This window comes from Miscanthus floridulus, chromosome 13 (assembly GCF_019320115.1).
Source record: "Miscanthus floridulus cultivar M001 chromosome 13, ASM1932011v1, whole genome shotgun sequence".
Lineage (NCBI taxonomy): Eukaryota > Viridiplantae > Streptophyta > Magnoliopsida > Poales > Poaceae > Miscanthus > Miscanthus floridulus.
In genome coordinates, this window is record NC_089592.1 from 44,703,906 (window position 1) to 44,768,869 (window position 64,964).

Here is a 64,964-nt window from a genome sequence, read left to right on the forward strand (position 1 = left end):
ATGTAACGTGTGACATATATGTTGAATCATGTATGATCTTGGTTGTATGTTGATGGTTAATCGAGACCCTTCGTGGTACTCAATGGACTACCGAGTTTATATGGGCTCAAGTATGACAGTGCGACCGCTTGCGGGCTACCATTATACTTGTGCTCTTATAAATTGGTCGGTTTTGTTACAAACACTCCCACAAATTTTATATGTATGCATGTGTGCAAGCTTGAAACCAAACTATTTGAGCACACATATAGGGGGAGTTATCACTACCAAGTCGGGTTTTATGGTACTTATCCAAATCTTAACATAGAACCTAAATGTCGGATAAGTAGCATAAAATCCAAATCAAGTTAGCAATTTACACTTGTGTGAAGTGCTATCTTGAAATCAGCTTAATTTCTATATCTTTGTAAAGTTGTCATCAATTACCAAAAAGGGGAGATTAAAAGGTCCTTATTTGGTTTTGGTAATTGACTGACATCCTAGGTGGACTAATATGTGTTTATGTGAGATATACAAAAAATTAGTCCATAGGTATAGATGTGATGAAGGAGCTTATGTGACATGACATAGAGTCATGTGGCTAGATAGAGAAGATCAAGACAAGGCTTAGCGTCGATAGACCGGTTGCAAGTATGAAGAGCAAGTCAGAGGCTTTGGAGCGATGCACCGCACATGGCGGAAAAGCTTGAGCAATGACTTGGCACCGATGGACAAGGGCAATGGTGAAGAGCTAGCAAGGTTGTGATCGATGAACCAAAGGTCACATGATGATATGAAGTTGATCATATCATTTGGTGATGATGGTTGGTGCTTGTATGGCATCAACATTGGAGGAGATGAAATGAAATGTGCAAGGCAAAGGGATATTTGTAGGACATTTCATTTCATCGGTCTAAGTTGAGTAAAGAAGTGCTCGACCAGGTTTATGATATATAGCCGTACTATAAAGAGAGAAAATCTTTTAGTTGTAACGGTTATCTAGTGCAACTAAGCGTGAGTTTCATTTGCATATGCATTGCGCTTAGTGACATGGCGAGGTGCATGAGAAAACCCTAGAAAATATGGTTGAGTAAAGCTAACTTAGGTGCTTAATTTGTTTTAGCATCTTGGAAATAGTTAGTACTTGAAAATGGTGAAATTAGAGAAGAAAATTGGGATGTAAAGTACTGCTACAAGAATTTCTTGCTCACCCAGCAAAATTGCCGGCCAGGGTGCTCTGTTGAAAAGTTTGCTCAGGCCTTGTTTAGTTGGATGAAGTTTGGGATTTTGGCTACTATAGCACTTTTATTTTTATTTGGCAATTAGTATTCAATCATGGACTAATTAGGCTCAAAACGTTCGTCTCGCGATTTCCAACCAAACTGTGCAATTAGTTTTTTTCGTCTATATTTAATGCTCTATACACGTATCGCAAGATTCGATGTAATAGCTACTGTAGTATTTTTTGGGAAAAAATTTTGGGCCTCAACCGGCAATTCTCCCTCCTGAGCAAGAAATTCTAGTTGAGAGGAGCAGGTGGGGACCGCGCATGTTGTTGCAGCAGAGAGAGGGAGCGCCTGCAGCTGGTCTGTGCATGTGCGGGGCCCGCTGTTGGCAAGAGAAAAGGCGGGGATGTAATAAAGGGGTGTTTGTTTTCTATGTGCCCTCCTAAAATTTTTGTCACATCAAATGTTTAGACATATGTATGGAGTATTAAATATAGACTAATTACTAAACTAATTGCATAACTTGCGACTAATTTGCAAGACGAATCTTTTAAGCCTAATCAGTCCATGATTTGACAACGTGGTGCTACAGTAAACATGTGCTAATGATAGATTAATTAGGCTTTAAAAAATCGTCTCACAAATTAGCCTCTGTCTATGTAATTGGTTTTGTAATTAATCTATATTTAATACTCTTTATTAGTATCTAAATATTTGATGTGACATAAATTTTAGGAGCGCCTAAAGAACCAAACACACCCTAAGTGCGTGGCCGCTCGCGGTTGTCCAGATGCAGCAACTTCCTGGAAGCTTCCTAGGCTCGCTCATTCTGGCTGTGAGAGAGGAGCAGGGCACCGTACGGACATGTGCACGTAGGCGAGTGCAGGGCAGAGGGAACGGGGGGGGCGCGTCGCCGTTTCCCTTTTCGCGCGTGGGCGCGTGAACCATGAGGGGAGTGTCCGCTCCGTTGACTTGGTAGAGAGGAGGGGGCATCGACCGTTCCATCACATGGGGCCGCCTGTCTGCGCCTGTGCTAGAGAGGCATAGCTTGCTGCCGCTCCATGGATCAGAGGGAGGAAACGCGTGTGACCGTTGGGGAGCTACTGTAGCTGGCCTACGCGTCAGAGACACGCGCCGGTGGCTGGCCGCTCTATAGCCATTGTTGGGCTACGGGGTGGAATGCCTAGACCAGGCCATGCGCTAGGGGCGTGTTTGGTACCCTTCTCAGCCCAGTCAGATCAGCTCCAGGCAGGCAGGCTATATTTGTTCAGGCCAAATGCATACAACAAGGGTTGTTTGGTTGCATGCATCTGTGGAACCAGGCTGGGCTGAGACAGTGTTTGGTTGCATGCATGTGTTTGCAGATTTAAAAAGCCCATGCATGGATCATTGTTTGGTTGGCTGCATACAACAAGTTCTAGTCACCTCTTGCATGTAGTGGTAACATTACCACCCACTAGTTGACATTAGATATTACATCAATTTTCAAATGAAAAAACCTACTAGCAAGGCAATAACTACTGCTATTACAAGTATAAATGAACTGTGGCATAAGCGAAAGTTGCCATTTTCATCATTTTCTAGTAGAGGTGCACTAACAGGTTGGAGGAGAGGTGGATTTTTAGGTTGATCACTATAGAAAGCTAGCAAAGCTTCATTTCTTGTTTTGTATTTTTTGTAGCAGTTTCTCTTGAAACTATCTACTTGAGCATGTGCTTTGGCCCAACTAGAGTAGACCCTAGGCTCCTTCCCAACATGAACAACATACCAAGCCATAGCTGAACATGTTCTCAGATCAATCAAAAAAACATCATAGGCAATGGACATGTGCTCAAATTAATCAAAATAACATCACAGGCAATGGGCATGTGCTCAGACCAATCAAAAAACATCACAGCCAATGAATATGTGCTCAGATCAATCCAAAAACATCACAGGCAATGGACAAGTGCTCAGTTCAGTCATAAAGCATCACAGGCAATGGACATGTGCTCAGATATAAGAAAACAAACATCACATGCAATAAGGCAAGTGCTCGGAATGAAATTGTGCAAATCACAGGCACAGGCTGGTGCCCATATCAAGTTCAGAACCACAAGGTTCACATCATTGGCAATGGACTCATGGTCAGATTGCCACCACTATGTTGATCTAGGTTGTAGGTGTAGGGTTATCTAAGACACTAACTATATGTTAGTGTTAGTAAGTAAGCTATGCAGGATCAGATCAACTGCACAAAAGAGAAGGTCAACCCACTACACATTTTATCAGCTGTACTTAGGTATGCACAAAAGAGACCACCACTGCACAGGGACAGGCACTGCATCAGAAGACCACCATGATAATGCAGGCACTGCACAAAAAGGATCAACCCCAAGCTATGAAGCCTTCACATGTAGTAGTGCTTGGCCAAGTAGGTCCTTAGCCACAGCTCACGGTGGGAGTCAGACATCTTGACAAAAGCTGAACCCAAGGCCTTGTTGTCCAGCGGATAGCCATAAGCACACATCAATGCTTCTTCAGTGAAGCCTAGCACAAACATAACAGCACCATATAGCTCAGGGTGGGAATCCTCAACCTTGGTCGACCTAATAGCATTAGCAACATCCTTCACTGCCTCTGCCATGTTAGTGAATAGAACAACATCCTCTTCTGCCAGCATGGATCTCTTCTTCTTGTTACCAACTCCTCCCTCACTCTTGGTATCCTCAGGAGTCACAGTCTTGCCACTGTTCAGGATCTCAGTCTTTAGTGAGCTCTCAGCATAGTCAGATGGTGTGCCAAGTGGCTCATTAGAGCCCATAGCCCACTTGCCTATTGCCTGACCATTGCCAAAGATGACCATCATCTACTTGTAGTATTGTATGGGCTTGTTGAGCAGTGGAGCATCATTGGGGTGGTCCTGCATAATGAACTATCCCTTGTTAGCCATAATGACAAAATGTTTCAAAGAGTCATCTAACAAATCAAGTTGTAGTGTCACAGGTTCTTGCTCACCTTGGTATGACCATTGTAGTGTTCCTCCTCAAGAACAATCATGCAGTTGTCCTCATCCCACTGAGCTCCACTAAGGTCCCTCAGCTTGGACAGTTTCACCCACCTCTGCCTCCACTTCCTCAGGTGGTTGTACACCTGGGTACCACTAACTTCATGACCATAGAACTCTTGCAGGGCCTTTGCCACCTTGTTCAGGTGCACTTCTTTAAAGCCCTTATCAGTCCTCACTCTAGTGGTAATGAGCTGGCATATCTGCTTCAGCACAAAGGCAGACATGGGCTCAATCCACCTCAGAGAGGTCCTTTGCTGAGCAAGTTCCTGTGATGCTGGTATGAAACCAGTCACATCATCCCCAGCAACCACATTGTCACCAGCCAAAAGACCACCATCCATTCCAGGGAACACAAGCTCATCAGTAGGCATCATCTCCTCAGCCATAGCCTAATTCATCATTGCACATGCCTAGAGCCTTAGCACAGGTGTATTATGTCAAGAAAAAAACATCATTGCACATGCCCAAAGCCTCAGCATAAGTGTAGTATCACAAAAAATTTATCATCATTGCACATGCCCAAAGCCTCAGCATAAGTGTAGTATCACAGAAAATTTATCATCATTGCACATGCCCAAAGCCTCAGCATAAGTGTAGTATCATAGAAAATTTATCATCATTGCACATGCCTAAAGTCTCAGATCAAGTGTAGTATCACAGAAAAAAACATCATTGCTATTGCCCAAAGTCTCAGATCAAGTGTAGTATCACAGAAAAAAACATTATTGCTATTGCCCAAAGTCTCAGATCAAGTGAAGAATCACAGGAAAAAATAGCATTTGTCCATGAATAAAATGAATTACAGGCAACTTAATGATACATAATAGAACTCTAGATTCTAGAAAGACCCCTATTAGCTCATATGTGATTAGCCCATTCATCCCTCTGAAGTGCCCAGGCAGCATTGTCATCCATATGAGTAGGATGGGGCTGACTGTTTGTGTCATTTGGTACCTAAGAGAACTCTTCTGGAATAACCTCATCAACCCCAAAACTAAGGATCCAGTTATGCATTATACAACATGCAAGCACAAGCTTGATTTGTGTCCTCAAGCGATGGAATGGTTTGTTGGTGTCAATGATGCGAAAACAGTTCTTCAGAGCCCCAAATGCCCTTTCTATAGTTACTCTAAAACTAGAGTGCCTCAAATTATATAACTCTTTTGGGTTGGTTGGGTAGTTCTTATTCCCATATTCTTTAAGATGGTACCTACAACCTCGATAAGGAGGAAGAAATCCAGGTCGACAAGCATATCCAGCATCTACTAAGAAGAATTTGCCTAAAACAAATGTGGAGTTCAATTAGATTCATCATTTTGCAGTTACATTTGCTTCTTATTATCATAGTTGATTTAATTACCTGGTGGAACCCTCAACCCATCCTCTCTTTGTAATGCATCAGCAAGAATTGTGGCATCATGAGCTGATCCCTCCCAACCAGCCAGCACATAGGTAAATTTCAAGTCAAAGCTAGCTGCTGCTAGCACATTTTGTGTGGGGGCATTCTTTCTACCCCTAAATGCAGCTTGCATCTTGGCTGGAACTTTGGCAAATACATGAGTCCCATCAATGGCTCCAATGCAGTCCTACATGGCATCCAAAATTGCATAGTAAATTGACATGAGCTAATGCAACAATATCCTAGCAGCTATATGACAGGTTTTTTTACCTTAAAGGATACCATCTATGGCTGTTGCTAATCTTTACTGGTGTCTCATTGCTTGGAGGTCTAATCATCTCTTGTCTAAGTTCACCAATAGCATACAATACATCTTTAAAATGACGGTGGACTATCTCTATAGACCTTCTCCAGTTTTGCTTTACAACTCTAAATCGTTGGTTATGACCAACAATATGGAGAAACATTGCAACTTGCTCTTCAACACAAGAATTTATGTTGTCAGCAAGTAGCTTCTTGTCCCTAAGCAAGTTGCACAAACTAAAAAAGAGCGCCCTTCTCATTCTAAGCATGTTCACACACTCTATATCATTGTAGTTGTAAATTAAGTTCAAGTTCCTTTGGCGCTCCTCATCCCTAATGCTCATTAGACCATAACTGATCTGAGGCCACTGACTTTGAAGCATTCTAAGTCTAGCAAATAGCAGGGCATACATAGCAGTGATAAGAGCAGCAGCACGAGCAAAAAGAATGTGTCTCTTCTCTTCCAAGTCCATCTAGAAAAAATGAATGGAATTTAAGGACAAATGCTCAGAATGACAATGTCATCATCATGGACTTGGACAAAAGCTCATATCAAGGATTCATCATATACTAGAACATGCTAAAAATAAGACTTTCATCATCACAGACTAGGGCAATAGCTCAGAAAAAGGCATCATCATAAACTAAGGCAATAGCTCAGGACAAAAGGAATCATCACAGACTTGGACAATAGCTCAGACAAAATGGCAACTTCATATACTTGCTCATAATCTCACAAAGTAGGACATGCATCCGAATCCAAGAACGTAGGACTCACTATCGCACGGTATAGATTAGGGGGGAGGCGAGAGGGGGAGTAGATATACAAAATACCCATGTCAACAAGCAGCAGCACCAGCAAAAGCCCAACCCAGTAGGTGAGGGAGCTCAGATCTGTAAGCACACAAGCAAAGAAAAGAGGATTAGCATACACAAAATAGGATTTTTACTTGAAAAAAACAAGAAAAAAAATGAGACCTAAGAACAAGGATCCATACCGCAATAACAGCCAAGAAATCAGATCTGGTGTGCCTGCAGCGAGATCAACAAACAATGGTGACCTAGGGTTTCAAATCGCACAGAAAAAATGGAGAAAGAGAAGGGGAAAAACTCACTTGCTTCGAGAGGACGCAAATCCATGGCACCTGCAACAAATTGAGAGAGAGGGTAGGCATTAGGAGGCCACAAATCCATCAAGAACACCGGGGGGGAGGAGGAAGAGGAGATGGAGCTTACCGGCGGCGCAGACGGGGAGTGACAAGAAGAAGAAGAGAGGGAGGCGGTGGGAGGGAAGATATATAGGCGGTGAATGGAGGGAACAGGGGAGGTAACCCTAGGATCTTCACGCCATCTCCCCGTGCACGGAATCGCCAGGCGTGTGAGCTCGTGGGAGCACGGAGCGAGCCAGGCTGAAGAAAAATGGCCGATTTGGGCGTTCCTTGCGAGCCAGGCCAGGAGGGGGCTTTTGCACGAGCAGAGCCTGGCTCAGGAGGGTGGCTAGGGAACCAAACATGAGCAAGCTGCATCCTAGGAGCCTGATTTGCCCTTATGCGGGCAACCAAACACACCCTAGGTGACCGGCTGGCTAAGTGTGTCTCCCCCCTTTTCCTCTTCTCTCATCCCTTAGCTTACTCTTTGGAATTGGGGATCCTTAGAGCTAGGGTTCTTGTTCTTCCTTCTCTCCTCTTTCTCTCCCATCCTTTGAGCAAGATCCTAGTGAGAAATTGAGTGCCCTATGTGGGTGTGTATGAGAGATTGAAGATCCACCTCTTCCCCTTCCTCTCCCTCTTAAGCTTGGTGCTAATTTGAGTGAGGGATTGAAGAACCTAGTGTGTGTGCATTTGTGATTTGTATTTGGTGGCAATAGGTAATATTTGTGATTGGAGATTTCTTGTTATTCTTGGAGTTTGTCACCTCCTAGATGGTTGGGTGGTGAGTTCTCCGTTGTGAAGCTTGCGTGGTGATTGTGCGGTGTTCCGGAGAAGAGCTTCTGAGGGGTGTTGTGCTCGCCCCATGGGAGCCACGAAGAGCAAGTTTAGTAGAGCGAGACATGAAGAGCGATAAGTAGTCCGGGCATGTCAAAGTGCTAGAGCTTGTGGTAAGCACTCCACGTGGGAGAGTGTGACTTGCAGGTCACCACTAGTAAGAGGACCAGTGGCAACCTTAGAGCTTGTCTCAATGGAGACTAGCTTGTTGGCAAATAAGTGAATCTTGAGATAAAAATCATTGTGTCAACCTTGTTCATCCCGTTGGTTTGCAATCCCTTTACACAAGCTTGTATTTACTCTTTCATATAATGTGCTTGTGTAGTTGCTCTTATAATTAGTTAGTTTGTGTAGCTTGGTAATTACCTTTCTTGCTTGTGTAGCATAGAAATAGCTCCCTTGTGTAGCTAGTTTACTTTGGTAGTAAATTAGTTGCTCTCTTGCGTGACTAATTGGTTTGAGTAGTCTTGTTAGTCACATTATTTAGTTTCTGTAGCTAAGTAGTTTGTGCTCTCTAATTTGGCTTATGTAGCCTTATTATTGAGCATTGCTAGTGAGCTTACGAGCTTTGTGCTTTTGCTTACTAGATTGTGTAGGAGCTCCCTTTGGTTGCTTGAGTACTAGTTGCATAGGTTTATGTGACATTGCTTTTAGAATTAGTTAGGTGAGCTCTAGCTAGCTCGGCACCTTTGTTGCCTAATTAGAACCTTGGTAAGGTGTTTATTAACTTAGATAGAGGGGTATAGTCTTGGCAAGACCGTTAGTTTTAATTCCTCATTTATTTCGATTAGTCAACGCATTTAATTTTAGAAAAAGGACTATTCACCCCCTCTAATCCGCCATCTCGACCCTACACCGGCCCAACTTGGCCCATAACCCGGCCCGCTAGGACCAGTCCGAGCCCAGTCACGGTCAACGTTGACGTTAACTGACCCCACCTGTCGGTGACCCGCGACGCCCTATCCAATCAGTGCGCGCCACGTGTCAAGCCCTAGAATTTTCAGCTCTTTTTTTAGAAAATGATTTAAACTTAGAAAATTCATACAAAATTTATCCGACCTCCGAAAAATATGAAACCAGTGTCCAATTTTTTCTAAAAACAATCTCTATGTCATAGGCTTGTGTTTGAGTGCATTTGGATCTTTTGAATTTCTGTTGTTTCTTTGTGAACATCTATAGGAGTCGCTTATCGCGGTGTTATGTCTCGTTTGGCAGATCCAGAGGAGGAGCAGCCTAAGGAAGCGGACTATGACTACACTGAAGAGCTAGGAGATGACCTAACCGCAGTGCCATATCCCACCCAACCTCATAGAATCCTATTAGACATGCAATAATGTAGCTGCTAGCGCTTTATTTTTATGCAATTGAACTATGATAGGTTGCATGGTAGAATTGTTTGAAGCCTTTACCTTGGCGCAACCTTTACCCCTACACACCCGCTGTTAGGATAGATGCTCGCTTTTACTTACTACTGCTTCTACTATGCATTATATCTGTGATGTGATGCTTGGTGGAGGATTATCTATGAGTGGCTATGGCATGTAATGCTGTTAATGTGGTAACAACTTGGAGAGATCTTGGCATGCGTCTTGGGTGTGTGGTGAGGGTCGAGTCGACCGAGCAGGATTCTACGATGAGTCTTTGGACAAGTCTTGCCAGGGGGATGCGACTTGGGCATTCCCTATGAGAGGTACCTGTGGCAAGTACATGTGAGATGAGAAGGTCCCAGAATGGAGTGTCTTCGTAGGATGAAGCCCCAAGATGGAGGTGCTGTCGAGGCACGGAGCGTTGGTTGGCCCCATGAGAAGATGTCTTATTCGATCATCTTAAGGACTTTTACGTTCTGATAACTGGTTCATAGGAATTCTTGCACCCCACTCGCTCTCACGTGAGGGAGACGGATTACTGACTAGCTAGGGCAGTGCCATTACTACTAGGTTGTTAGTGGATAATATAGGGAGGTATAGGCATGGGACCCACACCCTCATAAGACAAACGTAGTGACCTCTAGGGGCCTAGTACTATGTCTCACAGTCTCAGCATGCCGGTGAACTCCGGGGTGGCCCAAGGCTAAGTGGTAGGGTGGTATTGTGCTAGCTGGAAGGCAGCCTAAAATCAACCTAGATGAGCCGTATCATCGATGATGGTGATCTTGTGGATAGTGTAAACATCTGTAGAGTGTTTGGTTGATCGATCGATACATACGCCGTCCTTTCGGCTATGGACCTTTCCTATGTTACCGCTTTACTTGACTAGCGAGAGGTGTCCTTTCTTCTTCTTCCCCCCTGGGTTTGGTGTTAGTTTCTGGCTTTGGCCGTTGAGGCAAGGCACGAGAGGGAGTCGTCTTTGCCACCTAGAGAGTGAGAGCGTGGTGAGATGTGTGTGATGGGATGGGTGAATGTGTGGAAGAGATGGATTAAAACTTGACAAATTATTATAAAATTTGATTACACTCACATCGGAAAAACTACAACCTAAAGTAGGTCTTTTGCTCTACCCTTGCATTCCACTACCACAAAGCAAACGCAAAAGCATAGGGTGGGAGCCAGTGGCCAGTACAAATCGTACTGATAATTGATTGGCAGGTCCCGAGCCTGGGTACGACTTTCAGGGAGATGATTGGGAGGATTAGAGGTCTTGTTCTTCGCTCGAGTTTGGTTCGTGAAGATGGTGTCATCGTCCGCTGCTGTTCTATTTGATGCTGTTCTAGATGTTGCGTGCTCTGAGTGATTCCGCTAAGTGGCGATGTAATAATGAGTAAACCTTGCTATTTGTACTCTCCGTAAGATAGGTATTCGATGTATGACTGTGATATCGACCGTTATTTGATAATGTAATAGAATGATCATTTGGGACTATCACGTTATGGTTTGAATCTATGGATTTTCCTTCGTGGAAATCGGGATCGTTTGAAAGCCTGAGACACGCACCCTAGAGTTGCCTTCTCTCCCGCATCTTCCTCACCTAGGGGCGTCGTTCTCTCCTCCCGGCTTTTTGCCAGGCGCTGGAGGCTTGTCCCTGCCCAGCCACCTCCACCACCGCACCGCCTTCTCGTCTCCATCGATTTCGCCTTCACGATTGGACATGTAGCAGAGCCAAATTTTGGCCCCTTCGGCTGGCTGCGTTGCAGCAATAAGCTCTATTCATCTAGATTTTAAAGAAGCGGTTGCATCCTGTTGTGGCTGACGGATTGCAATTTTCTCCTTATTTGGAGAGGACATTAATTCTGATGATTAGAAGGATTAAAGAAGTTAACAAATTTATTAACTTGGGAACTTTTTGCAAGGCACCATAACTTCTGCAATGTTGCACTATTAGCATGAAGGAAGGAAAAACATCACCCGATCACATAAAAGCCTTCCTCGTCTCAGGTTCACGATTTTGCCAACTCAGAAAGTGCACCTAAGCTCTGTTGTGGTCAAGTTGTGCTGCCTTGAATCACGGAGGACGGCCTTGAAATCCGTGACCTTGGTCAGCTTGGTGCGACATCAGTTAGCATGTACGGTGCCCACATGCGTCGTGTCTCGTCTATCCTGGCAGAAGCCACTGATGCACCCCAATTGTGCGGTGCTGCTTTATCAGCGCTGCCTCAGTTCCTCGTCGTCCATCTCGTACCCCAACTTCCTTCCCCAGCCACATGCTCCTCCCTCCTCCTTGTCGACGACTTCTTCACTCGAAGCCCGAGACACGCACCCGAAAGCCGCCTTCTTTCCCGCATCTTCCTCGTATAGGGGCGTCGTTCTCTTCTCCCGGCTTCCCGCCAGGCACCGGAGGCATCTCCCCGTCCGGTCACCACCACCACCGTGCTGCTTTCTTGTCTCCACCTATTTCATCTTCTTGATTGGACATGTAGTAAAAACAAAATTCGATATAAACATTTTAGCATAAGTTAAATTTCAGTGTAAACGAACCGGGTGTATAGGCTTTAAAGAAACGGCTGCAACCTGGTGTGGCTGACGTACTGTAATTTTCTCCTTATCCGTCGGCCTCTCCGACATATTTGCTCGCTGGTGTAGCGGTCTCCCCGGAATAGTGAAAAATTCTAAAACCCTAAACCCCTCTCCGCTGCTCATGGCGCCGCCGCCACAACCAAAACAGCTGGTGCTCGCCGCATCATCTGCGGATGCGGGCGTGGCCGCCTGGGACCTCCGCACCGGCGCGGAGGACATCCGCTTCCGCCCCTGCGCCTCCCGCCCTCGGTCGCTCGCCTCGGTCGCTGACCGCTTCCTCGCCTCCGCTCAGGCTCTTCCCGCTGGCGGCAACTCCGGGATCATCCACTTCTACTACTTGGACAAGGTAAGCACGCCCTACATAAAACCCCGAACGGCGCTCTTGAACTCCGAACCATGACCCTTAGTCGTTTCTTGGTTTCGATTGCAGCCGCAAGTGGCCGTCAAGAGCTTTCCTGCTGAGCCGATCCGCGCACTTATCGCCGATCAGGAGGGGAGCTACCTCATCGGTGGTGGCAGCAATGGCAATATGTTCCTTTGGGAGGTGAGGGCATTGTGCTTTTTTTTTTTTTTTTGTGATGGGGTGAAACTGTTAGTATGTGTTGTTGGATGATTGGTGTGCTATCGTTTGAGGTTGATGTGGAATGTTTCCAGAGTCTTTGCTTGGTTATTAGTGAGCTCTAGGTGGTGTGAAGTGGATGCCCCTGGTGGTGACTAATCAAAATTGGACCAGGGACTTCATTTGTTTCCAGTTGTTTTGGAAAAGAATAGTTGGGGTTATTTAGTTCTGAAATGAAATATGTTTACAATAAACTTTGTTAGATTTCTTGCAGTAGAACATTTTTTTTCCGTGGGCTTGTGTGCTGCACTGTATGGGGTGGTGAACGAATGTGTGTTTTAGGTGCTAAAATTTTGAAGGCGGTGCTTATTTTGCGTTAGTGTTCTCTTTAGCACTTAATAACTTGGCAGTTCTAGAAGCTGATTACTATGCCATAGGTTCACAATTTGTGCGTTTCACGCTAGAAGCTCACTGTGACCATTAGAAAACTATGCTGTCGGCATTTGTGTATACACCAGTTTAAAGTTCCATGATCAAATGCCACCGGGTGTCTTCTAATTTTTACTCATATGTCCATTTAGCGCCTGAAGACTTTCCGTAACGTCATGATGTGTTTTTTTCCCTTCCATTTTTCTACTTGAGCATTGGTGTTTTACCTTTACTTAAGCAGAAACACATTGTAATCCTCAGTTTTCTCTCAAAGTTGTGTCAATATTTGACATGTTTACTCAGGTGTATTTTCACAGGTATAATATTAGGTAACTAATTATGTCTTTCCTCTGTTTGCTGGTGTCTTATGTGCCTATGAGTTTGGTTTCTGTCTTTAGTTTATGCTATATATCTGAGGGGCCGTTTGGGAGAGCTCCACGGAGCAGATTCTCGAAGAGAATCACTCCCCAGCTGCCAAACGCCAAAAAACGACCCAGCTTCTTCAGGGAATCCAAGTGAATCACTCCTCCAGTTTGTATACAAGCGAGGGAGCTGAAAAAACCTGCATCCCCGGATTCTCCCTAGCTCCCTGTTATATTTTGGTGGGGATCAGTAGAGAATCCTGCTCCCTCCTAGGAATCTGGTGGAATCACTCCATTGGAGAATCAAGGAGCGGAGCTGAAGAATCAGGGAGTGGAGCTCTCCCAAACGGGCCCTGATCCATCCAGCACTTTTTTGGTTAAATTTGAACATTGTCTAAGCTATTTATCTGACCCATCGGATTTTATGCTGGTTTATAGGTGTCTAGTGGAGAGCTTCTCCACACATGGCATGCGCACTATCGTGCTGTTAGGTGCCTCGCGCTGTATGACTATTTGCTTGTCTCAGGATCAGAGGATGGGAGTATCAAAGTTTGGGATCTCATCACGTATGTTTGTTTTGTGTGGTAAAATTGGTCAAACTATTTTTTTATAGTGTTCATTGGGTTTGGTTGTATTGGTTGCAGGGTGCTTGATGAGCAGTCAAGGCTGGAGGCTCAGAAACCATATTTGTATAGTTTCAGTCAGCATGCACTGCCTGTAACTGATATTGCTTGTTTTCTTGGAGCAATTGCTATATCTTCTTCAGAGGATCGAACCTGCAAAGTGTGTGTGCAACTCAACTCTTGTTCTTTTTTGAATTGAATGTTTTGATATGCAGTTATTTATTTGTTCTATTTCTTGTTAGCCATTCTTGTTTATATCTTAACTAGTACTAACACCGATTCCAAATGTAGGTCATTTTAAGATCGTATCTGGTCAAACTTTATTAACTTGGATTATAAGCATGAAAAGTTATGTAGATTGACAACATATGATTGATGTTACTATATTTATCATGGAAAAATACTTCCATAATATATATTTCGCTATATAAATGGTATATTTTAACGAACATTACAAGGAAAAGTGTCATATTGGAGATTGTTTCCTAAACGATCTACATTTGGAATCGAAGGAAGTAGCATCTTGGGCTACATATTCTAATGGCATTTGTTCTTATCTGCAGATTTGGAGTTTATCCGAGGGTAGGATGCTAAGAAGCATTTCATTTCCTACTAGCATTGGTTCTGTAGCACTAGACCCAAGAAGTCATATTTTCTATGCTGGTGGTAGAGATGGAAAGATATATGTTACTGCTATGGGTGTTGATCTCAGTTTTCATGGTAGTGACGAGTCATCTATTCTGGGCACATTGGATGACCACAGGTTTGCCTGACCTAGCTTTTCGTCTTGTTCTTGAAAATTACTGCGGTGGATTATCTCTTATCATGAAATTCCCTGAGATAATTGTTCATCACTTAAAAGAGCATGACCCGCTATATTTACCCATAGGAAGTGCTTACAATATGGGCATGTTTTCAGCTCTTCAACCTTTACTTTAGACTTACAACAACAACAACAACAACAACAACAACAACAAAGCCTTTAAGTCCCAAACAAGTTGGGGTAGGCTAGAGTTGAAACCCAGCAGAAGCAATTAAGGTTCAGGCACGTGAATAGCTGTTTTCCAAGCACTCCTATCTAAGGCTAAGTCTTTGGGTATATTCCATCCTTTCAAGTCTTTTTTTATTGCCTCTACCAAAGTCAACTTCGGTCTTCCTCTCCCTCTCTTCACGATACTATCCTGGCTTAGGATTCCACTACGCACCTGTGCCTCTGGAGATCTCCGTTGGACATGTCCAAACCATCTCAACCGGTGTTGGACAAGCTTTTTTTCAATTGGTGCTACTCCTAATCTATCACGTATATCATCGTTCCGAACTCGATCCCTTCTTGTATGACCGCAAATCCAACGCAACATACGTATTTCCGCGGCACTTATCTGTTGAACATGTCGTCTTTTTGTAGGCCAACATTCTGCACCATACAACATAGCAGGTCTAATCGCCGTCCTATAAAACTTGCCTTTTAGCTTCTGTGGTACCCTTTTGTCACAGGACACCAGATGCTTGGCGCCACTTCATCCACCCTGCTTTGATTCTATGGTTAACATCTTCATCAATATCCCCGTCTCTCTGTAGCATTGATCCTAAATATCGAAAGGTATCCTTCCTAGGCACTACTTGACCTTCCAAACTAATATCCTTCTCCTCCCGAGTAGTAGTGCCGAAGTCACATCTCATATAGGACTCCAAAGTCTCCTGCCATAACTCCAGTTTCTGATTCACTCCTGTCCGATTTTCATCAACTAACATTACATCGTCCGCGAAAAGCATACACCAAGGGATGTCCCCTTGTATGTCCCTTGTGGCCTCATCCATCACTAAGGCAAACAGATAAGGGCTCAAAGCTGATCCTTGATGTAGTCCTATCCTAATCGGGAAGTCATCCGTGTCTCCATCACTTGTTTGAACACTAGTCACAACATTGTTGTATATGTCCTTAATGAGCCCGATGTACTTCGTTGGGACTTTATATTTGTCCAAAGCCAACCACATAACATTCCTTGGTATTTTATCATAAGCCTTCTCCAAGTCAATAAAAACCATATGTAGGTCCTTCTTCTTCTCCCTATACCGCTCCATAACTTGTCTTATTAAGAAAATGGTTTCCATGGTTGACCTTCCGGGCATGAAACCAAATTGGTTTATAGAAACCCACGTTATTGCTCTCAAGCGATGCTCGATAACTCTCTCCCATAGCTTCATAGTATGGCTCATCAACTTAATTCCTCGGTAATTAGTACAACTTTGAATATCCCCTTTATTCTTGTAGATCGGTACCAATATACTTCTCCTCCACTCGTCAGGCATCTTGTTCGATCGAAAAATATGGTTGAACAGCTTGGTTAGCCATACTATAGCTATGTCCCCGAGGCATCTCCACACCTCGATAGGGATACCATCCGGTCCCATCGCCTTACCTCCTTTCATCCTTTTCAACGCCTCTCTGACCTTAGATTCTTGGATTCTCCGCACAAAGCGCCTATTGGTGTCATCAAAAGAGTCATCCAACTGAAAGGTTGTGTCCGTATTCTCACCATTGAACAATTTGTCGAAATACTCTTGCCATCGATGTCGAAATTACTTCAGACTTGAATGAATAAAAATTGAATTGCTAGGACATCCATGTTGCATCTACTCTGATTGATGGGCAGAGGGATGGAGTAAGTTGCAAAAAGGAATAATGGAAATCATAGATATTTATCTAGTGACATTACATTAAAATAATAATGATAATCCACCTTGGAACTTAGTTGGCAACATGGAAATTCTTTTCTTTCTCAACACATTAGGAATGTAGCTGGGGATCGAACAGGCGACATGTACATTCTGCACAGCCTTAGGGTAACTGCATTTGCAAGGATATTATTTGCAGTGCTTCATAAAGGGGTGGTTTGGATTAGAGTTTTCACATATTTTCTTACTGGAAATTGAATACGATTTAAAGAATTATTTTATCCTGACAATAATAACTAATGATGAAATTAAATAATTAATAAATATTAATACAATTCCTTACACTTAAGTGTTCCATAAATGTACACTGTATAACACTTTAAGGGCTTGTTTAGCTCCACTCCTTGATTCTCCAGCCCCACTCCCTGATTCATTGGAACTTGGAAGTTATTATGTCAGATAAAATCGTTTGGCAAGCTGTGACTGTGAAGTTATTCTTGAAAGAGCGGATTAAGCTGCAATTGTCCATAGTAACCCTGACTGTCTGAACTAAAGTCTGTAATACATATCATGAATAGGCATGCATTGTTTGATACATGCTGGTTAAATTTATGTGTAACCACAAATTGACTATAGAAATTCTTCACCCAATACGCTAATAATTAATTGTTGACACCACAACTTGCATGGTACAATCATCATATTTCAAAGTCCAAACCGATTAGGTCCAATAGATTACAAAGTGCGCAAAAGAGAACAAAAATAATCAGACATTTTCTTACAGGGTCCAGACGTCTAGCTTGCCCCTGTCAATCTTCCCAATTGTTTAATAAACTACGAAAGCCATTGTTGTTCATCCTATGGAAAAAGTAGTATATAACCACCAACAAATAAATGTATACCTGATTTACATGCTGGCAGAACAAATCAAAATTAACTAGGGCTCATCCTATGCTTTGATCAACAGAACATTAAACAAAGTTGTGTTGCCAGGGCCTTCGGTCTGGATGAGGGACAACCAGTGGCAGCCTCGAGGTCGGTGGTTCTGACCTAGAGGAAGACGATACTGGCCTCTATGGAGAGTTGGAGACAGCCTGTGGAAGTTGGAGCTCGAACCGCAGGGAGTGGGTGCACCTGTATAGCCAGCAAACAGGGGGGGGGGGGGGGGGGGGGGGGGTGCCGTGTGCAGGTGTCCTGGGAGGGACCTGGGTGCAGAGCTCCCCTGTTTGGACGGCTGGCATCGGACCAGTCCTGCTGGCAGTGCTGCAGTTGACCATGCGTGGAGAGAAAAGCTCGGACCCATCTGAGTGGCGCTTTGGGAGAAACGGGTGCAGGATGGGGAAGTGCGGGCCTTTTATACCCGTGGCAATTGTGGATCAATGACCTTTGACTTGGTGAGGAGGTCTATAATCAGAAGGGTGGGGAGCAGGCGTGAATCTGTGGGAGCAGTTTTTTTGGCTCCGTGGTTGGTATAGAAAAATGAGGGAGCGATTCACTAGATTCCCCTAAGAAGCTGTGCCAAATTTTGGCGTTTGGCAGAGCTGGAGTTATTCTCATGAAGAAGCTGCTCCAAGGAGTGCTGCCAAACGCACCCTAATTAACTTCAATCTAAAGGAATTCTCATCCTCTTTTTTTATTTGTTTCTCTGTTATTCGCTGCTTAGAAACTACAGATAGGCTGGATGATAGGCTTATTTTTTTTGGTAATTATTATTCATTGATCTGCATTGTTAGCAGTGCAGGTTATTCAATGCCGTTATCTAAATAAATTTGTTTTCACTACTTTCTCTGTTTAATATAGGCTGCTTCAATGTGAAATTCCTAACATTTGTGTGGTGATATCTATTAAGTTGATTCTGGTATTTCTTTTGACTGATCCAGCAAGGCAGTAACAAGCTTAGCATCAAGCAAAGATGGACTTCTACTTGTCTCTGGATCTGAGGATGGTAATGTTCGGGTGTGGGATACTAGATGTCAGCAAGTGACCCGAAAATTCAAACACTCCCAAGGTTATACTCTTATTTTATATTAAAAAGGCTATATTCGTACTGAAAACCTGCCTTGACTTTGCTGAACTTAGTGCAATATTTGAACTTAATTCTTACATTGGACACTCTTATGCGTTGAATATGTGGCTGGGTTGCGTGCCTACTCCATTGACAAGTAGAACTTTCTTCCCAGAGAAACCTAAGGATCACATATTTTCCTGGGACACTTAATTGGCAAAAAATGTTTCTTTTTATTTTTTTACTGTTATTAAAGGCATTATTATATACATTTCCTTATGTTAGGTGAATGGTGATAATTTACCTAGGCTGAGTTCCGTCAATCAATCCTAAATCACTCTTAGTTCTATGGGAATTCCATTTTTTAGGGAAGTTCTATGGGAAGTCTTATTATAATTGAAACATGAACTCTGGATTTCTAAAGTATGTATCCGTGAGTTTACACAGTCAACTTCCGTGACACATGGTACTTTTTTTGTTAGTAATCTTCGCCATAAGCTATATCTCTAAAGCTGAGGCTAAGACTATTGTATGGCCATGCGTTTTTTAATATATCACAATGCACCTTTTGTATATAGTTTATGAATCATGTTCTTGTTTCCTTTTCCCCCCGAATCTGCAGTACCACTGAGCTTTGATAATGTAATTGTTTTTCAGGTCCAGTAACCAATGTTCTGATAGTAACGCCAAAACGAGTAAATCTGCCACCGCTACAACCATTACACAAAGTTTGCTCAGCAAATGGGGAGGCTGAACGGGGGGCAGTAATTCTTCCTCGGCCTGAAAATGATGTTCCAATTCTTGGAAAGAAAACCTCCATTTTTATGGAGCGCTACTTGGATGAGCTTCAGGTTGGGTGATTTTGCTTTGTCTTTCATTTGGTGCCATAAGCCTACCCCAACTTGTTTGGGACTTAAAGGCTTTGTTGTTGTTGTTTTCATTTGGTGCCATACATCTTACAAGTTTCATTTACATATTTCTTTCTGTTGCATCTTATGTTTTTTTTATATGGGGTCCATAAGCATGGTGGTTCCTCCAGGTTATTTGATTTTGGGCTGAATGCTCAGAATGGCACTCCAAACCAACAGGGAACAGAATGGAGAGAGAGATACTTGGAGTTGCAGGATCTCTTTGTACACGAGGTCCTCCATCAGATGCCATCCTTGAGGAACCCATGAGGAACCCATGATACGCATGCTATTGTCAATTAATAGTAGAGATCATTAAAAAATGGCAGAGATTTTTGTCAACACAATAACTTAACCTGGAAAATCCTTTTTTTTTTGCATTACATTTCAATTATTCTAGTCTCAATAGTTTATGGTAGCATAATCAAGTTAGCGCCAGAAGCATATTGCAGTTCTATGCATGCTGTGTTTTTGTTCAGCCATGGAGACATATGTTTTTAACATGTTGTGTAGGATAATTTGTGGTATCAAAATAGTGATTTCAATTCAAGTGGTGGCTGTGGGGTGTAATTGAGGGTGCCTTTGGCTGGCTGCGAGGAATGTTTCAGTTTCAGATTTTCAGTAAAATCACTAGAATCGCTGCCAAAAATCACTTAACTGATTCTTAGTTTTGTACTAGTCTAGAGAAACACCAAAAACCTGGTTTCTTTTTATTGTAGTTCTAATTTCAACAACCTAGCGAGCTAGCTAAATAATGTGATTTTGATTCTAGTTCTCAAGTGATTTGAAACTTTTCTATGAGAATATGGATTTGAAATGTTTCTACGAGAATTTGGAACCATGCTAAAGTATAAAATGCTGAGATGTGGTAGAGTATAAACTGGAACAGTGAAATGGTGCAGAGAGTGGCCAATTATGAAGTACAATAACCTTAGGTGCTGTTTGGTTGAGGAGCAAGAGGTTACAGCGGTCCTGAGTGGAATATTCCTCAAGATTTTAGGACGAGATTGCTCCAAAAAAAAAAACAAATCGAACGAGCTCGTCTCGTACCTAATGCCATCTTCCTCGTGGGAAATTTAAATATTTGTCATCGTTGCCACTTGCGATGACATCGTCCCGAACGATGGCAAAAATTCCCCAACCTAGCGAGTGGGGTTAGAGCTGGCAAGGACACACGACCAGTGGCGCGGTCTGCGGCAAGCGGGGCCGCGGCAGGGGGGTGGTGAGCGTATGGCATGGGCACAGGTGGGCTGCAGAGACGGGCTTGGACAAGTGAGTAGTATGGCTGGGCGGTGGCGGGCAGGTCGAGGGCACGGCAGGGATGGGCGGTGGTACTGTGGTAGTGTGAGCATCTGCCATGGCAGTGTCACGGACGTGACGTGGTCACGGGCCAGCACGCGGATGCGAGCGTGTCCACGATTTATTATATGATATATATGTGGGCCCCATAGTTAAAGGGCAAAAAACACATGTTTGTATGACAAGTCGCATAGTTAACGGGTCATCTGCTATCTCGTCTATACCATCCCTAGACAAACATGAAAATAGAATCACTTCATTCTTGAACCATTCCGTCCTAAAAGCAAAGATGCAAACATTCCATTTTTTTACTCGTTCTCCAACCAAACACACTGAAATAATACTGTACAGTGCGAATTATGCGACCTGCTAGCATTCGTATGCCTGGTGGAACCTCAATTGGCCGATCGCAAGTCCATTAGAACACCCAAGTTAATCGATCAACTTAATCTGTGGCTCAATATTAAGAGCACACCCAAGTTAGCGGTGGATGGTTTAGGTTTGTATTAAAAAAATCATCAGCCTTCCCCGCTACACAAAATCAACCTGGCTTAAGTGGTTTGGTTGAGGCGTTTAATAGAGCACCGGGTAGCTTCTACTATGGGTTCTTGCGCACTGTAGCAAGATGTTTCTCTTTTCTCCTAAAATAAACTATGTTAAAGTCACTTTTTTTTTGCTTTACTGCCTCTGGACACTTTTCTTCCAAAATAGACTACGCCAATGTTATAATTATATTTTTTTGCTTCAATGGCTCTAACCCTCCATGTGTAGCATCCGCCAAAGCCAAAGCCAAAGCCAAAGCCATTTGAAGCATGCCAAAGAAGGCCTAAAGCTATTTATGGTAAATTCAAGGGATCCGGAGCTCTGCATGAGCACGCTATGTGTTCCCTTGTTATTGCCTGCCAATCGCAGGACGTGATCACCGGCAACAGGAAAACAGGAGAACAAAGCCAGTCACCCTCAGCTAGCCCCTAAATCCAATCCGTACCCGTCACCTAGGCTGGATGCCGCCCCTGACCCTCAGCCTTTCCCTGGCGAACTCGCCGGAGACCGGCGCTCGCCTGTGTCGCGGCACCACCGGCGCCCCAAACTCCTGCTGCGGTTCGTCCTGGGCCCTATGTTTCGCCGGCGGCTCCTCGCCAATTGCTTCGTCGGCTGCTGATTCCTGTGCGTCCTCCACCGTGCTGCTGCTCCAGCCGAACTCCACCATGCGCTGCTGATAGCACTTCATGGCCACCACCAGCATGAACACCGCCCAGCCGCGCGCCACCGTGGACGAGACGTTCCAGACCAGGGTGAAGACGGCTGCCACCACAGCCTTCTTGTGGGAGCACGACTCCCAGGCGTCCCTCACCCTCTCTAGCCAAAACTTGCCTGCACGACAAGGAAATCATCAACCAATAAGCAGTCGAAATCAGTGCCTAGTTTGAAACGGGCCGGGGAAAAAAATATGTCCGTATATATGTCCTCCCACGTTTACGTTACTCTATTTTTTTTCTTAGCGGAAAACATTGCTGTACTTTTTAGAGAAATTGAGTACTAGACGAGCCATTATGGTGGCATTTTTCCCTTTCATGGATGGTCAGGTGAGGTGCCATATGTGCTTTTCGCCTTTGCACATGCTATCATGCAGCTAGATTATTAAGTCCGGACATGTGAAAGCAGTAGGGTCTAGTTTAAGTGCTAGTGCCCTGGTATCATGAAAAAGTTTACATACATGCATGGAAGGGAACCAAGCATAAAGTTCACTGCATCATTTCTTTTACTGAACTTGTCCTCTTTCTACAATCATCAGTAACACCGATAATATGGCACAAGAATGTAGGCAGTACTTCTATAAGCTACATTATCATCAACTTTTAAACAACTTTGATGGGGAAAGAGGGAATCCTTAAGAATTTCAAAGGATTCGGTTCAATAAATAGAAGTGGGATTTGTGAAAAAAAAACAAGTTAAAAGGCTATTCGGCGGGGCTGAAAAATAAGCCAAAATATTGTTCCGGCTAATTATTGTGAGGAAAAATTCATGTGAACAGTGATTTTTGAGTGCGCTGGCCAGCCCAGCCGAACGCGCTGTAAGTCTTTGGACAGTGACGAGCCATCTACCATCTTCACTCACTGACGCGATTGATGACTCTGATAGATGACTAGTGGCGGACTTAACGGAATTCTTTGTCACAATCAGCTTCGTTCTTAATCACATGTTGATGCTTCCACTTTATTATGGCTGATCATGGCTGATCTAATTAGTAAAGATGACTCAAGGTTTTCCTCAAAATTATCGCTCAAATTAAAGGGCATCGCCAGACGCTAAATAAAGAATCGAAGTGGGCAAGTGGCAGACATGGTAGCCCAACAACATCACACGGGAACGGGGAAACATCTAGACATGTGGTTGTTGAGATGGCAGGCAACAAGTATGTCACGCACGACTCACGAGCCTAATTGTTGTTTATATCTTTTTGTGGACAAGGTACCGTTTAGTTCCACTTCATTTTGCAAAAAATTTCAAGATTCCCCATCAAATCGAATCTTTGGACGCATGTATGAAGCATTAAATATAAATAAAAAATAAAATTAATTACACAGTTTAGACGAAATTCACGAGACGAATCTTTTAAGCCTAATTAGACTATGATTGGACACTAATTGTCAAATAACAACAAAAATGCTACAGTCCTATTTCGCTAAAAAAATTGCAAACTAAATAAGGCCCAAATGCTGATGGGTTGGTGAGCAAACACCAAAACAGATGACCCTACAAACAGAGGGGACAGCTAGCAAGGATGGGAGACCAGATCTAGGATGTGAAATGACTAGTAGTGTGTTTCCTGGAGACTGCGCTACAACTTCAAAAGGGCAAAGCTAGGAAGGATCAGTACTGGCAGTAAATATCATGCCCTGTGGGTGAAAGAATCCTGAACTCCCCGTTCGGCTTAACCAGAAACGGTCTGTTCGACTTATTTTTTTAGCCAAAACAGTATTTTTCTCTCACAACAATTTAGCCAGAACAGTATTTTTCAGCCAGTTTCAGCCAATAATAACAGTTCATACGACTAAAATATTGTAGCAATAATAACAGTTCATACGACTAAAATATTCCTTACCAACAGAGTAGTGCATAACAAAAACTACCCTTAAGCAATAAAAAATATTATTGTTTGCTACTCCTCTCTCTCCCTGGCTGGAAGGGTGGAAGAGTTTTTATTTATCTGAGGGAACCTACACTACTGTTCACGTGGGTCTTATGTATATGAACTAAGTCCACATATATTGTAGTTGCCCTTAGTGATGCGAGTGTCTGATTAAATAAGTTAAATTTTCTTAGCTACTCCTAACCAACCAAGAAGATTGTAATCAATCAATCTTAAATTTAATCTTAAATGTAACCCACACCTGTTTTACATGTAGCTAATATTGTGCTATCCACATAAGGCCTTGTTTGATGCACGTGTATCTATTTTAATCCACATGTGTTGAAGTGGATTAGAATGGAATTTAGTTTAATTCTACTTCAATCCATTTCAAGACACGCGGATTGAGGTGAATATATGCGCATCCAAATAAGGTGAAAAGTAATTTTAAAACTAACCTAACATGGTTTGGTTACTAAACTAATCCAAAGAGTAAACAAGGTTTGTAGTGCATGACACCAGCGATGAGATGAGAATGAAAGTAATACTACTGTAGTCGTTTGGAAAGATTCTCTTCCTTTTTTGCCCCCATTGAACGAAAGAATACGAAAAGGAAAGGACACAAGGAGGTGTGGGCTCACTAGGGACAGCATCCATCAGTTTCATACCGTTCGAGCATGGGCCACAGCGTAAAATGACAATCAACCTCTCCTTACCAGTCGAAAAACGCTCGCATGTGCAAAAGGTAGGAGGAATAACCGAGCACGCCCCCCCCCCCCCCCCCCCCCCCCCCCCTCCTACTACGGGAAGTTACTTGGGCTAATATAACTTTTGCTTTGCCTCGAATCCGAATAAGTGATCATTTACTCTTACCAACAACACGCCTACACTGTCACTTCTACTAGTTTATTAGCTAACCTAGGTTGAAGAATGCAAACAAGTAATGATTCTCTTTGGAGATGGTAAACATTAAAGTGTAGCTCCAAAATCATTCTTCGTTTATACATCATCTTGTTGTCTGCATGAGGATAAGGCCTGGTTTGGATACGAAGCATTTTTGGAGTTTTAGAAAAATACCATAATTTTATGAAATACTTTGTTTTTAAAGTGCCATAAAGTGTTTGGGTGCAATAAACTTTATGGTATTGCTGAAACAGTAGTCTTTTTGAAGTTTTAAAAACTCTACTCTAGACTTTTTTTTAAAAACCACGGTTTCACACATCAATGGTTTTAAAACCACAGTTTTTTGATACTATGATTTCTTAATACTACAATATCCAAACAGGGCCAATATTCTAGTGTACTAACAATAAAATTTTATCTTGATCTTCTGTTTCCTGCCCTAGTTTTATTGCATATGACAACTCTCTTGAATCTTGTGTCAAATTTAAATCCATACTATGTGGCAGAAGTTGAGAGCTTTATCACTTACTACCTTCGTCCTTAAAAGAATGCAATTCTCGTATTTCGAGGAGTTAAACAATTTAGACTTTGACTTAAGTTATATACAAAATTACTAAGATTCTTGATACCTTTGATCAAACTAGTGAATATATTTTAAAATAAATTTATTCAGAAATATAAATATTAATATTATTTATTGTAACCTTTGATCAAACTCGAGTTAATTTCGTCGGCACGGATCCTATAATTTCATTGTTTCATGGACAAAGGAGTACTTACCGTATCGTGCCAACTGCGTGGAGTAAGAGGAGCACACCTTCGGGATGATGAAGACCCCAAAGAACACTGCAAACGCAGCCAGAACAAAGGCACGAAAAGTCAGTGACTGCAGTACCTCTCCCTGTACCTTTATCTGTACATGTAAAGTTGCTCACGCTCCTGGTTCCAACATACATTTCCTATGGTTAAAGCTAAAGTTACTGCATCATGACTGTAACAAAACTCTTCCTGAAAGGCTAAAAATACCCGTCCCATGGCTTGGCTCTGAGTTCGGATCTTTCGGTTTCTTGTTGAAATGCATGTATTATCAGATGTAGGAGGTACTACTACTTACCCAGTTTAGCCAGTGTCCAGAGGGTGACAAAATTGCCACACCGGGCCATCGCAAACAGTAGCAGTGCCAGCTGCAGACCAGAGCACATGTGTCTACTTGTCAGTACAAATCCAGAGATGCGCGTCGTCTATGCATTGCAGGCATCTATGCCAGATACTACCAGATAGTACAGTGTTTTCTTCTTCTTTTTGCCTAATATTCACATGAACACACAGCACTTTTCTCTGTTTTTACCTACCTTCATGGTGGTCGCAGGCTCACCGGAGAAGAGAGACCTCAGATTCAGGAGCACCTCATTGATGTATGGCAGCACCAGCCTCAGCAGCCAGATGGCCTCCTCCTCCCCAACCAGGTAGCACCTCTCGCCAATGCCTTCATCGTCACACTCCACATTTTCACCCCTGCATTTTTACCCAGCAGTGAAAAGTTACCATGGTTAATGACACAACAAGCGATTTACTTTGAATTTGCTTGCGCGTGATTATGCTGGTCCTCTGAGGAGATTAGCCTTTTACCTGTTCAGTATGGACTTCCGCAAGAACCGTAGACCAAGGTAGATTAGGCCTGCATATGACGCTGCCGTGATTGTGCTGCAGAATGCACAAAGTTTGGCGGGGAAGGTTAGGTAATTGCTGTCAGTTTTGTTACTGTCAACGCTTTTAGATTCTGGTAACTTCAGAGTTACAGGTGCAGCAAATGTTGAACAGCGAGTTACTTGAAATTTAGGTCTTTGGCGTAGGAGGAAGAGATGAGCAAGAAAGTCCCTAATCCAAACACCAGTGCAGACTTTGACACATCTCTCCACATCACCAAATTCACTGGGAAACCAAGGGGCAGAAAGGAAATGGAACAAGAGCCATCAGACCCTGACTGATTCTTGAACTAGCATATCAGATTCTTTGTGTTGTTGGGAACAAAAGCATATCGATTGGTGTCATGGAGGCTGACATTACCAATATTCTGCATTCTTGCTTGACTTCTGCTGGGTTGAGATGGTCTTCCTTGAATCTCCTCATACTCTTCAACTTCAAACCAAGACAATTAATCGAAAAAATAATAAAACTTGACGACAAACAGGTAAATGCTATTCACCAGGAGGACTGCTGGCAGGCTCTGTCTTCGGAATCCTGCGGCCAACCGCCGGCAAAGCTTTCTTCTCTGGATATATATATATAAGTAATATAAATAGATTGCATAACTGGAGAGCCCACAAACTAGGTGATGCTAAAATTACATCTAGGCTGACTTTTCAGAATCAAAGTTACCTGGAGAAGCAGGTTTTGCCGGCTCGAAGTTGGTCATGCGGTGAACGACTATCGGTGTCGCCTTCTTCTCGACTGCATTCCGGGTGGATCGGAGCAGCGAGTGATGTGAGACAGAGATTGAACTGAATTAGCGTGAGTTTTGCATTTGGTGGAATAGAAATTCACCTGGTGGAGGGGTCATGGGTTCCGGGTTGATTGCTCGGAGATCGACCGCCGAGGCTAATTTCTTCCCTGGACCATCCACGAATAGAAAATTAAGACCGCATTCGCGGGTCGTTCATATATGGATCGAATCCATCTCAGCCAAAAACGCAAAAAAGGGCGAAGTGATCGAAGGACTAAAATTCACCTGGAGGCGGTTTCACCGGCTCTGAGTTGGTCGCTCTCTCTTCTTCTACCGACGGCGTGGGCTTAATACCTGCTACATTCGCGGTGATGCAGTTGGGAGGCAAGAACACAACAGTCAGGAAATGAAAAGAAAAGCAAAGAAAATGTGGAGGAGAAAATAGGGACAAAATTGGCAGAGGCACCTTTTGTCGGTGGCTCAAGATCTTGCTCGTCGTCGTCCTCCACTGCAATACGGCAGCAATTGAAGAGCACAGTGACATTATTAGTGAGTTCATCGACAAGTGAATCTGGCAAAGACACTACGACAGTGGGGGAAGTAACTAAGGATTCTTGCCTTGGTCCAGAGCAGTTTGTTCGTCGTCAATGGCCATGTGATCCTGATCCAGCATCTCCTTCTCCTCCTCCTCTGTCTCCAACTCATCGTCCAATAATTCATCCTCCTCCTCGTCGTCGTCCAACTCCTCATCTGGTTGTTGCACCACGTTCTTGGCGTCTGCCGCCGCGGCCTTGTGCACTTCCACGACCACCACCTCCTTGACCTCGCCGGTGGCCGCCGCGGGCGCCACCTTCTTCTCGGGCGTGGATACCCGCGCCACGGCCCGCCTGGCAACCACCGCAGTGGTGGTGGTGGCCGTCGTCACGGAGGCGGCTGCGGCGGCAGCGTCGGAGCGTGACTTGCGGAGGTCCCCGATCGCGGTGACCGGCTCAGAAGCCTTCCAGCTGCGCCTCTTCTTGGCGGCCGCGGCGGTGGCGGCTGCCGCGGCACCGGCGCCGTTGCCCTCGCTCTGGTTGCGGCGCAGGCGGCGGTAGACCCGCATGCCCTCCTCGTCCGCTGGCTCGTCGGCGGCGCCGGCGCTGAAGACCTTGACGCCGCCCTTGACCTCGTCCATCTTCATCCGCGCCTCCCACACCGACGACGCCAATGTGGCGCCGGCGGCGCTCCTGGTGGACTGCACCGACACGCGCCTCCGTCCACCAGTGGCGGTACTGGAAACCGTGCCCCCCGTCTGCATTGCTTTATGCCTTGGCCTTGCTGCTGGGCGCCGTGGTTGTGCTCTGCGCTTGGTTGCTTGCGCTTGGAGGCTCCTGGTCCGGGTGCTCCTTCCCTTCTGGTGGCGCTGCGGGCTGTCCCCTCCTGAAATTCCTTCCCTGCTCTGCCTTCTGCTGCACTCAATCTCGGAGTTGGGGCGAGAGTGAGTGAGTGGGAGAGCAGGGTGCCGCAGGCTTTACCGTTGTGAATCCGAGGGGGTCCTTTACCCTTTATTTTCTCTTTGCGGAGGAGGAGGTGGAGGTGGAGGTGGAGGTGGAGGAGGGAGGGTGGGGATGGAGGGGAAGGAGGGACCGAGGGAGAACCGGAGGATAGGTAAGCTTTGGGCGCTTTTGGTTTGGTGGATCGGCGCGCAGAGCTGAGCGCAGGCTCCTTCTCTGATCTGATCTGATCTGGACTCTGGACGTCCGGTGCTGGGGTGGTACCTGGAACAGCGACTCGGGGCAGGTGTCGCTTCGGGATCTTTGGCTGGCCTCCCTTGGTATTAGCATGTTCGGGAGCCCGTATCGTATCGTGGATTATTTACTGCTGGCTGATTTGGTGTGAGAGAAAAACACGGTTTCCGACTGAAAATTTACGATCATTTACGAGCAAGCGAACAGACCGGCCTTGCCGCCTCCCTTCGCCCCTCGGACCTTGGTATGTCAGTCAGCCTGGGCAATCGGTTTTAACCGACGTTTAGGTTCGGTTAATTCGGTTGTCAAAAACTTCGGTTTGTAGAAACTAGCAACCGATCGGTTGGCCAAAAACTCAAGAACCGACGAGTTCGGTTTCGTTTTTTTTTTCGGTTATAACCGAATAAACCGATGGAAGATGACACAACTTGAGAAACATGTGAATCAGCGAATCAGAGTTGACGACAGGGAGAAGCAAATGAGCAAATCGGCGCATGAACAGTTCACTTTATCAGGCAACAAGCATTCACACCAGGAAGAAGCAAGCAAGCAGAGAGAGTAGCAAGCATTCACATAAGTCTACGAGCGCGTTCATCCGCTGCAGCCGCTCCCTGGACGGATCTGTAGACGCGCCACCGCGCCGCACACAGCCGCCTTGCTGCCTCCAACTGGCGTCCTCTCGAACACCCGCGTGGCCGCGCCGGCCCGCCGCTGCTGGCCTGCCTCGGCGGTGCCGCCTCGAACTCCGAAGGGCGAAGGATAGGGTTAGGGTGCGGCTGGGACCTGGGAGTGGTGCATACATGCGTGAGGCCGGCGGGGACTAGGTGTATTGGTGGGCCGTAACTGGTGGGCCGGTTGCGACGCTGCTGACTGCAGACTTCTTCACCTTGCGAACTAAACATTGGTTCTTCGGTGGATAGGTTTGGTTGGAGCTAAGAACCGAAGCCGAAGCCGAAGACCGAAGTTCATCAAGCAGAAAACCGAAACCGAACCGAAAAACCGACGGGTCGGTTTCGGTTTGGTCTTCGGTTTTTGGTTTTCGGTGAAAATGTGCGCAGGCTGATATGAGAAACAGTCACGCGCTATTGGCGGTGGCTGCGTTTGTTTACGTGCGCTGCTTTCTAGTTCCAGCGTCCTGCCTGAGTCTCGGCGTGTGGTGTGACACCAGTCACGCCGCGGCTGGGAGCGCAGCGGAGATGCCCCTGTGCGCGCCTTTCCGGACTCTGGCAGCCAGGAGCCAGCAGCCAGCGGCCTAGCAGCCAGGCACCCAGTAGCCTTCCATCAGCCGCTGCGGCTGCAGATGCAGGCAGGGATCGCGGCCGTCAGTCAGTTGGGGCAGGTATGTCGTGCGTGCCGAACTGCCGATGCACTCGCCCAGCAGCTATGGTTGGATGTGGATGTTAAAACATCTTAAGGATGGGTATTCGTTTGTGTCAATATTGATATCCATATCTGTATTCGATTTTAATAAAGATACTATGGGTGGATGTATCTGCATTCGTTTTCTATCATTTCTTTCTATCTGCGTACTCGAATTTTTTTTAGAATATGCAATATTATTCGTATCCACAAGTAACAAAGTAGCGTGTAGAACCATCTAAAATTTAAATCTATGATTGATTAAATATTAACAATGTAAATGATATTAATTTTAATATAGCAAATGATATGCATCAACTTATCTATGTTGCTAATAACATTATATATGATTTTATTAATATTATTATTATTATTATTTTATTATTATTATTATTATTATTATTATTATTATTATTATTATTATTATTATTATTATTATTATTATTATTATTATTATTATTATTATTATTAACCGCATATAAAGGTTAGTTTTAATATGGCGGTATTCGTTTTAGTGTCAATATAGATATCCATATCTATATTCGATTTTAATAAAGATACTATGTGTGGATGTATCTGTATTCTTTTTCTATAATTTCTTTCTATCCGCGTTCTTGAAAAAAATTTAGAATATGCAATATTATTCGTATCCACAAATAACAAAGTAGCTTGTAGAACCATCTAAATTTTAAGTCTATGATTGATTAAATATTAACAATGTAAATGATATCAATTTTAATATAGCAAGTGACATGCATCATTTAAACTGTTTAAAACTTATCTAAGTTGCTAATAACATTATATATTATTATTTATTATTATTATTATTGTGAGTTATTATTCTAATTATTAACCGCATATAAAGGTTAGTTTTAATATGGCTAATCATACTAATTTTAAGGCCTCCTTTGAAACACATGATTCTCAAAACACATGAATAGGAAAACACACAGGATTAGAGATGCACGAAACTTGCAATCCTATAGGAATTTATAATGCTGGAAATTTTTTAATGTAGCCTTTGGATAGAACACAAGAAAAATATAGGAACAAGAAGAAAGAGATAGACAAAGAAAATTTTCCATGAGGTCCATCCTCACGTTAGTTTTCCTCCAAAATTTCTATGTTTTCATGCATCCTATAGCAATCCTAAGGAATTTCATACCAATCCTTTGTTCCAAAGAGGTGTATAGAAAACTTTCCTATAGGATTTAAATCCTCTAAAATTCCTATGTTCCAAAGGAGGCCTAAGGACTTTTGTAATTCATTCATGTATTAATGAAATTATTTTATATATTTAAAACTATTTATTGATAAATATTATTTATAGTTTAATTGATTCTTGATATATTTAATTATTGAAATATTTATTATATGTTATTTTTATGATTTTTCGTCATCCACAAATGTTATACATTATATGGGGATTAGGGAATTGCCTCGGACTCATGACTCGCTCACTCGCACTAGAGCATACTTTATTACATATTTATATATTATAGTAAATATGTTCGTGCGTTGCAACAAACCATACACCTTGGTGCGTGATCGCTTGAAGACTTGTGGCTCGAAGATTTACATAAGGATCGTGTTCTAATATGTATTGGATTCAGATTTAATACCATCATTGGACACACAAATGCGGGTGGTTGTTACTCATATGATGAGCATGTGCCATAAGTCCAGGTCTTAGATGAGATCCTGAGTGAGATATACAAGGGTCTTGTGGAAAGTAAAAAGAACGTATGAAACAATCTCTTCCGCTATGTAGCGCCCACCGCGCCCGCCCACTCCCGCCGTGTAGCGTCCACGCCGGACGCGCCACGAACGCCGATGCGTCACGGCCGCTGCCCGCCCACTCATATCAAGGTAGCTCCCTCTCGATTTCATGTTATTATGATTGTTATTGATTTAGGATAGTTAGGTTAGTGATTTAGGATAGTTAGTGATTTAGGATAGTTAGGGTTTTATGATTGTTATTGATTTAGGATAGTTAGTGATTTAGGATAGTTAGAATAGTTAGTGATTTAGTATAGTTAGTGTCGGGTTTATAAACCCAGGGTCCCTCACGAATCGGCTTCTCAACAGAGAATCGGCCCAGCAGGCAACGTTGCAAACAACGCGTAACTCATGGGCCAGCCCAAGTACCTAAACGATAGGCCAGAAGGGCGATCCAATCACCGACCAGATGGCCTGGCCGAGGAGGAACGACGCCCATTTTTGACTCCGACCCACCTCTCCGACCGGAGCGCTCGCTTCGGTCTCCAGTCCACCTCTGGACGGCCTCTCCGATCGGAAGGCCTGGCCAAAGCACTACTTCCGACTCTGACCCACGTCTCCGACTGGGGATGCACCAAACCCCTGCTCACTGCTCTTCTCCAACTGACGCATTCAGAGCCGACTGGGACTAACCGACCGGGGACGCTCGCTCGGTAAGGATCAGGGAACGAACGGAGAAAAGTAAGGCATGACGCACAAGTCAAACCATAATACCGAGACCGTACTTTGTACACCTACAAAAATAGTACTTTATGACCTCCCTGGCACGACAGAACCCAAGCAGTGTTGTAGGCGCTGACTTTTTCCCCTATAGTACTGTGGGCGCCATTAACTCCCATACGGTAAGGCTCCCCCACATGCCTCTGGGCATCGACCGTGTTGTGGGCGCTGACATTTATCGTACCAGACAAACATGGTAAAACCCCTTGCATACCTCTAGGTATCAATAGTGTAGTAGGCACCGACGTCTGCCATACCCAAAGAAGACAACACAATCTCCCATGTGCATCTGACATTCAACAGTATTGTGGGCGCCTATCATCGTCCTATACCCGTTGGCATGGGCAACAAGGTTTAGTAGCATACGTACTCTCTCCCTCTCACTTGTAAGGCCATCCCCTTCATCTATAAAAGGGGATGCGCTCTCTCCCAACAAATAAGTTCATTAGATCGATCAAGTTCTCTAGTATACAACAACAGAACCACTAGGTTCAAACCACGAGCACACGCTCGTACACTTAGCTCATAGCGGAGCTCCTGTCGCTCTTGGCCCTTCCGACCGAAGTCTGACCGGACCTCTGTACCCCCATCTTTCTCCTTCTCGTTTGTAACCCCACTACAAACTTCGAGCACCTAGGCTCAGGAATAAAGTCACCGACCGACTCAAATTGGACGTAGAGCACGTTGCCTAAACTAGTATAAACCCTGTGTCATTTAGTGCTAGGCTACCTCCGATCACAACGTACGGCAAAACTACAAATATTTACGTGTTGGTCACTTTCTGCACCGACAGTTGGCACCGTCCGTGGGGAGGACGATGTACGTTCAATACTTTTTGGTCATCAGATGACCCACTTTTCTACCACCTTCACCATGGCGGGCTCAGGCGATACGACTCGTTTCAGTTCACTGGAGTTTCCCACACTCCCACCTATTGGGATGTGGGTTCCACCCGTCTCCGAGCTGTCCTAGGCCTTCCTCTTTGGAAGCCTGGACTTCACCGTCGACCGGCTCGGCATACTACACTCCGTGAGGAGGCACTCGTTCTGGCACCCGTTAGAGGGGCACCCTCCATTAGCTCCGGGACGCACGATGACTTCAATGATGAGGCATCTACGCTTCATTCCGAGCAAACTCTCTACTCAAACCCCGCAATAAGTAATGTACATGCTGTTATTTACTTGCTATTCTCTATCTTCCATCGATTATCCGAAGGGACCCCGTTGTCCCCGCCACGACCGCCATGCGATCGGTTCCCCTATGGCCTCGTGTCTCCAGCGGACGCGTATGCCCAGGGGCTCTGAAGGATGCCGGCGCTGCCCCCTGTCATGTCCAAATTTCTAGGGATGGCGAGCTATGCTCCCACCTATTTCCTCGACCTCATAGATGACGATGTTGAGACTGACGGCTCCAGCATTAGCGATGTGGCGCCTAGCCACCGTCCATCCTAGGAGTGCGCTATGGCGGACGCTCTGGGACAGCCACCGGTGGTAATGGAGTCCTTACAGACTCACACCCCTCTGGACCCTCATGCAGAGACCCCCATGCTCACACGGGAGCACGGCGAGGAGCTACGACAACAGTGGCTGAACCAGCCATTGACTACGCCAGCACGCTCGCCACCCCACACTGCACTCCGAGCGCATAAACCGGCGAGTGACGCCCGGGGTCACACCCGTCGGGTCCAGCGCAACACCATGGACTGGGGGAACGATTCCCCATACTTTGCTTGGGCCAATCAAAACATCACCGCTGCGGCGATGCTTCTGTGCGGCCTTCCTGAGCCGAATGACCCCTGGGAACAGGTGATCCACCGAAACCTCCAGGCACTAGTGGAGACCGTCGCCGTTCAATAGGCAGAGAGCTCCGTATCATGACACCGACTCGTGGCCTCTCTCTCCACTAGGGGAGTGGGGACGCACCAGATGAATCGCTCCACCCGCTAGTGTTGGCGCCATCCGTGGGGACGCACCAGACGAATCGCTCCACCCGCTCACCGCTACAGCCGCCGAGCATAGTACAGGAGGCCTCATCTGTGCCTTGTCTTGATTTAGCAACCGCTCCACATTGATCGCCTATACATAAGTGGCTCAGGCCGAACCCAGATGCTCACAGCGTCATCAGCACCCGAAGTCCCAGCCCGGATGGCCCGAGACCACGGGCCTTTGTCCGACGCATCTAGAGAGCGCCACTCCCGTAGCGCTCCAACGGAGGCCGAGGCAAAGGCAAGGCTAAGCGCCAGGATTAGGATGAGGGCCCCTCAATGTAGAGGGGGAAAAGAACAAAAAAGTTTGCCACCGACCGACCAACTCTGCGCTGGTTGCCACGGGTGATCACACGGGCAAGCAGCCCTAGCAGGACCTTTCAGGCCACTTCCACGAGCTCATGGAGAGACCGTGCACCAACCATGCCTACCCCGTCAAACACCTCTACAAGGACTATGAGCTCCTCAAGCGCCTTCTGCGATAGGCCGGTGGGCTGAAGGAAGAAAAGGCGAAGAAGCAGCGGCCAAGAAAGGGGGCGTAGTGGGCAAGTATCCGGACGACTAAAGGTCGAGGTGATCTGACCGGACGCCTACTGACTGAAGGACAACAACGACAATGTTCTCATCAGCGCTTGGAACAGCTATGTCGTTTCTTCCCCTAAAATTCAGTCTTACCATTGTTTACTTAACGTTTGCTCCTATAAAAGCGCCCTGATCCGAACACTTTCGCCCTGGGTCGCTTGGGGGCTCCACGAGGGTGCACTACTACCTCTCTTTTTGTTTACTATCATATGGTGAAACTCCTTCCTACCCAAACAAAAGGGTAGTTCATTCCTTTAAATTGCCTTACGTAGCTTTGCTTTAAAATATCCTGACCGATCGCACCCCGCCTCTACTTACGGTTACGAGCAGTTGAGCCTCGCAGGCCACCCCTAGGCTCCTAAGGTTGTAGCCTATGGGACGAACGGGCAAGTTTGAAAAAGAAAGAATAAAAAACAAAATTATGCTAAGTTAAAACTAAGGAACAAAAGGGACAAGCTTCCCCGAATGGAGTGACTCCATCACAAAAAACGAAACCGATTGTAGTCATTGAGGACACAAGAATGTTTACACGGGGGCTCCCCCATAAACTTAAACTTTTTGCATCTACTAAACTACTTATACTTTACAAGCTATTGGGGCGGTCCGATGGCATCTGCTGTCGATGCAACCGGCGAAGGCACAGGCTGCTCACTCCCCGGCTAGATGACATTCGGCTCAGTTGAAGGAGGAGCGATGTCCACTTCTGACCTAGGCTCCGTGCCATCCGTAGGCTGGGTGACGTCCCCCTAACGCACGCTTCCAACCATGTCCTCACAGCGAGCGATTAGATGTCCTCCGTGCTCAGGCCATCGGCATACCCGCTATAGATAGTGAAGTCTAGGTTCGGGTGGTACGTCACCACCGAAGTCAACACCCCTGACGCTCCATAGAACAGCCCATGTGTGATGAGGGCCCGGACCTCATCCGGAACCTCCGCCAGTTGGATGGTAGGCGCGCTAGTACTTGGCGCCTACCCGAAGACCTCTGAGACAACAAGCTAGGCAACATTGTAGATCTGGTCATGTTTCCCCTCGAGAGCACATCGCTCTTCAAGTGACTTGGCCAGCGCCTCTACATTCTGACCAAAAGTCGCCTTGGCCATCTCCAGGTCCCGCTCCAATGACTTCACCTTTCCACCCAGCTCTAGAAGAAGGGCGACAAGCTTAGAAACTAGCCAAAGGAAGAAACCAACACGACGAAAAACAGAAAAGTTACATACCGAGGCGGAAGTTCTCGAGGGCGGAGAGTCCCTCCACCTATCGGGCCACCTGCTCATGCAGCTGGGCATTCGCCTCCTTTGTCCCCATCACCCAGCCCTGAAGCGCGAGCACTTCCTGGTCTGCCTCCGACCGGGCCTTTCGCACCGACTCCAGGGTGTTTCGCTCTGACTCTAGGGCGCTCCGCCCCGACTCAAGGGTCTCTAGGGATTTTTGGAGTGCCACTTCGGTGTCTACTAGGGATTTCTATAGCCCCACCTTGGTCTCCACCTGGTGGGCCTTTGCCGCCTTAAGCCCCCGCTTAGCGGCGGTCGCCTGCTCCGCCGCACGCTGCTCCTCCGCCCACATTGCAGTCACCTCGGCCGCTCGGTCCTGGGACTCGCGGTGGGTGGACTCTAGCTGACGCTCAAGCTCAACCATCTAGGAATGCTCCATCCAGAGGAAACGAGACTTGCGGGATGACATCTCCTGTAGACCCTACGAAAACGAGAAGCAAGCATGCTGAGGCAACAAACAAGAGACTAAGAGGTTAAGGACAAACTTGGGAAACTCACCTCCATGACGAGCTATAGGTCAACCTTGACCAACTGCTGGGCGGATTTAACCCGCTCCTGGGCGTCTTCAAGCTTCACTGATAGCTTGGAGAGATCGGACTCCATGGCGAGTCTTTTCCCCCCAAGGATGTCCTAGAGCTGACACTCCTGGGAATCCCGAAGGACGAACCGAACCTTTGATGGGTCCTCAGGACAGGGCCACTCCAGGTCACCCTCCTCCAGCCTATCGAAAGGCCTAGCCACCGATCGAACCACCGCCGGTTCCCACGACGGCGTTGGCAGCTCCACCACGTCATCTACTTCATCGTTGGAAGGGATCTCCACCACCTCGGTTTCACTGGCCACCAACGGGCATTTGGACTCCATCCTAGCTGCGTCTCCCTCCAGTGCCTTTAGCTCCGACCACGAAGGTGAGTCGTGCAACCCTCTGCTCAGCGAGGCAGGGAGCTCGGTCTCCCTCTCCTCTTCCACCGCAGCTGGTGGAGGAGGGGCCACAAGGGACACCTCCGGTGAAGCCCCTGCCATCACCACCAGGATCGCCGCCAGCACCGTCACCGCTGCTACCGCCGTACTAGCAACTGACCTAGGGAGCACCACCCCTAGAAGGGAAGGGCTCATCACCGCCACCCTGTTCCCCCATCGCTCGCCATGGCACACTGCAGGGTGGGCCTCCAAACCTCTTACATGAGAGTTGGGGCGATGCTCAACCCCATCATTGTCTAGCCACTGACAAAAAGTATAGGTCAGCCATACTCTAAAAAGACTCAACAGCAAGATAAAAAAGAAACAAAGAAAAACACACCAGGAGGTAAGCGGCATGACTCTAAAACCAAGACCCGACATCGATGGGCCTATAGGGCGAGCATTGCTCCTAGGCTGCGACCCACGCCCCCTCACTTTAGCCGGGGGTGGAGTCGTCCCAACTGGCTCCTGCCTGGCCTGTGGGTCACCGCGACCTTCAGCTCAGGATGCCCTGACCGAAGCAGCAGGTGCGGCATCCTCCCACTATGAGTCATGCGCTGGCACCAGTTCTAGTGACGCATGGGTGCAAGCCCGCTCCTCTGACCGCCTGGCTTGCTCAGCCGTGCTCGTGGCAGGCAGGGATGAGATCGGCAACGCCACTGAGGGCCGTGGTGACCGCGTCCGCTTCGCCTCCCATTCACCGGTGGTGTCTGCACTCGCCGCACGCTTCCTTAGCATGGGAACCATGGCGCACCTCTCCGCCTCCCGCTCATCGCCAGCAGACATCGCCGTAGGGTCTCGACACTCCGCCGAGGTCACAACGACCTCCTGGCTTTCCTCCTCCTCAGAGAAAATCATGTCATCCACCTCTGTGGGATCCTCCGATTCGAGCTCTGACTCGACGTCGCTCTTATTTTCCTTGGCCTTCATGCGCCGGGCGATCTCCTTCTCCTTCTCATACTTCCACCGACCCACCTCAGTTTTCTTCTTCTTCTTGGCTTCTGCCGCCTCCTTCTGGGCGACCTGCCGAGCCGCACCCTCTGGCCCCTTTGGGAGGTGCGGCCGGGACTTGTAAGCATCAAGTCCCTACAAAATAGGTGACTCAAAAGAAAAAAAATAGAAAAGCAAAGGGGAAAAGAACACGGAGTAAGGAGAAGGGAGTATACCAAATTGGACACCATCGAGGCATTGAGAGGTTCGGGCTTTCCATCGACCTTCTCTTTAGGCTTCAGCTACAGCACCTGATCGAGGTGAATCTAGACCACGTCATCCGGTAGCTCCTCTGGCGACGCGCGATCGGGGTCCGATGGGCCGCCGTACCTCCACATCGATCGCACCCTCTCCGCCAATGGAGCAAACCGGCGGTGGTAGAGGGTGTGTAACACCCGCACCCCATCAAGGCCATGCCACATGAGCTTCTGGAGCTCCTTCTCGATGATCTCCACCTTCTTCTTCTCCCGACAGGAAGGGCTCCACGACCAACTATCCCACCTCTCCAGCCTCCCACCGGTGAACACCGGGAACGACGCCTCCACCGGGTTCCTGATATAAAACCACTCCCCATGCCACCCTCAGTTGGAGTCGTAGGGGATGTACACGGGATACGAGCCCCCCATGCTCGGTTTTATCTGCAGGGCAAAGCCCCCCACTGACGTGGCCTCGGGCGGATTCCCCATAGGCAAAGCTCGCCTAGAGAACATCCACCAGAAGAAGTCCGTGTGTGGCTCCATCCTGAGGAAGGCCTCGCAGATGGCTCCATCCCGGTAAAGCTATTTCTTTATATAATCATTCATACACGCATTCATTCCATACGCCCGTGCCCACCTAGACGATTCGGGCCCTGAATCGCCCAGGGGCTCGAGAACTAAAGCATCGCACATACAGCGAAATGCATCACAATGCTTCGTGTTGCATCACAAAGCGACAGTTGCCTCATTCAACATGAGTAGCAACCGATCGGGGTTTAAAGGCTGGCCCACGAAGGGCTCGAGGCCACCCCATGTCAAACAGAGCTAGAGGAGAAAACGTAGATGAGCCCCGTGTGGCCCTTGCCCAGTCTGCCCCAAAGCAGACAAGGTCATCTCAACCATCTCATTCGATTCTAAACCTCTCGCCAAGCCCATAGAATCTCCATCGAGGGGAGGCTAGTAGGCCACCTGGGTCGATCTTCAGAATCACCCAGTCATCTGTTGGGTTGCAGGTAAAGGAGCAGTGGAATGTCACAAGAGGCTATGCCGACCCCATCATGAACGATGGACCCAGATTCCACTCAATCATACCCGTTAGCGAGCTCACTGAGTGCGCCACTCAAGCTCGAGCGATCGAGGCAAGCGACAAAGCTCAGCCCCTTCGGTTGTGAGAAACCGAGGATGGGGTAATGCACACAATTCAAACCAACTCCTACCAAAGCCCAACAGGGCTCGAGGGCTCAAGACACCCAAAATGCCTGGGTCTACGACCCCGAACTCGCCCCATCCCTCGGCTATGCCTCGACTGCACGCCAAACGCCTAGGTCTACGACCCCGAACTCGCCCCATCCCTCGGCTACACCTCGACTGCACACCAAATGCCTGGGTCTACGACCCCAAACTCGCCCCATTAGGATCTGTGAGCTCCATCTCGCTTGATCCCTAAACTAACTGCCTCGATCCCACGGCATGCACCGATGGCAGGATCCATGACTCCAAATCACTCGATCCCACGACGCGCACCGATGCCAGGATCCACGACTCCAACTCACCCAATCCCACAGCACGCATCGACGACAGGATCCATGACTCCAACTCGCCCGATCCCACGGCGCGCAGTGACACCTTGGTTAATGACTCCATCTCAACTAAAAAACATGCACACGTGCCCGCTAACAAAACCCCCCCAGACGATTCTGCCCGCACACCCACTGATGAAGCAATACTTCCCCCACTAGCAACACAAACCCCCCCAGACAATTCTACCTGAATCACCCGGGGGCTTGGGGGCTACACCCACGGGTGCGCTCACGCGCACCCACCGTGAAAACAAAAATCCCCCAGATGATTCTACCCGAATCACCCAGGGGCTCGGGGGGCTCCTGTTGGGTTCATAAACCAGGGGTCCCTCATGAACCGGCTTCCCAACAGAGGCTCGGCCTAGCAGGCAATATTGCAAACAATGCACAACTCATGGGCTGACCCAAGTACCTAAATGACAGGCCAGAAGGGCAATCCAATCACCGACCAGAAGGCCTGGCCGAGGAGGAACCACGCCCATTTCTGACTTCGGCCCACCTCTCTGACCGAAGCACTCGCTTCGGTCTCTAGCTCGCCTTCGGACGACCTCTCCGATCAGAAGGACCAGGGAACGGACAGAGAAAAGTAAGGCAGGGCGCACATGTCAAACCACAATACCGGGGACCGTACTCTGTACACCTGTAGAAACAGTACTCTGTGACCTCCCTGGCATGACAGAACCCAAGTAGTGTTGTAGGCGCCAACTTTTTCCCCTATAGTATTGTGAGCGCCATTAACTCCCATACGGTAAGGCTCCCCCACATGCCTCTAGGCATCGACAGCGTTGTGGGCGCCGACATTTACCGTACCAGGCGAACATGGTAAAACCCCTTGCATGCCTCTAGGTATCAATAGTGTAGCAGGCGCCGACATCTGCCATACCCAAAGAAGATAACACAACCTCCCACGTGCATCAGAGGAAGTTGTAACTTGTAGGCAACATTTCCTTTCCGTTTAATAATCTTGTATGGCTCTATATATCTAGGTGCAAGCTTTCTTTTTACTCCAAATCTCTACACTCCTTTCATGGTTGACACTTTTAAGTATACATGGTCTCCCACTTCAAAAGTTAGCGGTCTTCTTCTTTTATTAGCATAACTCTTTGTCTTGATTGAGCTGCTTTCATATGCTATTGGATAATACGTACCTGTTCTTCTGCTTTGGTGACAAAGTCAATGCCAAAATATCTCCTTTCTCTGGGCTCAATCCAATTCAAGGGAGTTCTACATTTCTGACCGTACAAGGCTTTAAAAGGAGCCATCTTGATGCTTGCTTGATAACTGTTGTTGTAGGAAAACTCGGCTAAAGGTAACCACATCTCCCATGAGCCCTTGGAAGATATAACACAAGCTCTCAACATATCTTCTAAGATCTGGTTCACTCGCTCGGTCTGTTCCAAAGTTTGTGGATGATATGCTGAATTTGGATTAGTTTAGTTCCCAAGGCCTAGTGCAAGTGTTCCAAAAAACAAGCTATAAACTATGGTCCTCGATCTGAGATTATGGTCCTTGGTACTCCATGTAGTCCCACGATATGAGAAACATACAGCTCAGCGTATTTCCCAGCTAGATACCTTGTGTTAACTGGTATAAAATGTGCTGACTTAGTAAGGCGGTCTATAATGACCCATATGGAATCATGACCTTGTTGTGTTAGAGGGAGGCCTGTAATAAAATCCATACTTATTTTCTCCCATTTCCAGCCTGGAATAGGCAATGGCTGAAGAAATCCCATAGATTTCAAATGAATGGCCTTTACTCTACTGCAATTATCACACCTACATCTGTCTTCTACAATTCTATGATTTTGCTCTCAAGTGAGCAACTGACAGTGATATTGTGCAGCACAATAGGATGTAACAAATTAAATCCATCTTCCAACAAGGCTTCCAAAGTGTTGCAATGAGATTTTTTACTAAGTGCATCTGCTACAACATTGGCCTTTCCTGGATGGTAGTGCCTTCCAAATTGTAGTCCTTGATTAGCTCTAACTATCTTCGCTGTCTCATGTTCAGCTCAGGTTGAGTGAAGATGTATTTGATGCTTTTGTGATCAGTATATATGTCACATACATTTCCCAACGAGTAGTGTCTCCATATCTTTAGCGCATGAACAACTGCTGCAAGCTCTAAATCATGCGTAGGATAATTGACTCCATGCTTCATCAACTGCTGAGAAGCATAGGCAATAACTCTTCCTTCTTGCATGAGCACACACCCAAACCTATACCCGATGCATCACGAAACACATCGAAAGGCTTTTCAATGTCGGGTTGTGCTAAAATAGGAGCTATAGTTAACAAGGTTCTTAGGGTGTGAAAAATGGCTTCACACTGTGGTGTCCAACTGAACTTTGCATCCTTCTGAAGTAGTCTGGTCATGGGCTTAGCTATCTTGGAGAAAGTAGGAATGAAACGATGATAGTAGTATGCTAACCCTAGAAAACTCTGAACTTCAAGAACCGAAGTCGGGGCCTTCCAATCCATGACCTCTTATACTTCCATCTTTAGATAAGATGTGACCTAAGAAAGTGTCAATAGAATATTGTTAGCAGTCCTCCGAGGGGTATCCTTGCGAAGGTAGATTGATCAGCAGTGGTGCGCATAATCAAGAACAAGAAGGCAACAGAGACACAAGAGTTAGACAGGTTCGGGCCGTCTACATGTCGTAATACCCTACTCATATGGTCTGTTGGTTTGTATTGGCTATCGTATGATATTGCATGTGTTTTGAGATGGTCCCCTACCTGCCTTATATAGCTGGGGGGTAGGGTTACAAGTTGGTTAGATCTAGGAGATAACTAGTAAGTAACGATAGATTACATGAATAATGGGATTGAACATATCCTAACAGATCTAGTAGCATCTTTAGGATATCGCCCTTGACGTCTTATGGTACATGCCGAGTAGTACCATGTGTAACACCCTAGGTGTTTGGCTTCCACATAATTGTATTTCATTTGTGGACTGTGATCTTAATTTGGTACTGTATTAAACTATGTTGGAAACTTTGCTCTCAAACTTAATTTGCTTCCGCTTTTGATTATCAACTCAGTTTGTAATAACTTGGTTTCATACTCTGATGATGAAAATGTATCTGTGAACTTTATGTAATATGTGACATGTATGTTGAATCATGTACGATCTTGGTTGTTGTAAATCATTTATCGAGACCCGTCGTGGTACTCGATGGACTACCGGGTTTATATGGGTTCAAGTATGACAGTGCGACCGCTTGCATGCTGCCATTGTACTTGTACTCTTATAAATTGGTCAGTTCTGCGACATGTGTCACTATAAGAAGAAGAGTGGAGCTCTCCTTCAACACACACAACATTTGGGCCACTACACCTCCACTTCTCTACTTGTACTCTTTTAGTTTTTAGTTGCATTTGGAGCTAACAAGAGCTATCAAGGAGGGCTTGGCTCCTTGGAAGCAAAGAGAGAAAGCTTGGTATCAATACAAAGAGAATTTCTTCCAAAGTCATGCTCTCGTATCATAAATATAGTAGTGCATATGAACTAGACTATAGTTTTCATGTTATAATCTTGACATATGAACTAGCATAGTAGTTTGTATGTTATGATCTTAACATGTTCGACTTTATGCTTAACCATTCATATGACTTATATGAGTAGAAGTAGAGCTAGGTTGAGGTGGCGGTTCATCGTCCCTTTGGGTGTGCCCATGTCCTACGCTTGTCGATATGTACGGTCGAAGTCCCGGAGGGGTGTGGGTAGTCTCTGTGTAATCAGGCGTGGTGCCCGGGTACATGGGAGCAGGTGAATACATTTCCTACTCTCTAGTTGAGGGGTAGGCGGTAGGTGGTGATAGCCCTATCCATCCCTTGTAATCCCCCACATTCAGGTAGGGTGTAGGAGTCTCAATTATCACATGAGATTACTGGCAAACCAGTACTCAGTGGCCTCCCTACCTATCTTAAACTTAGTTCTACCTCTAATCATGTAACTTGTATGATCATTAACTGTTATTTGCATGGCTATATTTGACCATGCTGGCTCCACTTATGAACATTCTTTTATTCTTTGCTTTTCTTGTATCCTTGAGGTTGGCCCAGATGTGTGTCCACTATCCTTGAAATACCATTTTTATCCCTATGATTAACTATTGGTTTACTAATGCAAGTATGTAATCTTGTTCATATTCATGCTAGAGTCTTATACCTTGCCCTCCTTTAGGAAAATATAAATAACGATACCCTGAATACTTACAAGTGAAATGCTACAATGATAGATCCGTGCGCTTGCGGATATTTTCTATAATCGTTAAGAACTATCATAGTTGGTGTTTCTTGGCGGCGTCGCTAAGGTTTACTCAATCTTAGTGATGGTGCTAAGAAATACCAACAGGCATTTCGGGCGCCATTACCGGGGATGGACTTGAAACCTCCATACTTGGTGATTGCGCTAAGAAATGCCAACACCCTCACTCCCGAGCTACTAATCTACTATATTACAAAGTTCTAGACCGAATCCTCCTGGTGTGTGTTGATCTAAATGAGATATATGAATTAGGATTTCAGGATGTCTTTAGGGAGGGGGTAGGGGCTGCTATATATAGGGGGGAACCATCAATTCTGAGCCCTTGGATCAAAACATCTTAAAACAACGACGTAGACAAGATCTTTAAGGTTGTGGAGAACCAATGTAGCGAGGAGGTGCTGATTGGTGGGGCCAGGCTGACCAGCCCCCCTTGTTAGCCTCTTGGCTCGATCTTCGGTGGAGAGTCTTCTAGAGTGTTCTGGAGTCTTCCTAAGTCAGTTTCATCATGGATAAACATGATTTAATCTGACGATTGGGTCCACCTTGATGGTTTTCTGAATAAATCCTCCTGCAAACACAGATTCACCAAAACTTGTAGAATTTAACAGTTTAAACCCCTAGAACTATGTTTGGTGATGGAATTAAGTATATATACAGGTTATGTTGATGGTTTTTTATTGATGTTAACGACCGTCAACACTTTTCCCACTAAAGAGCTTTCCAATGAGAAAATTAAAACTAGTGAGAGATCATCACTTGGGTCAAATGATCAATGACATAATGTTACTAACCCTTGTGATGTACGCAAAAAGAATGTATCCACCTCTTGTGATGATTTATTAGCTATGTCATATTTTCACATTTAGATGCTTGTTCTACTTCTATGTCTTGTGAGACTAACCTTTTGAAGGAGAACAATGAGATCAAAAGTGAAGTGAAGAATTTGAGCAACAAGTTAGAGAGGTGCTACAACTCAAAAGTCACTTTTGAGCATATATTGAACAACAAAAGAAGTTATGGTGACAAGAGTGGCATTGGATTATACAAGAGCAAGATCAAAGGCAAGAGATGGGGCAAGAAAAGATATGAAAGAGAGATGAAGAAGCAACAACAAATAAAGCTATCTCATTTCATGTGCTTCAAATGCCATGAAGTGGGACATCTTGCAAATGGTTGTCCCAATGAAGAAAAGCTCAAGTTGAGAAAAGAAGAAGAGAGGCTCAAGTATGTCAAGTGCTTCAAGTGCCGCACATGGGTCATCTTACCTCTATGTGTCCAACCAAGAAATTAGTGAAGCATCAAGTGCAGCCTTAACCAAAGCCACAAGTTGAGCAAGAAAAGAATCCCCAAGTAGAAGATAAGATCAACCATGAAGATAGTGGTAATTTGAAGATGAAGAAGAGGAAGATAAGAAGAGGTGGAAAATCAAGAGAAAGAGCAATGCATCCAAGGATGAATCAAACCACAAAGAAAGTGAGCAAGAACAAAGAAAAGAAGGTGAAGGAAGTTGCTCACATCAAGTGCCATAGTTGTGACACATTGGGCCACCTAGCTTTAGGTTGTCCAAACAAGCTTGAGAATAAGGCTCAAGCAAACAAGGAGAAGCAAGGCAATGAGAAGCACCACATGAGCAAGGAAGAAAAAGGCTTAATCAAAGAGAAAGTGCAACTCATGCCGGGAACGAGGACACATGGCTAATTCATGTATCCTAGGTAACACTCCTAAGCCTATTTCAATTAATAATGATTCCATGCTTAGGAAAGATGGCAATGGTACCTCTTTGGCTACAATTGTAAAACATCCCGCTATCCATACTAAGGCAATGCCTAAGTATGTTGCTCCTAACTTGAGAGGACCCAAACTAGTTCGGGTACCATCAAAAAGTGGATGAATGTGTATAGGTATCATGGCATTGGAGACTTGATTCAATTGGTTTCATATTGTTCATCATATATTGAGTTGAGCTATGAAGCTTAGCGCATATCCAAACCCAATGCCAAGTTAAAAGTGAGTGAAGTCCAAATGTGCTACAACATACAAGTGCAAATATTCTAGTTGTGGTGATTTATTAGAAATATTTGGTGGCTTGCTAATAATTAAGTTAAAGCTTGCTAATTGATGATAATGAGCTAACAAGGTATATTCCTTGTTGATATAATTTATTTGGGTGCATATGAGTTGACTGGATTTGATATATATGCATATATTGCTTGCTATGATATGATTGAATGGATTAATTGCTTAGTGATCAAGTTTGAGTTGGTTTGAATGGATAAATTCATAAGATGACTTTTAGTAAGTAGATTGAATGGATTTATGTCTTGTGAAATTATTCAAACAAGTTGATTTCAAGTTTGGTTCAAATTGAAGATAGATAGTTCAACTGATTGAAATCTATTATTTATTGAAAATCTGAGCTAGCTAAGAACAAGTCTGAATTCGAGTGAACAAATCTTATTGGATTAGCTTGAAATTTTGTATTCATTCTCTAGACTTATGGTATAAGTTTTTGTATAAATTTTATGAGAATTGGAAAATAAATACTTTGGTTTTCGAGTAGATCTTGTCAGCTATAGTGCAGTAGGTTTCAGCATGTAGTAGTGTGGGAAGATGTAAAATCTGGTATCAATCTAGAAGTCGAATGGAGCTCAAATTTTTATTGCTGATAGATGACTTAGAGAATCACATCTCCACCAAATTTTATGGTATTTGGATCTGTACATTGGGAGTTATGGATTTATCTTTGAAGGGTACAAAATCTGTCAGAAAAGCGATAATTATTGGATTAGTCAAGAGTCACTTTGATTGAATGGTCCTCAAGTTGGAAACATGTTTATAAGTATTGGGGTACCTAAGTTTGGTTTTGGATAGATCTAGAAGCATGACAAGCAATGGATACAAGGCCATTTGATTGTGGACTGTGCTTGGTACACATTTGGTACTCAATTTGGAGATCAAGATCAAACTCAAGATGAAGATGAAGTTTAAGTTCTAGTGACAATTAAAGATCATTTGGTCGAAAGAAAATGAACTTAAAGAAAGATTCAAGGTTATACATCAAGATAAGTCTGTCAATTAGATCAATCAAACAAAGTCATTTCAAATGAGTATCAAGATTGGTTCTTTGAGAGACCGTCTTTGCCCATGTGTGGGATGCCGCCCAATGTGTGGGAGAACCAAGCATGTGGCTTGGAAGGATAAACAAAGGGTTGGTCTAGAAAGCAAGAAACACCCAAAAGGGAGCAAATTAAGAAAATTCAAGTGGTATTCTCACAAGTGGTGCTCACAAGCAAGCATTGATAGATGATGAAGCAAGCCAACCACAACAAGATAGTGCACTTGATCATAAGTGATTTTCAAATCATATGGGTGAAGAATGGGATTCATTATTGATGATTTGTCTTCACCAAGCTTATAAGTGGACTTCACATTGCTATTGCGGAGGTTAATTGAAATCTAATGACTATCCTCTACTCCAACATAGCAAAGGTATTATTATAATGTGCATGATCATTTTCATACCTTACTAGTATGTGGTTAGTGCATATAGTTCATGCCTAATAGGATCATGCATTACAAATGAAATTTTAAAATTCATAACCTACCGCTATTGCTTGAATGTTTAATTGATCTAGTGGTAGTATATGAGTTTGTTCTTGAGCTAGTGAACCCAAGTACTTGATCTATTTTGGATTACCAATAAGTGACAAGAATAACCTCGATAAGATAACCACTTAATGTGTGTGAAGAAGCTTAGAGAGGGTTCAAACTAGACTTAGAAGCTTAGGCAAATCAATCTAGTTGAAGTCAATATTAGAAGCGCATGAAGATAACAAGTGTTCAAGAAAAAGACAACGATGCGAATGGATATCTAGTTTGTTTGTTTCAAGTGGTATCTAGACTCAAATGATTTTTCAAATGGTATTCACAAGTGGTGTCTAGACCAAAATTTCAAGTGGTATCCTATAATTCATCAAGTGATTCCATATCATTGCACAAGATGTATCTATATCATCACATTGCTACAACTAGAAGAAATCATACAAGTGGTATCTGCTTGTCAAATGGTGTTTCCACAAGTGATCCTCAACTTTAAGTGATCATTAAGTGAAGAAGGTTCCCTCACCAACAAGTGCTCAAGTTCATCAATTGGGTATGACCCATGCTTTGACATAGGGGGAGATGCCCTTTAAATTAGTATCAAGGTCAAAGATCCTACATGTGGTATCTCAAGAGCTATACAAGTGGTGTCATTCCAACATTTGGTGGTTTCCATAAAAATGCAAGATTCAAGTATCAACCATCTGTAACACCATAGGTGTTTGGCTTCCACATTTGCACTTGCATTTCATAAACATGAGCATCATTCATCCATTCATGAGCTTGGATTGTTGAAACATGCTTTTGAAACATTGCAACATATTATTATATTCCATGTGTGTTTGTATTATGAAATGAATAGTGTGCAACACTCAAGTGCAACATGTGCAACTCACTCTTGAAACATGTCACATACTTTAGTAACATGGTTAGTTAGTACTATGCAACAAACTCATGAAATATATGAAACATGGCTTTGAAACAAAAGTAACATTTCACTTGTTCTTCCTTGTTTCAATACATGTGATGCTTGACTTTTGTGTGATCAATGTGTGGTGTGGCTAATTATCCTCTTAAACAACTTAGCTACACTTAGAATGTCATTAGGAATAATGTTCACGTTGACCATATTGCCTAATTACGTTTCCTAGTAATAGTTTGACTAGTGTTGACCCCTAGAGCTCTTTTGTTTGACTGTTTAAAAAGTATAGCTTAGAGTGTTTGCATGTCTAAGAAACCTTAAGCAAAGTAGCAGGAAATTTTATAAGGAACAAAAGTTATTTTATGACCATCTCATGAAAATGTGCACAACATGCTCAAAAATGGCCCACAAGTCAGTTTTGGGGGCTAGTTGGGGACTTAGAATTTTTCTAAGTCTGGGAACTGCTTTTCAGTTTCATGTGTCGATGTTTGGAACCTTGTATCTCACTAACCAAGCTGAACCAGCTCTAGCTCCAATTGGCAAAGTCATAGTCCTCACTTAGATCTCCAACTTTGTCAACTACGCCATAAGCTAGATCATCATGGATTAGGAGTTTTAATGTTGTCAAGTTGTGCTATCAGTCGGGCTATCGGACGCTGATGACTGAATCGAATCGCAGCTAGAGTGGTCGACCGCATCAGGGCTCGGCCGCCGCATGGAGGCCACCCGTCGCCAACAGTCCAGCCCAGCTAGGCCATGTTGGGCTATCGCACACCTCATCACGCCCGCACTCACCCTGGCTATGCCCCTGCTCCATTTGTTCCACCCCCGCGCACGCCTGAGCCGCTGAGAAGCCACCGCCGTCGCCATTTGCTCCACCGAGCTCGTGCAAGCTCGCCGCTACACCACAGCCATCACCACTCCAACCATAGCTTTGCTAGCACCTCATGGACCTCGACGATGTTCTCATTGAGCTAGCCAAGCCATAGGTGAGCCGCATTGCCGACTCTGCCCCGGCAAAATCTCATCGGAGCGTCGCCGCGCTCGTGGTCCACTGTGGCTAGCTCGCATCCAACCACTACTTGCCTCGCTAGCGTGTGCACTAGCTTTGCTATGGACCGTACAGTCTTGGCCTGACCCTTGGATCGAGCCCTCATCGCTAGCTCTGGTGTCTCACCGTCGTCCCGCACCGCCGCGCCGCCATGGCCGCCGCCGTAGTCGCTAGCTCCGGCCATAGGTCCAATTAGTTAGCTTAGTGTGTTTGGGATGTAGTGGCCAGGCTTGTAGTGCCGGTGCCATCACCAGAGAAGCCACCGTCAGCAAGCTCCATCGATCCCGCACTGATTCCACACCATGCTCTGTTTCGCCATCGCTAACAAGCAGGCCTAGCTGACCGGTGGACCCCGGTTGTCATTGACTTAAGGATTGAAAGCTAGTTCATTTGTTCAGTTTTGAATGCAACTTTGTAAAATTCATATCTCTAGTTTTATAGATCCAAATTGGATGGTTCCAATTTTGTTAGGATCTTGGTGAAGTGTAGTATTCAGGAAAATATAATATTAGCACTTGTAGTAGAGTTTCTAGAAGAATTAAATTGAAACTTGAAATGTGTTTTTAAATGAATGCAAATTTGTTTAATTTATATCTAGAGTTCCTGTGCTCCAAAAATTATGAAATTTATATGGTAAGCTTTTCTTGATGAGTATAAGCTCTAGTAAAAATTTGAGAGTCAGTGCATAAATAGTTTTTTAGTTATAGATTTTCCTTTTATCATTAGATGATCCTTGTGTGAATTTTAATAATTAATCTATGAATCCAATGACCATGAAATTTTTTGGAGGTTGTCCTAGTACCTTAAGGATGCTAAGAAAAATATAAAATCTGTTGGTTGACACTTTTCACTAGGCTTTCCTATTTATGTTATTTTAAGCCTTTATGCCTTGTCATTTTTGTGTAGGATGTTATACTTGTTCAAATGATGTGAAATTTTTATAGTAGCCTAATTGGAGCATGTAGTACCTACTATAATTGTTGTAGATTAAATGGTGTAGTTTTCATATATGTTTATTATTCCTCTTAAATAATTAAATAAATTAAGAAAGGAATTAAAAGAAATGAATTGGTGATGAACACTTTACTCTATGGTGTTATTTTGATATGTGTGATGAGTTAGTAAAGTTGGTTTTGTCCATTTATATGTTTGCCACATAAGTTAATAATTATTTTCTTGCATTATGTCTTTTTAGGACAGTTCTGGGAACTTTGCAAAGTTCATCATGATAATTTGGTTTTCTGGGAAAGTGGCGAATACAAAAGTTGTAGATAACTTATGTATCTAGCTCCTATTAAAATTTGATGGCATTTGGCCTAGTAGTTTAGGAGTTATAGTCATTCAAAGTTGGATCACAGTTTTGCTTGCTCTCTGTCTTGTTTAGACCTGATTATGTGGTTATACAAATTCGACTTGGTAAAGGTTGGAATCATGCCTTGAGGTCTAAAAATGAATTGTAGGCAATTTCATAAGCTTACCAAATTGTCTTGTTGCTTGTCATTTTGATTTGTAGATCTCCAATTATGATCAGTTTACTGTACCACTGTATAGTCCATGTTTTGCTGAAATACGAATGTTTGTGTGTATGCTTTGTTGCAATGTTCTTGTTGATTGTTTAGGTGCTAGCCTAACTTGAGAACATGCTTAGATGCAGGTACTAGGTCCTTAACTGAAGATGAGCAATTGTACATCAGGTTGTATAAACTTGGTAAGTTAAAGTGATTTGAATAGAGCTTAAGTTAGAATATGCGGACTGTAGTAAGCATGTGCATTCCCCGAGCATCCCTAACTTCGTTCATGTGCATGCATGATATTTATCTTGCGCATACATGCAATAGGTGTGCCAGAGGGAGTGATGCTTCTAGAGTTCGAGGGAGCGATCTAGGAGGAGCCCGAGGTTCAGGCAACCGACGAAGCAGCCACCGAGGAGGAGTTGCCCGAGTGCCCTGACCATCGCCCATCCTCTTTCCTGAAAGGCAAGCCCCGAAGCATATTAAGTCTCCCATGTTTTTACAAATATCTTGAGTATCTTTTAATGTTGATAATGCATTAAGTATAGAAATTGTTTAGAACCAATTGTTGCATTATATATCTATCCTTGTCCAGATATCACACTTTAATCCTATTTATGGTCAGGAACTGGTTAAATGCTTAGTGCGGTAGAAGTCGGGTGATTTCCTGTCACCTTCGAGCTTTAGGATGAGGTGGGTCACGGTTGGCTATGTTTGCTATCATGGAAAAGAACCATGTTAATAATGAATTAAGACCAGGCGGAGTCTTATGTAGGGTTGGACATAGTGACTCCGTCTGTGTCGTTTAAGGATCGATATGCTGTACGTTCTCATGTCATGTTGAACATAGCCTAACATTTAGCTGGCTGGATAACTCATTCCGACCGTGAAGCCTAGTAGCTCGGTTCAGGCTAGGATGACGAGCAGTGGGTCACAATCTGGATGGCAGTAAGGATGTGCAGAGAGCCCATTTTGCGGCACTGATCATACCCATGACTCCTGAATTGTACCAAAGGTGACTTGTTGCGACCCTAACGGGGGTGTAGGGTTTGTGTTTAGGAATACCCCTCTAGTTGGATAGGAATTGATTCGAATCGCCGTCTCTCCCAAATAGTGAGAACTTGATTGAGCAGCGGCGACGTAGATTCAATTAATTTAACGATATGGTTAAATGGATGATGATGATAATGTTGCCACAATTTATACCTGATATGGTTAATAATATTTGCATCTTACTCAAGTGATGGCTTAGTACAGGTGCTCATATAGATGACAGGTTAATGGCTAAAAGTCACTGCTAGCTCAGGTTAAGAGTTGATCATTATTATGCTTTTCCGCAAAAAGAAAGTGTCAGCCAGATCCACTAAATTAAGCTATGCATGATCCTTGGTGTCTTTTATTTTTGGTTTCCGATGGATAAGTCTAGCTGAGTACATTCTTGTACTTAGGGTTTACTCCCTCTTATTGCAGATGATCTTCTTTATCAGGGCTTCTGTAAGTACTATCTCCACCCGGCGGGTGACGAAGACTAGATCACGGGCATGATCTCTGTTTATCTTATCCGAATGCTTTTGTGGGATGTGATTAGCAAGCTGGTACTTGTATTTGAACTCGTGTGTGTGAGTTAAACTATTTGCTTCCACTACTTTACAAGACTCAGTTTGTCATAACTATGACTCTAATGTGTTGTACTCTATCTGCAAACTGTTTGTGAAATGTTGTAACGTGTGATGTGTTATGTTAAATTACTGTGATCTTAGTTGCATGCAAGTTGATTTGAAATCCTTCATGGTTTTAGTTGACTACCGGGTTTATATGGGCTTAAGTGTGAGAATTTGATCGTTTCGGTGATTGTTTTTGTACTTGTGCTCTTATAAATTGGTCGGTTCTACTATAGCTGGTATCAGAGCTAGATTCAACACTAAACATGTCATACGGATATTTAAAAACAAAAGCTTTTGTTGCGAAAACGGTTTTCCAACTTATAGTTATATATAAGTGTTTCAAAATCTAAAATTTTATAGTGTGCTGGTGATCACATCCCTTGTAGCCCACATAAGGACTTTTAGGTGGCTTATATAATTACTAACTTGGGGGAAAGTGATTGTTTCTATTTCGTCATCCATGCGGCGTGCTATTGCATGGGTGCCATTCGCTTGAATGATAATGTATGTATCAATTGCCTCTATGCCAAGGTAAGTGTGAGTTGTGAGAGCATGACCATCCAACTGTCGATCTAGGGGAGAGTTAGTTGTGGTTACTGGAGTATTTACATGTTGCATACATGTACATATGAAGGTACTTAATTGTGTGTATATCTGTTGGGTAGTTTTGGATACCAAAGTATATATCTCTGGGGATATATATAGAGAGAGTATCTTAGCTTACTACTATCATTGTATGCATAATTACCTCTTGTGGGGATGGACTACAATGAAATTTTCTGCAGGTACATTAACAACGCACCATGTAGATCGACTAGTTACCGCTATTCGACAGAACGTGTGTATGCCACCGTATATTCTGCTAGAACTTAACTTTTCTTAGGTTTGTGAGGATGTATGGAATGTGTATGCATCATGTTCACTCATGTCATTCATATTGCATTACTCCCTCCCTTATAATTGCTTATCCCAAATATTGTTTCATCTCTCAAAAAAAATAATCCTCTCACAAGAGTTGCATCCCTTTTGATACAGATGGCCGCGCCCATGTTTCCTCCTTGTAGCAGCACCTTTTTGGACCATTTTGATATGCCTACCTTGCTCTGGAGGGTGCTAAGCTCAATTGGGTACCCAGAGACACCCCGTTACACATGGGTTTAGATAGTGCCATTTGGAGATGTGCCATGGTATAATGTGACCTTGGAGGTGCCACAGAACCCCACGAGACCGTTGTGGCGTGGGTGGAGCACTGAGTTTGATGGGCAAAGCCCATGGGAAGCCGCGCAAGTTGCTGCCCTTGATGTGCTTATGGACATAACACAGAGTTTCGGAGATGAATTAGTGGGTGGACCAGCTGCATCCATTCCCTGAGTGGCTCCTACAGATGTTGAGTGGACTCAAGAAGCTGGCCAGGCCTTGGTTCAAGGCCATGGTGAACGTGTTAGAGTGACAATGTGGGAATGAGTGCTATGATGGCCATCTTGAAGCTTTGTCAAGTCAGGTAGGACACCCTCTCTAGAGTATTAGAAGAAGCTGGCAAGGCAATGGCAGCCCTAGCGCAAGTTTAGGTTGCGTGCCCGCAAGTATCGCCGTAGGGCGGAGGCATGTGGGCAAGCTTAGTTGGAGGTAGATGAGATTCGGGGCATTGCAAATTATCATCTACAGCAGTGGGGGCAAGTAGCACATGAGAGAGATGAGCTTCATAACCAGCTTATGAACCTCACCATAGAGAGAGACGAGGCAGTACAGGAGTTGGACCGTGTGACCCGTCATAGAGATGCAGCCCTAGAGTTGGCAGAAGAAAGGCGTCAGGGATGGATCATGGCTAACCATAATGCTTTTCAAAGGGAGAATGTGCTCCAAGAGCAGCTAGAGGAGCTTCAGGTTGAATACCATCACCTGAACAACCGCTTGTTTCCTATTCCTCACCCTCCACTAGTTTACCCAAATCTTGGACCTCAAGTGATTGAGGCCAATGAAGAAGAAGAGGACATGCAGATAGATGTCAATGCAGCTGAACCTGCAAATGAAGAGGAAGAGGAAGAGGATGACCCTGAAGAAGTCTAGGGCATCTCTGATGTGGACAGTGACCACTTTGACTAGTAGTTAGCTAGCAAGTCTCACTAGTTTAAGCTTTTGCCGCCATGGTGTAATGGACTTAGTACTATGACAGATGTTGGATGTACCTTTTAATTCGAACATGGCATCTAATGTACCTTAATCCACTCCTTTGGGATGTTTATCTTAGTTGTTGGATTTTAAAACTTGTCATGTTGGAATGCACTGCGAATGGCGCTAGTAATCCATTGATGATGTGGTGATTGGAGAATAAATTATTGCCTCTGTTTATTGTATGAATTTTACATTCTCTCTAGTAAATTCAGTTTGGCGTAATTACATTATTCCTCTCCAATGTGCTGGCATCACCAATAATTGTTGGTTGCGCATTGTTGTAGATGTCTCGCACTCGTTCCACTGGTATGGCTGGTGATGATGATGATCTCCCACTGCCACCACCACCCACACCAGCAAAATTAATGGCAATTCTTGCTGAAGGACAACGCACCATGGCTGAGGCTCTCCGCATGATTGCAAATCATGATGGCCGTGGTGCACGCTAAGGACCTGAACCAAATCAGTATAGCGACTTCAAAGATTTTCTTGACACTAAACCACTGATCTTCAAGGAGGCTGAAGAGCCCCTCCAAGCTGATGAGTGGTTGAACACTCTTGAGTAGAAATTTCATCTGCTTCGCTTGACTGAGGTGCTGAAGACTGAGTATGCATCTCACCAACTACATGGGCCAGCTGGTATTTGGTGGGGTCATCATCGGTCCACTATGCCCGCTAACGCCCAAATCACTTGGGATCAAGTCTGCTTTCAGGGGAAATTATATTCCTCCTGGTCTCATGGCAATCAAGCACACTGAATTTATGAAGCTAATCTAGGGGAACAAGAGTTTGAATGAATACCTGCAGGCTTTCAATAACCTTGCAAGGTATGCTACTGAGTTTGTTGACACTGATACCAAGAAGATCGCTAGTTTCAAGCGAGGACTTAGCCCCAAATTGATGAAGACTATGGGAAATTGTAAGTGTGCTACCTTTAATAAGTTTGTTAGTGATGCTTTATCTCAAGAAAACAACAATGCTATTTATGCCGCTTCAAAGAATCACAAGAGAGCCTATGAGGCGGGTGCCTCATAGTCCAAAGCTTCAGTCACATCTAAGGCTCCATTCCGTCCTCCAGCATCAGCTATTAAGTTCCGCCCACCGCTGAAGAAGAATCTAGGCAAGACTAGATTTTGCAAGGTTTTTACAGTTGCTCTTCCAAAGGGCACTACTAGTCAAGGCAGCTCCAATGTTCCTCCAAGCAACATGCCATGCTAGAACTGCAACATGCCAGGTCACTGGGCAAGAAAGTGTCCTTACCCTAAGAAGAATAACAACTAAGGTGGCCATCAGGGGCAGGTGAACTACACTAATATTGCTGATGTTCCTTTAGAAGAGGTAGTAACTGCTGGTAAGTTTCTGGTTGATCAACACCCTGTAGTTGTACTATTTGATTCGGGTGCTTCACATTCTTTTATGAGTCCCGCATTTGCATCCAAGTTTAAGCAGAAAACATACACTATTGAGGGTGAGGGTTATTGTATTAGGGCTACTAGTGGTACTATCCCAACCAAGCCTGTAGTTGGGGATGTGCAACTTGAGATAGAGGGATGAAGTTATCAGGTTGATCTGGTAGTTTTACCGAGGCTGGGTATCGATATGATATTGGGAATGAACTAGATGAGCAGTCATGAGATGCTTATTGATACATCGACTAGAGTAGTCATGCTCAGATATCTTAGTAATCGGGAAGGTTTTCTAGTGCAGCTACCAGGGACATCAATCTTTCTTGTGCGGCAAATGTGGTGCAAGCAAAGGCTATTGCAGATATCCCAATAGTGTGTGATTTCCCTGATGTTTTTCTTGATGATTTGCCTGGATTGCCCCCGGATTGGGATGTGGAGTTCAAGATAGAGTTGCTACCTAGTATAGTGCCCATATCTAGAAGACCTTATAGAATGCCTCACAACGAACTAGCCGAACTTAAGACCCAGTTGAATAAACTTCTAAAGAAAGGCCTTATCTGTCCTAGTTCGTCTCCATGGGGGTGTCTGGCTATCTCTGTGAAGAAGAAGGATCAATCCCTATGCGTGTGTGTAGATTATAGGCCTTTGAATGCAGTCATAATCAAGAATAAGTACCCTCTGCCATGCATAGATATCTTATTTGATCAGTTGTCTAAAGCAAAAGTCTTCTCCAAGATTGATTTGAGATCTGGTTATCATCAAATCAAAATCCAACCTGAGGATATTCCAAAAATTGCCTTCTCTACAAGATATGGTCTTTATGAGTATCTTGTTATGTCTTTTGGATTGACCAATGCCCCCGCACACTTCATGTATTTGATGAATTCAATGTTTATGCCCAAGTTGGACAAATTTGTGGTGGTATTTATAGATGATATCTTGGTCTATTCTGAGAATGAAGAAGATCACGTTGAACATTTGCGAGTGGTTCTCACTAGATTGCATGAACACAAGCTTTATGCAAAGTTCAGCAAGTGTGAATTCTGGCTTCGTGAGGTACCTTTTCTTGGACACGTATTGTCCGATGGTGGAATTATGGTGGATCCCACCAAGGTGCAAGAAGTGTTGGACTAGAAGGCTCCAATCTTGGTGCACGGGGTTTGGAGTTTTCTAGGGTTGGCTGGCTATTATCATCACTTCATCCTGGATTTCTCTAAAATAGCCAAGCCTATGACTCGGTTGCTGCAAAAAGACATGAGGTTTGTCTAGACTTCCGAGTGTGATGCAGCTTTTCACACCCTGCGAACCCTTCTAACTTTAGCTCTAGTTTTGGCACAATCAGATATCGAGAAACCTTTTGATGTGTTTTGCGATGCATCAGGCACAGGTCTAGGAGGTGTTCTTATGCAGGAAGGACGAGTCATTGCTTATACCTCTCGCCAACTTTGAAAGCATGAGGTGAATTATCCTACGCATGACTTAGAACTCATTGCAGTTGTTCATGCTTTCAAGGTCTAGAGACATTATTTGCTTGGCAATATGTGTCACATCTACACTAATCATAAAAGTCTTAAATACATCTTCACTCAACCTGAGTTGAATATGTGTCAAAGAAGATGGCTTGAGTTGATCAAGGATTATAACCTCCAAGTGCACTATCATCCTGGCAAGGCAATCGTCGTTGCAGTTGCCTTAAGAAGGAAATCTCATTGCCACTCTTTGGTTGAAAGTGACCTCCATTTGTCAAAACTCCTACATCCCATAGTCCTTCACAACATCACTGTCAGTTGTACTCTACAGAGTCGAATTATTGAGCTATAGAAGATAGATCTAGGTGTGTTCCCCATCAAACGCAAGATGAAAGAGCAAGAAACCAAGCATTTTTGGGTAGATGAGAATGACGTGTTATGGTTCAAGGATAGGTTAGTGGTCCCAAAGGATAGAGAGCTTAGAAATCAAATCATATCCGAAGCACATTCCACTAAATTATCTATTCATCCTAGTAGTAGCAAAATGTATCATGATTTGAAGCCTCGTTTTTGGTGGACCAAGATGAAGAAAGAGATAGCCGCTTATGTGGCTAGGTGTGACACTTGTTGTCGGGTTAAAGCTGTGCACATAAAAGCTAGATTGCTTCAGCCACTCTCTATTCTAGGTTGGAAATGGGAGGAGACAAGTATGGATTTTATTGTTGGACTCCCTACTACTCAGAGGAATTTTAACTCCATTTGGGTGATTGTAGACTGTCTGACCAAGTCTGCACACTTCATTCATGTTCACATAGATTTCCATCCAACTGACTATGCTGAGTTGTACTTCAATCAGATAGTCCGACTTCATGGGGTACCTCGCACTATTATCTCTAATAGAGGACCATAGTTCACTGCTCGCTTTTGGGAGCACTTACACAGATTATTGGGAACTAAGTTAGTAAGAAGCTCTGCCTATCATCCACAAACCAATAGGCAAACTAAGCGAGTGAATCAAATCTTAGAAGATATGTTGAGAGCATGTGTCATCTCGTCTAAGGGTTCATGGGAAAAGTGGTTGCCCCTAGCTGAATTCTCTTATAATAATAGTTATCAAGAGAGTATCAAGATGGCACCATTTGAAGCTTTGTATGGCCAAAAGTGTAGAACCCCGTTGAATTGGGTTGAAGCCGGTGAAAGGAGATATTATGGAATTGATTTTGTTCAAGAAGCCGAAGAACAAGTCTATACTATCCAAACCCATATGGCCACAGCTCAAGCTAGGCAGAAAAGTTATCCTGATCACCATAGAAAACCTATCGAGTTCGAAGTTGGAGACTTCGTTTATCTGAAAGTCTCACCCATGAAGAGTGTCCAACGCTTTGGTGTGAAGCAAAAGCTTGCGTCGAGATATGTTAGTCTGTTTCAAATCATAGGACAGAGTGGTAAGGGTTAATACAAGATCAATTACCTCCTGAGATAAGTGCTATCTTCAACATCTTTCACGTATCCTAGTTGAAGAAAAGTCTTCGTGTCCCTGAAGAGAGAGTTTCACTAGGGGATATCGAGTTAGAATCTGATTTAACTTTTGAAAAAAAGTCGGTCCAAGTAATTGACACTCGAGAGCGAGTGACTCGGAGTCGAGTGGTCAAGTTTTACAAGGTCATGTGGAGTAATCAGGGTAGTGAACGCGATGCAACTTAGGAAAGAGAAGATTATTTGAGGGAAGGTTATAAGGAATTCTATCAACAATGGTACGCTTGTCAAATCTCGGGACGAGATTTTTATAAGGGGGGAGGGCTGTAACACCCTAGGTGTTTGGCTTCCACATTTGCACTTGCATTTCATAAACATGAGCATCATTCATCCATTCATGGGCTTAGATTGTTGAAACATGCTTTTGAAACATTGCAACATATTGTTATATTCCATGTGTGTTTGTATTATGAAATGAATAGTGTGCAACACTCAAGTGCAACATGTGCAACTCACTCTTGAACCATGTCACATACTTTAGTAACATGGTTAGTTAGTACTATGCAACAAACTCATGAAACATGGCTTTGAAACAAAAGTAACATTTCACTTGTTCTTCCTTATTTCAATACATGTGATGCTTGACTTTTGGGTGATCAATGTGTGGTGTGGCTAATTATCCTCTTAAACAACTTAGCTACACTTAGAATGTCATTAGGAACAATGTTCATGTTGACCATATTGCCTAATTATGTTTCCAAGTAATAGTTTGACTAGTGTTGACCCCTAGAGCGCTTTTGTTTGACTATTTAAAAACTATAGCTTAGAGTGTTTGTATGTCTGAGCAACCCTAAGCAAAGTTGTAGGAAATTTTATAAGAAACAAAAGTTATTTTATGACCATCTCATGAAAATGTGCAGAACATGCTCAAAAATGGCCCACAAGTTAGTTTTGGGGGCTAGTTGGAGACTTAGAATTTTTCTAAGTCTGGGAACTGCTTTTCAGTTTCATGTGTCGATGTTTGCAACCTTGTATCTCACTAACCAAGCCGAACCACCTCTAGCTCCAATTGGCAAAGTTGTAGTCCTCGCTTAGATCTTGAACTTTGTCAACTACGCCATGAGCTAGATCATCACAAATTATGAGTTTTAATGCTGTCAAGTTGCGTTGTTAGTCGAGCTGTCGGACGCTGATGACGGAATCGAATCGCAGCTACAGCGGCCGACCGCATCAGGGCTCGGCCGCCGCGTGGAGGCCACCCATCACTGACGTCCTACCCAGCTAGGCCATGTTGGGCTATCGCGTGCCTCATCACGCCCACACTCACCCCGGCTATGCCCCTGCTCCATTTGATCCACCCCTGCACGCGCCTGAGCCGCTGAGAAGCCACCGCCGTCACCATTTGCTCCGTGGAGCTCGCGTAAGCTTGCCGCTACGCCACAGCCATCACCACTCCAACCATAGCTCTACTAGCACCTCACGGACCTCAGTGATGTTCTTGCTGAGCCAGCCAAGCCATAGGTGAGCCACATTGTCGACTCTGCCCTGTCAAAATCTCACCGGAGCGCCGCCGCGCTCGCAGTCCACTGTGGCCAGCTCGCATCCGACCACTACTTGCCTCGCTAGTGTGTGCACTAGCTTCACTGTGGACCATAGAGTCTTGGCCGACCCTTGGATTGAGCCCTCATCGCTAGCTCCAGCGTCTCACCATCATCCCGCACCGCCGCGCCACCATGGCCGCCGCTGTAGTCGCTAGCTCCGGCCATAGGTCCAATTAGTTAGCTTAGTGATGTAGTGGCTAGGCTTGTAGTGCCGGTGCCATCACCGGAGAAGCTGCCGTCGGCGAGCTCCGTCGATCCCGCGCCGATTTCACGCCGTGCTCTATTTCGCTGTCGTTGACAAGCGGGCCCGGTTGACCGGTGGACCCCGGTTGTCAGTGACTTAAGGATTAAAAGCTACTTCATTTGTTCAGTTTTGAATGCAACTTTGTAAAATTCATATCTCTAGTTTTGTAGATCTAAATTAGGTGGTTCCAATTTTGTTAGGATCTTGGTGAAGTGTAGCATTTAGGAAAAATATAATATTAGCACTTGTAATAGAGTTTCTGGAAGAATTAAATTGAAACTTGAAATGCGTTTTTAAATGAATGCAAACTTATTTAATTTATATCTAGAGTTCATGTGCTCCAAAAATTATGAAATTTATATGGTGAGCTTTTCTTGATGAGTATAAGCTCTGGTAAAAATTTGAGAGTCAGTGCATGAATAGTTTTTGAGTTATAGATTTTCCTTTTATCATTAGATGATCCTTGTGTGAATTTTAATAATTAATCTATGAATCCAATGACCATGAAATTTATTGGAGGTTGTCCTAGTACCTTAAGGATGCTAAGAAAAATATAAAATCTATTGGTTGACACTTTTCACTAGGCTTTCCTATTTATGTTATTTTAAGCCTTTATGCCTTGTCATTTTTGTGTAGGATGTTATACTTGTTCAAATGATGTGAAATTTTTATAGTAGCCTACTTGGAGCATGTAGTACCTACTATAATTGTTGTAGATTAAATGGTATAGTTTTCATATATATTTATTATTCCTCTTAAATAATTAAATAAATTAAGAAATGAATTAAAAGAAATGAATTGGTGATGAACACTTTACTCTATGGTGTTATTTTCATATGTGTGATGAGTTAGTAAAGTTAGTTTTGTCCATTTATATGTTTACCACATAAGTTAATAATTATTTTCTTGCATTATGTCTTTTTGGATAGTTCTGGGAACTTTGCAAAGTTCACCATGATAATTTGGTTTTTTGGGAAAGTGGCGAATACAAAAGTTGTAGATAACTTATGTATCTAGCTCCTATTAAAATTTGATGGCATTTGGCCTAGTAGTTTAGGAGTTATAGTCGTTCAAAGTTGGATCACAGTTTTGCTTGCTCTCTGTCTTGTTTAGACCTGATTATGTGGTTATACAAATTCAACCTGGTAAAGGTTGGAATCATGCCTTGAGGTCTGAAAATGAATTGTAGGCAATTTCATAAGCTTTCGAAATTGTCTTGTTGCTTGTCATTTTGATTTGTAGATCTCCAATTATGATTAGTTTATTGTACCGCTGTATAGTCCATGTTTTGCTGAAATACGAATGTTTGTGTGTATGCTTTGTTGCAATGTTCTTGTTGATTGTTTAGGTGCTAGCCTAACTTGAGAACATGCTTAGGTGCATGTACTAGGTCCTTAACTGAAGATGAGCAATTGTACATCAGGTTGTATAAACTTGGTAAGTTAAAGTGATTTGAATAGAGCTTAAGTTAGAATATGCGGACTGCAGTAAGCATGTGCATTCCCCGAGTATCCCTAACTTCGTTCATGTGCATGCATGATATTTATCTTGCGCATACATGCAATAGGTGTGCCAGAGGGAGTGATGCTTCTGGAGTTCGAGGGAGCGAGCTAGGAGGAGCCCGAGGTTCAAGCAACCGATGAAGCAGCCACCGAGGAGGAGTTGCCCTAGTGCCCTGACCACCGCCCATCCTCTTTCCTGAAAGGCAAACCCCAAAGCATATTAAGTCTCCCATATTTTTATAAATATCTTGAGTATCTTTTAATGTTGATAATGCATTAAGTATAGAAATTGGTTAGAACCAATTGTTGCATTATATATCTATCCTTGTCCAGATATCACACTTTAATCCTATTTATGTTCAGGAACTGGTTAAATGCTTAGTGTGGTAGAAGTCAGGTGATTTCCTGTCACCTACGAGCTTTAGGATGAGGTGGGTCACGGTTGGCTATGTTTGCTATCATGGAAAAGAACCATGTTAATAATGAATTAAGACCAGGCAGAGTCTTGTGTAGGGTTGGACATAGTGACTCCGTCTGTGTCATTTAAGGACTGATACGCTGTACGTCATCTTGTCATGTTGAACGTAGCCTAACATTTAGCTGGCCGGATAACTCGTTCCGACCGTGAAGCCTAGTAGCTCGGTTCAGGCCAGGATGATGAGTAGTGGGTCGCAATCTGGATGGCAGTAAGGATGTGCAGAGAGCCATTGGCATAAGCCCAAGGGTGGGTTAAGTCACCGAGCACTCATGGCAGAGTGGTTCTCTGATTTTGCGGCACTAATCATACCCATGACTCCTGAATTGTACCAAAGGTGACTTGTTGCGACCCTGAGGGGGGAAGCAGGGTTTGTGTTTAGAAATACCCCTCTAGCTAGATAGGAATCAATTCGAATTGCCGTCTCTCCCGGATAGTGAGAACTTGACTGAGCAGCGGCAATGTAGATTCAATTAATTTAACAATATGGTTAAATGGATGATGATGATAATGTTGCCACGATTTATGCCTACTATGGTTAATAATGTTTGCATCTTACTCAAGTGATGGCTTAGTACAGGTGCTAATATAGATGACAGGTTAATGGCTAAAAGTCACTGCTAGCTCAGGTGAGTTGATCATTATTACTTATGCTTTTCCGCAAAAAGAAAGTGTCAGCCAGATCCACTAAATTAAGCTATGCATGATCATTGGTGTCTTTTATTTTTGGTTTCCGATGGGTAAGTCTAGCTAAGTACATTCTCGTACTTATGGTTTATTCTCTCTTGTTGTAGATGACCTTCTTTATTAGTGCTTCTGTAAGTACTATCTCCACCCGGTGGGTGACAAAGACTAGATCACGGGCATGATCTATGTTTATCTTATCCAAATGCTTTTGTGGGATGTGATCAAGCAAGCTGGTACTTGTATTTGAACTCGTGTGTGTGAGTTAAACTATTTGCTTCCGCTACTTTACAAGACTCGGTTTGTCATAACTATGACTCTGATGTGTTGTACTCTATCTGCAAACTATTTGTGAAATGTTGTAATGTGTGATGTGTTATGTTGAATTACTATGATCTTGGTTGTATGCAAGTTAGTTTAAAATCCTTTGTGGTTTCAGTTAACTACCGGGTTTATATGGGCTTAAGTGCGAGAATTTGATCGTTTCGGCGATCGTTTTTGTACTTGTGCTCTTATAAATTGG

At 44.3% G+C, this 64,964-nt stretch overlaps 2 protein-coding genes across 5 annotated transcripts; one reads left to right on the top strand and one right to left on the bottom strand.

The window, feature by feature from the left end:
• The first annotated feature begins 11,956 nt into the window (after positions 1-11,956).
• On the top strand, positions 11,957-20,063 carry LOC136501113 (protein ROOT INITIATION DEFECTIVE 3-like). Of its 2 annotated transcripts, none has more exons than XM_066496610.1 (8): positions 11,957-12,237; positions 12,322-12,435; positions 13,680-13,807; positions 13,886-14,024; positions 14,428-14,627; positions 18,421-18,548; positions 19,203-19,396; positions 19,568-20,063. In XM_066496610.1, the coding sequence occupies exons 1-8, from the start codon at positions 12,013-12,015 to the stop codon at positions 19,721-19,723; spliced, it is 1,284 nt and encodes a 427-aa protein (XP_066352707.1). In that variant the 5' UTR covers positions 11,957-12,012; the 3' UTR covers positions 19,724-20,063. The 2 variants fall into 2 exon arrangements, with proteins under 2 accessions (XP_066352707.1, XP_066352708.1); XM_066496611.1 differs by having other exon boundaries at positions 19,585-19,718.
• Positions 20,064-21,565: 1,502 nt separating this feature from the next.
• On the bottom strand, positions 21,566-28,931 carry LOC136500860 (reticulon-like protein B21). Of its 3 annotated transcripts, none has more exons than XM_066496325.1 (13): positions 27,850-28,931; positions 27,698-27,739; positions 27,517-27,588; positions 27,333-27,398; positions 27,168-27,239; positions 26,995-27,060; positions 26,856-26,921; positions 26,618-26,720; positions 26,418-26,492; positions 26,141-26,303; positions 25,903-25,972; positions 25,569-25,634; positions 21,566-22,126 (listed from the first exon to the last, which is right to left on the bottom strand). In XM_066496325.1, exons 1-13 carry the CDS (start codon positions 28,526-28,528, stop codon positions 21,744-21,746), a joined length of 1,923 nt encoding a protein of 640 aa, XP_066352422.1. In that variant the 5' UTR covers positions 28,529-28,931; the 3' UTR covers positions 21,566-21,743. The 3 variants fall into 3 exon arrangements, with proteins under 3 accessions (XP_066352422.1, XP_066352420.1, XP_066352421.1); XM_066496323.1 differs by having other exon boundaries at positions 26,856-26,927; positions 27,850-28,926; XM_066496324.1 differs by having other exon boundaries at positions 26,856-26,927; positions 27,517-27,585; positions 27,850-28,923.
• Positions 28,932-64,964: the final 36,033 nt, after the last annotated feature.

What these genes read in the sequence shown, in the direction of transcription:
- LOC136500860 (XM_066496323.1), bottom strand. Translation starts at nt 28,528, where the DNA reads ATGCAGACGGGGGGCACGGTTTCCAGTACCGCCACTGGTGGACGGAGG. An exon ending in ACAAACTGCTCTGGACCAAG is followed by an intron (nt 27,740 to 27,849) that starts GCAAGAATCCTT and finishes GCCGTATTGCAG; the next exon opens with TGGAGGACGACGACGAGCAA. An exon ending in CTGGACACTGGCTAAACTGG is followed by an intron (nt 25,635 to 25,902) that starts GTAAGTAGTAGT and finishes CTGCGTTTGCAG; the next exon opens with TGTTCTTTGGGGTCTTCATC.
- LOC136501113 (XM_066496610.1), top strand. Translation starts at nt 12,013, where the DNA reads ATGGCGCCGCCGCCACAACCAAAACAGCTGGTGCTCGCCGCATCATCT. An exon ending in GCAATATGTTCCTTTGGGAG is followed by an intron (nt 12,436 to 13,679) that starts GTGAGGGCATTG and finishes GCTGGTTTATAG; the next exon opens with GTGTCTAGTGGAGAGCTTCT. An exon ending in GGCACATTGGATGACCACAG is followed by an intron (nt 14,628 to 18,420) that starts GTTTGCCTGACC and finishes TGACTGATCCAG; the next exon opens with CAAGGCAGTAACAAGCTTAG.